General features: G+C 39.8%; 5 protein-coding genes across 5 annotated transcripts; 1 reads left to right on the plus strand and 4 right to left on the minus strand.

The window, feature by feature from the left end:
- Window positions 1-4,322: 4,322 nt before the first annotated feature.
- On the minus strand, window positions 4,323-7,794 carry LOC103705361 (laccase-21-like). Its single transcript, XM_026802549.2, has 6 exons — window positions 7,686-7,794; window positions 6,637-6,784; window positions 6,271-6,515; window positions 5,947-6,075; window positions 4,902-5,864; window positions 4,323-4,639 (listed from the first exon to the last, which is right to left on the minus strand). The coding sequence occupies exons 1-6, from the start codon at window positions 7,792-7,794 to the stop codon at window positions 4,509-4,511; spliced, it is 1,725 nt and encodes a 574-aa protein (XP_026658350.2). The 3' UTR covers window positions 4,323-4,508.
- A 5,655-nt stretch (window positions 7,795-13,449) lies between these two features.
- Window positions 13,450-17,092, minus strand: LOC103703490 (laccase-21-like). The gene is made up of 6 exons (XM_008786359.3): window positions 16,915-17,092; window positions 15,867-16,018; window positions 15,503-15,747; window positions 15,173-15,301; window positions 14,128-15,090; window positions 13,450-13,827 (listed from the first exon to the last, which is right to left on the minus strand). Exons 1-6 carry the CDS (start codon window positions 16,993-16,995, stop codon window positions 13,697-13,699), a joined length of 1,701 nt encoding a protein of 566 aa, XP_008784581.2. The 5' UTR covers window positions 16,996-17,092; the 3' UTR covers window positions 13,450-13,696.
- A 9,162-nt stretch (window positions 17,093-26,254) lies between these two features.
- On the plus strand, window positions 26,255-33,443 carry LOC103705353 (laccase-15-like). Its single transcript, XM_039127780.1, has 6 exons — window positions 26,255-26,429; window positions 26,998-27,149; window positions 29,614-29,855; window positions 30,503-30,628; window positions 32,070-32,993; window positions 33,140-33,443. The coding sequence occupies exons 1-6, from the start codon at window positions 26,319-26,321 to the stop codon at window positions 33,268-33,270; spliced, it is 1,686 nt and encodes a 561-aa protein (XP_038983708.1). The 5' UTR covers window positions 26,255-26,318; the 3' UTR covers window positions 33,271-33,443.
- A 5,155-nt stretch (window positions 33,444-38,598) lies between these two features.
- Window positions 38,599-43,190, minus strand: LOC103703479 (shikimate kinase 3, chloroplastic-like). Its single transcript, XM_008786336.4, has 10 exons — window positions 42,677-43,190; window positions 41,323-41,369; window positions 41,122-41,176; window positions 40,945-41,017; window positions 40,718-40,805; window positions 40,383-40,465; window positions 40,135-40,264; window positions 39,551-39,629; window positions 39,089-39,153; window positions 38,599-38,937 (listed from the first exon to the last, which is right to left on the minus strand). Exons 1-10 carry the CDS (start codon window positions 42,894-42,896, stop codon window positions 38,866-38,868), a joined length of 912 nt encoding a protein of 303 aa, XP_008784558.1. The 5' UTR covers window positions 42,897-43,190; the 3' UTR covers window positions 38,599-38,865.
- A 5,996-nt stretch (window positions 43,191-49,186) lies between these two features.
- LOC103703469 (beta-xylosidase/alpha-L-arabinofuranosidase 2-like) lies at window positions 49,187-56,484 on the minus strand. The gene is given in 8 exon segments (XM_008786326.4): window positions 49,187-49,949; window positions 50,178-50,594; window positions 51,164-51,401; window positions 51,403-51,515; window positions 52,101-52,198; window positions 53,002-53,171; window positions 54,013-54,294; window positions 55,927-56,484. Coding segments are annotated over 8 exon segments (2,322 nt in total). The 5' UTR covers window positions 56,359-56,484; the 3' UTR covers window positions 49,187-49,377.
- Between the last annotated feature and the right edge of the window lie 1,407 nt (window positions 56,485-57,891).

Below are 57,891 nucleotides of genomic sequence, written 5' to 3' on the forward strand. Positions count from 1 at the left end.
TCCAGCTAGCTTTTTTGAGTAAGATCCTTGGTTGTGACTAATAGTATCAAAGTGGATCTAACCCATATCCTATATGGACTACGAGACACTGCCGCACAAATTTATAGAGGCCGACTTCATAAACAGGGGAAGTATTTTTAGTACAATCAAGATCATGTTTTTAGACTGTTAGAAATATTTTGCCTAAAAACTACTCTATCTTTTTTTTATAAAAGTATTGTAAAGAAATAAACTACTAGAATAAAATCAGAGGATTGAAAAGAGATTGCCTGAATCGAGGCGTGTGATATACACTGTCCTAAAAATGTGATTTGCTTCCTACGTGCAGGTCTATGGCGATCTCGGATACCCAGAAAAAGAAAAGAATGGAAAGAAGAAAAATTTAAAGAGCGGAAGAACTATGTCTGAGGAAAAAACTCTCGAGAGGTGATAGAGCGCTAATGAATAAGAAAGAAATCACATTGTTTTTGAATTAATCCCGGAGTAGTCTATTTATAGACTCTATTCGGAATACCGAAGATATGTGATAATTTCGAGGATACGTAATATTTCAAAAATACTATATCTTTTCGAAAACCAACGTACTCTTTCAAAGAGTCACAGCTCTTCTGAAATAGGTGTCTAAAAAAAACAAATATTTAAATAATTTTAAAAAATAAAATTTAGGAGATAAGAAATTTATTTATTTTTTAATTAAAACTCCAACAACCATCACTTAAGCCTTTTTATCGCGTTTGGTAGTATATTACGAAAAATGCTTCGACGTACCTGCCCACTAGACCCACTATGATACCGAACTGGAAATTATGCCATCAACCAAACCTATAAGTGGTACCACTCTCAATATTTATAACAAAATCATTGAGAAGAAATTATTAGTTGGACTAAATCTACCGCTGAGCTGGTGGACCGGTCCACTACAAAGCAACTTGCACAAAGATGGAAAAGAGTGTGCATGATACACATGCATTTGTGCGTGTTACTTCGTAGTTGGACCGGTAGATGGACTTCTCATACGCTTAGCATCACCCATAAACTACATACTCACATGTAATTTAGATTTTATGCGCAACTAAGGCTTAAATGGAACTGTTTCAAGCAAGTTTATTTTTAGTTAACAATTAGTAAACATCCTCATGTATATACATACTAAAAATCCTTTTTCTTTGGTTCCTAGGAAATTATATACCAACCACACTAATATTTGAGGAATGCATGTTGTCAGGTGTGTGGTATCTGCACTGCCACTTAGAGCGCCATCTTACCTGGGGCAAGACTGCTGTGTTTATAGTTAAGGATGGTGCCAGCCCTCCAGCCAAAATGCTGCCCCCACCTCCTTATCTGCCACCATGCTAGAGAAGCTCAAAGTACATCCATCCTTGTAACTTTGGATTTGGAGTTCTAGCAGAAATTGGCTTTTCGAGGGCTCAATGTAATGGTTTTCAGTTTCTAATAGATCAGTCTAGTCTTTGTATTTCTACTAGCTCCTATAATGCAAGCTCATTTGAGCCTTGTACTAACTAAACCTTGCAAAGCCTTCCGAATCTTTAATCTGCAAGCTGAGTGTTATTTGAATAACTACTATAATTACTATGGCCGTGATTATTTAGTTCGTTAAGAGTCCCATGCAAAGTCACTACTTCATGAGTTTTAGTATTACATTGTCAGGTCATTGTTTGTAGAATAATTTTTTAAAAAATAAAAACTAAAGAATCAAGTTTAGGAAAAAATAATACCATATGTGTTTCTTGACCCGCTTCAGAGAAAAATTTGGAATAATGTCATTTTATTCTGATAAAATATTAATGGGTGATATTAAAAAGCTTCCATTGTAAGAGCATGATGGAAAATAGAAATATTTTTAAGGTTGAGTCGAAAATTCGCCAACCTCCTTCAACCTTGAAAAAGTTTCGATTTATTCTACCCTACGTTGTTTACTTGATCCATGCCGATATGCCATGCTCCGAAAGCATTCTGGTGCTAATATCAAACCAAACCTAGGCCATGGAACAAGATATTGGTAACAGGTTGGATCAGAAACGCCAATATCTCTTACGCCAATGATGGAACTCATTGCTTGGAATTTGAAATGTCAATATATAAGTTAGCCCTAGGACTCAAACCACAACAAAGAGACTTCTTGAAGAGAAGGCCGCCAACAGCAGGGTTGAGGGCTATTTGATGCCCCTCATCACTTTGATCTGCTAGTCCTAAGTTGAAACCACATGTTGACGAAAAGAATTTTTCTTCTTTGGTAAATTGTCAGAAATTGGAGCTTCAAAAAATTCATCCCAGGAATAAATTAAAAAATACACCAGTTAATTTCCCACTTTTGGGTCATTATGGCTATTTTTTTTTCTAGGATCTGTGTGTCTTAAGGCATTGTTCTCTATATGATGCAAATGCCAAATATGCTTCTGAAAGAACAGTTGCTGATCTATATGCTAACAGTCAAATCGCAATTGTACACAAATGTGATGAAATAAGTTGAAAGAGAATCCGATTGGTTGTCTTGTCCTTGATAACACAACCATGGGAGTCAAATGTAAGAATACAGTTGTTATCAGAGGCTAACTTATGAACAGAGAGTAGGTTATGAGAGATGTGGGGAGTATGTAGCAATGTGGAAAGATGAAATGTGTGAGAGGGAGAGTGAAGAGTACCAGAACCTGTATGACTGATAGAGGTGGAGGAGCCATCGCCCAGAGTGACAGATTCTGAACCGGAGTATGGAGTCGAGTGATGAACCAGGGAGGAGTCCGGTGTCATATGTATGGAGGCGCCACTGTCCATGATCCATTCACCAGGGGACGATCTGGAGGATGATTGAGCTAAATTGGCCCGAGGACTAGAATTTGGCTGTGGAAGACTCTGATAGCTGGTATCCAATCGAAACCAGCATCGAACTGCAGAATGTCCCCTCTTATGGCAGATCTGACATTCAACAGGAGTTCTGTATTCTTTAGCCTGTCCAGAATTGACCCATCCTCCTTGTCGAGTTCGACCGCATCCCCGATTTGCATAAGAGAATCGTCCACTACCTCGTCCTCTGATAGCCATTAAGGCGAAGGAGGAATCAACTGCAGAGGTTTGTTTCTCCTTTGAGTTAATGATGATTTCTTCACTGCACAGGAGAGCATATAACTCATCCAGTGAAATGGACGAGGACCGGACTCGAATTGCAGTGGCAAACGAGTCGTAAGAGGGAGGTAAACCATTGAGGATGTGAAGAATGATATCTTCTACCTCAGGATTGGAACCAGCCGCTGCCAGTGCATCAACTCTAGAGCGAACTTCATTCAAGAATTGTTGCATTGACAAGTTGTTTTTTCTGATGTTGTGAAGTTCGTTTTTCAATTGAATTATATGAGTTCTGGTAGCTGAATTCAACCTGTTGTCTAGAGTGGACCATATTTGATGACAGTGATCAAGGTTGATCACAAAAGGCAGTAATGGCGAGGAAATGGTAGAATTTATAGTGTTGTAGACAGGAATTGGTCTGTAAACGACCAAACATCATTTTCCGCCGAGTTGGAAGAAGACGGAGTTGATGTTCCAAGCAAAAACCCAAGAAATCCACTTGCCTTGAAGATTCGAATGATCTGGGAACGCCATGTGAGGTAGTTGTCAGCTGCTAGCTGGGTTGGAACCAGTGATTGAATCCTGGTAATGAGAAACTTAAGATTTGGAGAGATGGCTGGGTTGGAAAAGTTTTGGGCTGCTTCGTTGGATCTATTTATGGATCCTGGAGACACCATTTCGTCGTCAAGAAGGGTGGGAAGAACTACTTCAAGCTCAATTGATTCTGAGGTCATGAACTCTCTGCAAGGAAGAAGAGAAGGAACTTGACCGTCACAGGTTCAGGGACCTGCTCTGATACCATGATGAAATAAGGGAACTGAGAAGTTCACAGCTGAAACATTAGTGAACAGTAACTGGCATCGCATGGTGCCAGTTACTGATACTCCTCTGGAATGGTAGCAGAAAGAGAAGAAGAAGAGGAAAAGAATTTCATTTCATTTTCAGTAGTCAATCAGATGGAATACAGGGGAGATGCTTATATAGACTGAAAGATGAATCTTCCGGAAGGAAGATCTGTTATAGTTTGTTAAGGAAAACTGATTCAGTTGTTGAATTCCCATGTGAGGAAGATGCTAGAAGGTGTGATGCTTGCTGTGCAGCAGAGGTTGATTTGGATGAGTGCATCTGTAAGGCTGGTGACAAACCGGAGGGTTGTAACAAAATGTACATGTGATTCATATTTTGATTTAAAATATTAATTTATTGAGATGATCCACAAAGTTACAAGCTTCTTGCAACTGAAATGATGAAAAATAGAATATTACAAGAATGATGAAATAATTCTATCTTCCAGTTCCCCATGTGAAACAGAGTGTCTGTCCCTTTATTTAGTAACTTATATTGATGGGGAAGAATTAATATTACTATGGTTTAATATTTCCAACGCAGAAAGCAACTCATATCTAAAGCTTTCTTGATTGAATCTTCTAACAAGGAGGCATGTTTGAAGGTGGAGGCAGCATTCGAGCTTGTGGGCTCGCACCATTCTTCACTATGAACGCAGTGGCCATTCCCCAGCTGGCATGGCGATCCAAGTGGCAGTGCATGAACCAGACGCCTGAACAAATGTATTCAAAATGAATAAATTAACTTATGCTCGAAGAAAACAGGAAAAAATTATTTTCACATCTCTATCTAGGAAAAATTAAAGAAAAGTTTGGGACAGAAAAAAACCTCCAAGTCAACGTTGGAAGAAAATGTCCATTAAGTATTATAAATCGAGAAAATCTTTTAAATCATATTCCTTTCATAACCCAGGACACTTCCAAAAGCCAAGTCAGCCCAAGACCGAAAACGCGAAGAAACGAAGCCAAGCTCACCTGGGTTTGCAGCCCTGAACCTGATAGCCGCCCACCCATTCCTGGGCACTCCAACCGTGTTCTCTAGTGGTGGGTCCACCAAGTTATAGCTCTCCGGGTCCTTCTCCTTGTCATAGTTTCCGAACCCCCGTCCCACCACGTAGAACCTAAAGCCATGCAAGTGCATGGGATGGTTCTCCCCAGCCAAAAGGTTAGTCCCCTGGAACACTATCTCCACGCTAGTATTGTAATCCAAAACCCTAACCTCCGTCGCGCTCCTCGGAAAAAACAAGCTGAACGGAAAGTTATCTCCGGTGAAGTTGAAGTAGAATGGCGGCTCACTTGGAAACCCCGTCCCGTAGACCCCATCGATGTTCCGGTAGTAGGCGTCGAGGATATCGATGAACGGTAAAATAAAACTTACGTTGTTAAGGCTAGCGGCGAGCCGGTTTCCATTCGGCCCCTCGCACGATCTGTTGGGGCATAACATCACATTGACCGATACCGAGATGATGATCCGTTCATCGATGGTTTGCGGGACGTCGACCGGGTGGTCTTTGCTCGCCAGAGACCGGAGGTTGGCGGTGAAGTTGGTGGCCGAATCGGTGTCGTCGAATGATGGGAGGTAGGGGAGTGGCGGAGAGGTCGATGAAGTACTGGTGCCGTTGATGTACTCCACGATGGCTGTCGTGGTAGTGTCATCGAACGCGACGTTAACCGCGCTCGAGTAGGCCGAAGCTGCCATGTAGTAACGATTGTTGGTAGAGTTAGCGACAGGTTGGTTGGCCTCAAGAAGGAGGTCCATGGTCTGGCCTGGTGTGATCATGATGAAGTCGGTCGTGAAGGGCTTAGTGTAGCTCGCATCGGTGCCGACCACCGTGAGCCGGTGTCCGGCAATGGCGAAGAAGAGCTCGTTGTTGACGGCTGCATTGACCACTCGGAGGAGGTAAGTCTTGCCATGCTCCACTAAAGCCTTGAATGTTCCTATATATATGTACAGTGAGACAAAATGGTAAGAGACTGCAAGCACACTAGTGAACGACATGTAGTTGGATGAGCGAGTTACCTGGTTTGGAGCAGTCGTAGAGGTCGCCGGGTTGGCCGTTGATGGTGTAGGCATCGGATAATTGCGGGTCACCGCCGGTGCGGAGAGCGTCTGCTATGACTTCACTCACGTTGGCGATCCACCATTCTCCTGTTAGTAATTAATACAATGATGAAATGGTCGAGATTTTGTCACCTCCTTTGTGAATCAAATTAAAGAAGCCTGCTTATACCATGCACAGTTTTACGTAGCATTGCTACTTTAGTATCTAGGCTAGGAGTTGGCAAAAAATTGTGCATGGGCATAGCATCACTTGAAGAACTAGAGGAAGAGAAGAGGATGTACCTAGAATGATGGGTATCTCCTTGTAGGGCATGGGGAAGGGGAAGGTGGTTCCGTTCCGAGGGTACACTATAATGGCTCCATGTACGGTCGCCCGATCCCAGTCGCTGTGGGCATGCCACCAGAGGGTGCCTTCCTCTTCCGAGAACAAGATGGTGTACGTGAAGTTGGCTCCAGGTTGGATTGGACACTGTGTGATGTACTCCGGGCCGTCGGACCATGGATTCCTTGGCTGGTCCACCCCATGCCTGAGAATTAATGTAACCAGAATTAATAAATTGTCAATCACAGCGCTCCATATCATAGGCATTCAGTATAGAGTTCGTTTAATAGTTTCGAATGGCAGTGCTCATGGATTTTGATACGTACCAATGGAGCGTGATGTTTTTCCCCGCATGATTGTAAACCCTAACGATAACGGTGTCACCCTTGCGGGCTTCGATGGTTGGCCCTGGGAACTGGCCGTTCACCGTCAGGATTTTCTTGGTGTCACAGAGCCGACTGTAGGGAGTTTCTTCTATCTGCAGCAATTAGGTAATCTTAAAGTATGGGAAAGTGATTCAAACTTATACCCATGATCTAGAAGTTTTTTTTAAAAAAATAAGAAATGATCTAGAGATTCGAAATTGGTCATACTATGAACATGCAACATACGGTTAGGTATTCTTTCTCTATCATGCAGCATAGAACGACTATTCAAAATTGGAGTATAGAAAAGAACTTAGCAGTTAATTAAGTCATGACCATGTAAATTACTATTCACTCATGCCCACGGAGGCCAGCTTGTTTGCAGGCAAATGTGAAATTGAAATTATATATAGGAGAATGGAAGTATGTGCTAACTTAGGCTACTAATTCCATGGGGAAGATTTTTAACTAGACAGAAAAAAATTAATCTTGGGATTGGTCACTTGATAAGGAAGACGGGTCCACGTCCACATAACGTACGTGTAGACCATCTTCCTTGCTAGCACAGCCTTGCATATAGGCATAGCATAACAAGACTATATCTAATTGGACTTAAGGCCTTGGCCCCCCTCGTTAGCTATTTGATCTTGGATCAAACTCATGTGTTAGACCTAGCTAGGCCATTGGCATCCCTTCCAATAACCAGAATCCTCTACGGCCCATGCGCCACAAAGTGTTGTGCATCCTTGGATGGCTATTATTAGATGGACTGCCTTGTTTGCTGGTCGTCCATCTCTTAATGACAGCAGCCATCCACAGCTCCCTTTGCAGTGGTCATAACATAGACATAAGCTCCTAGTAGGAAAAAAAACAAAGGAGAAAGGAGGAGAAAAAAAAAAGGTAGCCATATGAGGCTGCATGGGCTCATAATGCGTTCGCATCATTTCCAAAAGGATATCCTATATAATTAGTATGGAAAACTTCAAATGGTGATACCGGTTGAGTTAAACTTACGACAAAGTCATAGTCTTGAGTGGTAGCCCAAACCGAGCTAGCAAGTAGACTACATAACACCACAAATCCGAACAACTGCATGATGGAAACCTTAAGGATGCCCATAATTTGATAAGACGGAGTAGAGAAGAGAGAAGGGAGAAGAACTTTGCTTTATATGTTGTTTGGCCTTTGAGACATCCCCCATGCTGTATTTATAGAGGCAACCGTTGGCATGGCTCTGGAATAACTTCCAATTGTTTGGTATGAAAGCTTATGAATCCCTTACCATCGCAAAGGCTTTAATGGGTTGGAACTCCACGATAGTTTCGCTGGGTTTTACTAATAACTAATTTTTGGAAAGTCAAAATATTTTGCGGTCAACGGATGGCTCGCACAACGGGAAGCAGCCTTCCGACTTTGGGTCAAGAGACCAACTCAATGATCATACAAGGGTAAGAGAGGGGTATGCAACGGTTCTTGGGATTGGACTTTTGGGACAAAAACTCAATGATTATATCCCTGTGTAAAGAACGAGTTTATTCTCTTCATGGACATAGGCAGGATTTCGCCGAACCACTTAAATCTTGTACTTTCACTCGGCATTATTTGATCTTTGATCATTTTTATTTTCTATTAAATTGGACTAGTGTGTGTGTGTGTGTGTGTATTTTTATATTTGAATTCCGGTGTCAATTTGGTTCTTTGTGGTCCCGTCAACCTCAGTAATCCTAAACTGAGATTATTAATATATATTAAGGGGAAAAAGGACAATCAACATTTTCGCTTGCCTTATTTGACCATCATGGTCTTGTCCTACAAAGCTTGATTGTTCTTGCAAAACTATAAATCTAAATATTTGTTTACAAGAAGTCACAGTTGTTACACATTTCTTCAAGATCAATAAACAATTAAATGAATTGATAGCAAGGCGGCTATGGCTCCAACCTACCACTCACACCAAAAATTAATAGGTCACTACAGGATAATGACATTACCACACTACCGTCAAGACTTCTACTAAGTTAGATTAGATTTATGAAAGCGATAGGTGATAGGCAATTTATATTTAATTATTATAAGAGCCATCATTCCATGAAACCATGATACGCAATCATTCGACGAAACAGTATCACCCTATCTCACCATATCAATACAGAGGTGTGGTCTATATTGTTTCTGTTTTTTTTTGTTCCATAAACAAATTAGCTTTAAATTTTTCTTAATAAATTTTAAATTTTGAATTTTGAATTTTGAAATAGTTAGGCCTTGTGCACTATTTTAATTTGGTTTTTGTTTACTTTATGTAAGGATTTTTTTGAATTAGCATAGACAACTATGCTTAACAATATCTGCATGTTCATATTTATTTGAGCCACTATCTTTCCTTTCTTAATTACCGCTCTTGATCTCTGTATCATGATTAATTAATCATCTTAACGACTCAAGAACCTAATAGTATAGTTGTACCTCTAGGAGAGATGATTTTATTTTCAATCCCATTGACCAATCTTGTAATGTTGTTGTTTTCTTAGACTGTAATTGAGCTCATGTCATCTTTTATCCCCCGAAAACAATAAGAACAGGCAATCCCATCACTTGAAAATAATTTAAAAGATGGAAAAGTAATGCATCATCTATAGTCTAAGAAGGTTTGTAAGAACGGAAGCAACACGAACCAGCATGCGTGCATGGAGCACTGACGTATTGAATAACTGGTATCCTTGGAGAATTGGGGTCAAACTGAGTTAGGTAGCGAAGAGAGCATCGTTTCATACGTTTCCTAATCCAAGCGCATTGGGCGCATGCATGGGGTCATACCTTACGTACGTATAAATATCTTGTCCAGCAACACCAAATTAAGTGGGGCCCTTGTCAATCTCCGAAACCTATACGGCTATGCCCAAGAAAAAGCCCAGGAATCAGATGGACAATGATGTCCAAATGATGGATCACCACAAATGATCATGATCCGGCTAGGAAGTTGACGAGATCGACAGGTCGAAGCCTTGGACCTTGCATGCATGGTTGGCAGATTCAACCAAGCCAAGATAAGTTGGATTTGCGCCTACGTACGTGAAAGCTTCAGCTCCCATTGTGGACAGAACTCCAAATTATTTATCAGCTCTGTGGGCTTCGAGGAACCTCGCCTCCCAATCGACGTCTAGTCTATTCTCTTCGCCGGGTGGTTATCAGTTACATGGAATTGCAATATAATGGTATCCCAAGTTACTGTTAAATAACAGCTTTAAGGACTAAGAGGATGTCTATCATATGTAAGGACAGCTATTGGGCTTTTTAGCAGAAAATAATGGATTGCAAGAAACAAAATCACTATGTATTTGTAATATCTTCTTTTGTTTATGAAAATGTTATCATAAACTAATTCTTCGTCGCAATCAGTGAAGAAAAAGATTAAATAGGCAATAAAATAAGAAGTAAGATCAAGTAGCGGTTGGAATTTTAATTAGTTATAAAATGATGCTTATAGCAAGTATGGTTGAAGTTAAAATTCCGTTGATAGCAAAGTATGGTTGAAGTCCAGTGCATGTTGTATAATTATCAAAATCTATGTGAATATATCTGTCGAACTAATCAGCCGATAAGACACTACTTTAATTTTTGTGTGGAAAAGTGGATAAGTTTCTTCTATCCGTTAGCTAGAGAATTGTGTTAAAGTCTCACGTAAATGCCAAGACTAAAACTAATACATGTCAATTTTTTCAAACCAAGGATGAAAGACTCCTTTCTAGTTCTTTTTCAAAATTTTCTTGGCTGCAGCCTTACATGCAGGTAGAAATCAAGCACATCGAAATAGAACCACTGATTAGCTAAACCAGGTTGGAAACACATCTATTGGACCATCTAGACCTACTATTCCACTAATTCAGGTCTACTGCATGCAAGCCATGAAAAGAAGATATTCAAAGTTTTATTAGGTATGCCTACTTATTAATCACATGTCTCGCATGATGGTTGGTCAAACAACTCGAGCTCATAGCAACTCAAAGTTTGGCTGTGGCCCTAATTGAGTTTATAGTCTCAAGCAATATATATTTCAATTAAGAAGTACGAGACCCATACATAATTTATATAGAACATGATCAAGCTGTGGTCTGCATAGAAATGGCCTTTAGGAAATTAGAGAGCCAAATTAGACCAAATCTTCTGGCAAATAAGTTTGATCATATTTCCTTCCCAACAGAGGTAGAATCACTCGTGTTTGGTCTGCATGTAGATAGTTTATACTTTCTGTACACTTAATAGACCTCTGTAAAAATAAGCGTGGCCATGCAAACTTGTTACAGATGGTCTCATGGGCTGGATTTGGGTTAGGTTTGGATGCTACAGAAGGTCATAATGGGCTGGGCCGGGCTGAGCCAGAGATTAGAAGCACCGTGTCACAGCCCGGAACATGAGCATAATCCTTATTTCCAAAGCTTAAGCCTTAAGCACTACTTGTCCTTGCTGGATGAATTTCTTATGAAAAGAAACAAAAAAGCTTTTTTTTTTCTTTTTTGTAAGAACATGGTTCTTAAGCTCAAATTCACTTAGAAGTTCACCAGTTTCCTGAAAACCAGTGCTCCCTAGTTTCTCCGTGATCGCATGTGATACTTCATGTTCGTCATGCATCATTTAGTCTTCCAGCCATGATTGTTAATCACTTAATTCATTTTGAAATATTTTTTATGTTCTTTTTTTCTGCTTTCAAATTTCAGGTAGCATGATTTGATATGCTTGTGTCATGAAGCTGCTTGTATGGTGATTTCAACAACAACAAAAAAAAATTACTGCAAATTATTTAGCCTTTTGAATATCCTTTTGTCCTAGCCTTAGTGGAAACTTCCAGCAAAATAAAGTTTAATACACATATTTTTTGTTGGCACTAAATGCATATATATATGTTGCCTGGCATGAATGCAAATGCTAAACTCTACTTATAAGTTAGTGGGAAAAAAAAAAGAATCCCATTCCCATAAAACTAAAAAAAAAGTGGATCTTTTCTTCAAAATTTTCTCATGAAAATTGTTTTAATGATTTTCAGAAAAGAGAAGAAGTCAATTTCGATGCTTGGTCAGAAAGTAAAAATTTGAGTCTCTTTCACATAGCTAGGTAGATTGTAAAAATGAGTTGACCAGGTATTTCGAAATTATAAGAAAACTTTAAAGTATAGAAGGATGGAGTCGTATTTTTGGTAGATCCAAACCAACCTGACCTGAGCCGACATGCACATATTGTACATATTATGTATATAAAATAATTTTATATGATACATTTTACATATAAAAAATGTTTTTATACACAGGCTTATGGTTGATCTATCTCCTGCAAATTTTATTTGTTTAAGTTATAACTACATCAGAATCAGCAGTTAATTGCCTGATTTTTAGGGTGCTATTGATTGTTTAAATAATTAAGAGTCTGAGTTAATTCCAAGTCAATCAAATAATCTTTTTGTCTCTATGTATGAAAGCTGTAGGATGGGGCCCAAAAACAGTGGGATAGGGTTTGGCTTGGGTTGATATATTCGTGATTTGGCTGCACCAATGTCTTACGGCAGCACCAATGGCCCCAACGATGCTTTCTGAAGCATCGTTGGGGGGAGGGGGGCAAGGGAATCGGACTATGGGGGAAACCTCCGACGACGTTTTTTAAAGCATCGTAAGAAATGAAGGTGCAATTAGTCTCCAACAACGCTTTCTAAAGCATCGTCTAATTACTTTTCTCTTTCTCTATTTGGCCTCCGACGATGCTAGTAAGCGTCGTTCTTTGCACGACGCTATTTAACGTCGTTGTAATATCATAACTGTCGACGCTATTTAAAAGTGTCGATAAAATTTGGCGCTGGAGCCAAAATTACCGATGCTTCTATCTAACGTTGACATGTAAATGTCGGAATAGCCAACTTTTTCTTAGTGACTGCCAAGTCCCCCTATAAAACGCCAATCCCCCAAGGCGATGGAAACCCTAGCCGCAATCAGAGAGAGAGAAAGAGGAGGAGGAGGAGGGGAGCCGAAGAAAGTGCCACCGATGGAGATCTGGACGCTGATCTGGAAGAGGTCGCCGGCGACATAGATGGGGTACTTGAGGTTGGGGTTGGGCAAGCCAGGGAAGGAGGTGGTGGAGTCGTCGTTAGGGGTGGAGTAGGAAAAGGGGAGCCATTGGTGAGGACAGCGGGTGAGGCGGAGTTGAGGATCTCTTGGTAGCAAAAGTCGATGAAGAGCTCCCAGGCATTGAGATTGGCGGTACCGGGTTAAAAATGGTGGCAGTGACACTGAAGGCCCAGGCTTGCGCGGTGGGATCTTGGACAAAGGGGCAGAGCCGCTGTCCGTGTTGGAAGTCACAAGTCAGGAGGACACTGTTGCAGTTCAAGGCAGAGGGATCAGGTAGAGTCCCCTGCTGTACTGCGATCGACAGAATAGAAGAATAAAAGAAATGAAAACGGGAATGCGATGGAGATGGAAACGGGATTCGAGAGAATCTATTGATCTGTCTCCCTAATTGTAATTTGATTCCCCTCATCACTTTGATCTGCCTAATACTAAGTTGAAACCACACGTTGACAAAAAGATTTTTTCTTCGTTGGTAAATTGTCAGAAATTGGAGCCAATTAATTTCCCACTTATGGGTCATTATGGCTACTTTTTTCAGGGATCTGCGTGTCTTAAGGCATTGTTCTCTATACGATACAAATGCCAAATATGCTCCTGAAGGAATAGTTATTGATCTATATGCTCACAGTCAAATTGCAATTGTACATAAATGTACATGTAATTCATATTTTGATTTAAAATATTAATTTATTGAGATGATCCACAAAGTTACAAGCTACTTACAATTGAAATAATGAAAAAAAAAGAAAATTACAAGAATAATGAAATAAATCTATCTTCCAGTTCCCCATGTGAAACAGAGAGTGTCTGTCCCTTTATTAACTGATATTGATGGGGAAGGATTAATATTACTATGGTTTAATATTTCCAACGCTGCAAGCAACTCATATCTAAAGCTTTCTTGATTGAATCTTCTAACAAGGAGGCATGTTTGAAGGTGGAGGCAGCATTCGAGCTTGCGGGCTCGCACCATTCTTCACTATGAACACAGTGTCCATTCCCCAGCTGGCATGGCGATCCAAGTGGCAGTGCATGAACCAGACGCCTGAACAAATGTATTCCAAATGAATAAATAAATATGCGCGACGAAAACAGGAAAAAAATATTTTCACATCTCTATCTAGGAAAAATTAAAGAAAAAGTTTGGGACAGAAAAAACCACCAAGTCAAAGTTGGAAGAAATTGTCCATTAAGTATTATAAATCGAGAAAATCTTTTAAATCATTTTCTTTTCATAAAGTCAAGATAAAATCGAGAAAAAGGAAGCGCTCGACTTAACCCAGGACACTTCCAAAAGCAAAGTCAGCCCAAGACCGAAAACGTGAAGAAACGAAGCCAAGCTCACCTGGGTTTGCAGCCCTGAACCTGATAGCCGCCCACCCATTCTTGGGCACTCCAACCGTGTTCTCGAATGGTGGGTCCACCAAATTATAGCTATCCGGGTCCTTCTCCTTGTCATAGTTTCCGAACCCCCGTCCCACCACGTAGAAGCTAAAGCCATGCAAGTGCATGGGATGGTTCTCCCCAGCCAAAAGGTTAGTTCCCTGGAACACGACCTCCACGCTAGTATTGTACTCCAAGACCCTAACCTCCGTCGCGCTCCTCGGAAACAACAAGCTGAACGGCAAGTTATCTCCGGTGAAGTTGAAGTAGAATGGCGGCTCGCTTGGAAACCCCGTCCGGTAGACCCCATCGATGTTCCGGTAGTAGGCGTCGAGGATATCGATGAACGGTAAAGTAAAACTTACGTTGTTAAGGCTAGCGGCGAGCCGGTTTCCATTCGGCCCCGCGCACGATCCGTTGGGGCATAAAATCTCATTGACCGATACCGAGATGATGATCCGTTCATCGATGGTTTGCGGGACGTCGACCGGGTGGTCTTTGCTCGCCAGAGACCGGAGGTTGGCGGTGAAGTTGGTGGCCGAATCGGTGTCGTCGAATGATGGGAGGTAGGGGAGTGGCGGAGAGGTCGATGAAGTACTGGTGCCGTTGATGTACTCCACGATGGCTGTCGTGGTAGTGTCATCGAACGCGACGTTAACCGCGCTCGAGTAGGCCGAAGCTGCCATGTAGTAACGATTGTTGGTAGAGTTAGCGACTGGTTGGTTGGCCTCAAGAAGGAGGTCCATGGTCTGGCCTGGTGTGATCATGATGAAGTCGGTCGTGAAGGGCTTAGTGTAGCTCGCATCGGTGCCGACCACCGTGAGCCGGTGTCCGGCAATGGCGAAGAAGAGCTCGTTGTTGACGGCTGCATTGACCACTCGGAGGAGGTAAGTCTTGCCATGCTCCACTAAAGCCTTGAATGTTCCTATATATATGTACAGTGAGACAAAATGGTAAGAGACTGCACGCACACTAGTGAACGACATGTAGTTGGATGAGAGAGTTACCTGGTTTGGAGCAGTCGTAGAGGTCGCCGGGTTGGCCGTTGATGGTGTAGGCATCGGATATTTGCGGGTCACCGCCGGTGCGGAGAGCGTCTTCTATGACTTCACTCACGTTGGCGATCCACCATTCTCCTGTTAGTAATTAATACAATGATGAAATGGTCGAGATTTTGTCACCTCCTTTATGAATCAAATTTAAGAAGCCTGCTTATACTGTATCCATGCACAGTTTTACGTAGCATTGCTACGTTAGTATCTAGGCTAGGAGTCGGCAAAAAATTGTGCATGGGTATAGCATCACTTGAAGAACTAGAGGAAGAGAAGAGGATGTACCTAGAATGATGGGTATCTCCTTGTAGGGCTTGGGGAAGGGGAAGGTGGTTCCGCGCCGAGGGTACACTATAATGGCTCCATGTACCGTCGCCCGATCCCAGTCGCTGTGGGCATGCCACCAGAGGGTGCCTTCCTCTTCAGAGAACAAGATGGTGTACGTGAAGTTGGCTCCAGGCTGGATTGGACACTGCGTGATGTACTCCGGGCCGTCGGACCATGGATTCCTTGGCTGGTCCACCCCATGCCTGAGAATTAATGTAACCAGAATTAATAAACTGTGTCAATCACAGAGCTCCAAATCATAGGCGTTCAGTAGTTCATTTAATAGTTTCGAATGGAAGTGCTCAAGGATTTTGATACGTACCAATGGAGCGTGATGTTTTTCCCCGCATGGTTGTAAACCCTAACGATAACGGTGTCACCCTTGCGAGCTTTGATGGTTGGCCCTGGGAACTGGCCGTTCACCGTCAGGATTTTCTTGGTGTCACAGAGCCGACTGTAGGGAGTTTCTTCTATCTGCAGCAATTAGGTAATCATCATAAGCTATGGGTAAGTGATTCAAACTTATACGCGTGGTCTAGAAGTTTTTTTTTAATAAGAAATGATCTAGAGATTCGAAATTGGTCATAACTATGAACATGCAACGTACGGTTAGGTATTCTTTCTCTATCATGCAGCATAGAACGACTATTCAAAATTGGAGTATGGAAAAGAACTTAGCAGTTAGTTAAGTCATGACCATGTAAATTACTATTCACTCATGCCCACGGAGGCCAGTTTTTTTGCAGGCAAATGTGAAATTGAAATTCTATATAGGAGAATGGAAGTATGTGCTAATTAAGGCTACTAATTCCATGGGGAAGTTTTTTAAAAGACAGAAAAAAATCTTGAGATTGGTCACTTGATAAGGAAGACCAGCCCACGTCCACATAAGGTACATGTAGACCATCTTCCTTGCAAAAAGAGCCTTGCATATCGGCAGAGCATAACAAGACTATATCTAATAGGACTTAAAGGGCTTGGCCCCCTCATTAGCTATTTGATCTTGGACCAAACTCATGTGTTAAACCTAGCCAGGCCATTGGCATCCCTTCTGGCAACCAGAATCCTCTGCGGCTTGTGCGCCACAGAGTGTTGTGCATCCCAGAATGGCCATTATTAGAAGATAGACGGCTATCGAACAACGCACGGACATCATGCGCTCATGATAGCAACCATCCGCAGCTCCCCTTCCAGTGGTCATAATATAGACATAAGCTCCCAGTAGGGGAAAAAAAGGAGAAAGGAGGGGAAAAAAAAGCTAACCATATGAGCGTAGGCTCATAATATGCATGCACATCATTTCCAAAAGGATACCCTATATAATTAGTATGGAAGACTTCAAATGGTGGTACCGATTGAGTTAAACTTACAACAAAGTCATGTTGATGAGTGGTAGCCCAAACCGGGCTAGCAAGTAGACCACATAACACCACAAATCCGAACAAATGCATGATGGAAACCTTAAGGATGCCCACAATTTGATAGGAGGGAGCAGAGAAGAGAGAAGGGAGAAGAACTTTGCTCTATATGTTGTTTGGCCTTTGAGAGATCCCCCATGCGGTATTTATAGAGGCAACAGTTTGCATGGCTATGGAATTTTGGACAAGATGACTAGTTCCAACTTCCAGTTGTTTGGTATGAAAGCTTATGGTGATCCATTCATTCACGTTTCTTCAAACCGCGGTAACCGGGCCCCTAACCATGGCAAAGGCTTTAGCGGGTTGGAACTCTTCGATGGTTTCGCAGGGTTTTACTAATAACTATTTTTTGGAAAGTCAAAATATTTTGCAGTCAACGGATGGCTCGCACAACGGGAACGCGTTTGGATTTGGTTCGGGCTCAGAGCTGGCAAGCCTCTTCTAGTTTCTAGCAGCCTTCCGACTTTGGGTCAAGAGACCAACTCAATGATCATACACCAGTAAGAGAGGGGCATGCAGCGGTTCTTGGGATTGGACTTTTGGGATAAAAACTCGATGATTATATCCTCTATAAAGATCGAGTTTATTCTCTTCATCGACATGGGCAGGATTTTGCCGAACCACTTAGATCTTGTACTTTCACTCGCATTATTTGATCTTTGATCATTTTTATTTTCTATTAAATTGGAGTGTGTGTGTGTGTGTGTTTATATTGGAATTCCGGTGTCAATTTGCTTCTTCGTGGTCCTGTCAACCTCAATAATCCTAAATTGAGATTATTAGTATTAAAGGGGAAAAGGACAATCAACATTTTCTTTTGCCTTAGTTGGCAAAAGTAGAGGCATAATGGTCCTTCAAAGCTTGATTGTTCTTGCAAAACTATATCTCCATACTTTGTTTACAAGAAGTTTATTAGTATTAAAGAGGAAGAGGACAATCAACATTTTCTTTTGCCTTAGTTGGCAAAGTAGAGGCATAATGGTCCTTCAAAGCTTGCTTGTTCTTGCAAAACTATAAGTCTCCATACTTTGTTTACAAGAAGTTACAGTTGTCCCACATTGCTTCAAGATCAATAAACAATTACATGAATTGAGAGCAACGCGGATAAGGCTCCAACCTAGCACTCACACCAAAAATTAATAGGCCATTAGAGGATAATGACATTACCACACTGACGTCAAGACTTCTACTAAGTTAGATTAGATTTATGAAATCGATAAGTGATATGCAATTTATATTTAATTATTATAAGAGTCATCATTCTATGAAACCATGATACGCAATCATTCCACAAGACAATACTGGGATGGTGTGGTCTATACCGCTTCTGTCATTTTTGTTCTATAAACAAATTAGCTCCACCTTTTTAATAAATTTTTAATTTTGAATCCTGAATATTGAAATAGTTAGGCCTTGTACACTATTTTAATTTGGTATGTGTTTACTTTATGTAAGGATTTATTTTGAAGTGGCATACACAATTATGCTAAACAATATTTGCATGTCCATATTTATTTGAGCCACTATCTTTCCTTTCTTAATTACCACTCTTGATCGCTGTATCATTATTAATTAATAGTCTTAACAACTCAAGAACCTAATAGACTGTAATGTCCATCGACCAATCCTGTAATGTTGTTGTTTTCTTAGACTGTAATTGGGCTCATCTCATCCTTTATCCCCCCAAAACAATAAGAAAAGGCAATCCCATCACTTGAAAATCATTTAAAAGAAGGAAAATTAATACGTCAATAGTCTAAGAAGGTTTGTAAGAACCCATTGGAGAATTGGGGTCAAACTGAGTTTGGTAGCGAAGATAACATTGTTTCATACGTTTCCTAACCTAAACCCATTGGGCGCATGCATGGGGTCATGCCTTGCGTCACGTAAATATCTTGTCGAGCAACAGCACATTAAGTGGGGCCCTCGTCAATCTTCGAAATCTGAAGAAAAAGCCCATGAATCAGATGGTCAATGATGGCCAAATGATTGATCCCCTCAAATGATCATGATCCAGCTAGGAAGTTGACGAGATCGACAAGTCGAAGCCTTGGACCTTGCATGGTAGGCAAATTCAACCAAGCCATCCTTCCAGATTCCTATGCCACCTTGCATTTGACTTGGACGACGAGATGGCCAAGATAAGTTGGCTCTGCCTACGTGAAAGCTTCAGCTTCCATTATGGACTGAACTCCAAATTATCAGCTCTTTGGGCTTCGAGGAACCTCGCCTCCCAATCGACGCGTCTAGTCTATTCTCTTCGCTGGGTGGTCATCAGTTACGTGGAATTGCAATATAATGGTATCCCAAGTTACTGTTTAAGAAGTAAGAGGATGGCTATTATATATAAGGAGTTATTGGCGTTTTTAGCAGCAAATAATGGATGGCAAGAAACAAAATCACTCTGTATATGTACTATCTTTGTTTGTTTATGAAAATGTTATCATAAGCTAATTCTTCGTCATAATCAGTGAAGAAAAAGATTAAATAGGTAATTAAATAAGAAGAAGTAATTAAGATCAAGTAGTGGTTGGAATTTTAATTAGTTATAAAATGATGCTTACAGCAAAGTATGGTTGAAGTTAAAATTCTGCTATATCTATATATAACAAACAGAAAGGCCTCCGAATATGATAGCAATCAAAGCTTCATGAATTTTTAGGTCTTACAACCCTTGTAATCCGGATCTGATGATTAAAGTGCAAGTGGGTCTCTCTCCCTTTTTTCCCATATGGATAAAGTTGCCATTATTTAACAAATATTAGACTCATTGAACTCCATGCAATTGGAGTGCTCCAACGGAAGACACTTTCATAGGGTTAAAGAAGGAACAGCGACGAATTAGAGGACAATTCTGAGATGTGGCTTGGGTGTTGCAGGTTAGTGTTTTTGCCGGGGGGGAAAGAAAATGAATTAAGCTTCACTTAAAAGAAAAGATCTCCACTGTTTTCTATGTCCCCATTTGATTTGTCTTTTGTAAACCAAGTCCATGCCATTAAATGAGTAACAATTAACCTTTGTCAACACGTGAACATAAATATCTTTTGGCAGATAGATCATTCCTTCCCTGAATTTTCTCCAAAGAAGGAAGCTACCACCCTTGTAAACCTCCAATTGGCTTGTTCTAAGTCAGCCGAATGAGTTTACTCCAAAAGTCATTACTTGATAATCAAGGAAAGATGACTTATCCCTTATCTAGTGGAGGGAAGAAGCTTCAATCCTTTGTTAACCTCAATTGGAATCTTTTTTTCTAGACCATTGCTTAAAAGTCCAGTACATGTTGTATATATAATTATCAAAATCTATGCGAATATATTTGCCGAACTAATCAGCCGGTAAGACGCCACTTTAATTTTTGTGTGGAAAAGTGGATAAGTTTCTTCTATCCATTGGCTAGAGAATTGTATTAAAGTCTCACGTAAATGAAAAGACTAAAACCCCGTTTGGGGAAGCTGTTGGCAGTAGAGCTTTTGGAAGTAGAGCCGTTAAAAATAAAGCTTTTATAAAAAGCTGTTTGCTGTTTGGTAATTACATTTTTAAAGTGTTGTGGCACTTTAACATATGTTTGATAAAGAAACTAAGAAAGTACTTTTGTATGACAAAATTACCGAAAAAGACATTGCATAGTATTATAAAAGGAGAAAGTATATAATTGTTAGAGCTCCAGCAGATTTTTAGGTTTATAAAGGGAGAAAGTATATAATTGTCATATTTTATTATGAGTATTTTGGTCAAAAAATAGCTTCTCGATAAAGCTCAAAATAGCTTTTTTGGAAAGCTCCAAAATGGAGCTTCTCCCAAAAAGCTGTTTTTAGCTTTTTGAAAAAGATAAAACAGCTTTTCAAATTTTTTACCAAATATCCTTTTTCATTCAAAAGTACTTTTGGAGGGTCAGAAAGTGCTTTTTGGCCCTCCAAAAGCTCCGCCAAATAGAGCCTAAAACAAATTCATGCCAATTTTTTCAAACCAAGGATGAAAGACTCCTTTCTAGTTCTTTTTGAAAAGTTTCTTGGTTGCAGCCTTACATGCAGGTAGAAAGCAAGCACATCGAAATAGAACCGCTGATTAGCTAAACCAGGTTGGAAAGATATCTATTGGACCATCTAGACCTACTATTCCACTAAATCAGGTCTACTGCAGGCCATGGAAAGAAGATATTCAAAGTTGTATTAGGTATGCCTACTTATTAATCACATGTCTCACATGATGGTTGGTCAAACAACTCTGGCTCAGCAACTCTAAGTTTGGCTGTGGCCCTAATTGAGTTTATAGTCTCAAGCAGTATATATTTCAATTAAGAAGTACAAGACCCATGCATAATTTATATATAACATGATCAAGCTGTGGTCTGCATAGAAATGGCCGTGAGGAAATTAGAGAGCCAAATTTGACCAAATCTTCTAGCAAATAAATTTGATCATATTTCCTGCCCGACAGAGGTAGAATCAGTCGTGTTTGGTCTGCATGTAGATAGTTTATGCTTTCTGGAAAATTAATAGACCTTTGTAAAAATAAGCGTGGCCATGCAAACTTGTTACTTAGGATGCTGGTCAGGTAACTATTAGGGCTAGAAATAGAAGGGCGTGGATTTGGGTTAGGTTTGGATGCTACGGAAGGTATCAATGGACATGGGCCAGATTTTAGAAGCACCATGTCACAGCCCAGAACATGAGCATAATCCTTCTTTCCAAAGCTTAAGCCTTAAGTACTACATGTCCTTGCTGGATGAATTTCTTGTGAAAAGAAACAAAAAAAGCTTTTTTTCTTTTTTGTAAGAACATGGTTCTTAAGCATTGGTGTAGCTCAAATTCACTTGGAAGTTCATCAGTTTCCCGAAAACCAGTGCTCCCTAGTTTCTCCGTTATCGCATGCGATACTTCATGTTCTTCATGCATCATTTAGTCTTCCTCACATGATTGTTAATCAATTAATTCACTTTGATATATTTTGTATGCTCTTTTTTTTCTGCTTTCATATTTCAGGCAGCATGATTTGATATGCTTGTTTCATGAAACTGCCAGTATGGGGATTTCAACAAAAAAAAAATATTCTACTGAAAATTATTTAGCCTTTTGAATATCCTTTTGTCGTAGCCTTAATGGATACTTCCAGCAAGATAAAGTTTAATGCTTATATTTTTTTGTTGGAGCTGAATGCATATATATGTTGCCTTCCATGACTGCAAATGCTAAAATCTACTTATAAACCAGCAGCCAAACAAAAAACCATTCCCATAAAACAAAAACAAAAAGTGGACCTTTTCTTCAGAATTTTTTCATGAAAATTGTTTTAATCATCTTTAGAAAAGAAAAGTCAATTTCGATGCTTGGTTAGAAAGTAATAAACTGAGTCTCATACACATAGGTAGGTAGAATGAAAAAATGGGTTGACCTGGTATTTCGAGACTGGTAAGAAAAGTTTGAAGGTATGGAAGGATAGAGACATTTTTTTGGCCGATCAAAAACAATCTGATATGAGCTGACCTACACATGTTGTAAATATTACATATTGTATATATTACATATATAAAATATTTTTATACGATACATTTTATGTATAAAGAACATTTTTATACACATGCTTACTGTTGATCTATCTCCAACAAATTTTATTTGTTTTAGTTATAACCACATCGAAATCAGCAGTTAATAGCAAATTATTTAGCCTTTTGAATATCCTGTTGTCCTAGCCTTAGTGGATACGTCCAGAAAAATAAAGTTTAATGTGCACATTTTTTGTTGGCACTAAATGCATATATATGTTGCCTACCATGAATGCAAATGCTAAAATCTACTTATAAGCCGGTGGCAAAAAAAAAAAAAAAAAATCCCATAAAACAAAAAAAGTGGACTTTTTCTTTAGAATTTTCTCATGAAATTGTTTTAATCATCTTCAGAAAAAAAAAGTCAATTTCGATCAGAAAGTAAAAAACTGAGTCTCATGCACATAGCTAGGTAGATTGTAAAAATGGGGTGACCTGATATTTTGAGACGGTAAGAAAACTTCGAAGGTATAGAAGGATAGAGACATTTTTTCGGATGGTCAAAAACAATCTGACATGAGCTGACCTACACATGTTGTAAATATTACATATTGTATATATTACATATATAAAATAGTTTTATACGATATATTTTATGTATAAAGAACATTTTTATACACATGCTTACTATTGATCTATCTCCTGCAAATTTTATTTGTTTTAGTTATAACTACATCAGAATCAGCGGCTAACAGTAAATTATTTAGCTTTTTGAATACCTTTTGTTTAGCCTTAGTGGATGCGTCCAGAAAAATAAAGTTTATGCACATATTTTTTGTTGGCACTAAATGCATATATATGTTGCCTACCATGAATGCAAATGCTAAAATCTACTTATAGGACCAGCGGCCCAAAAAAAAAAACTATTCCCATAAAACAAAAAAAAAAAGTGGACCTTTCCTTTCAGAATTTTCTCATGAAAATTGTTTTATTGATCTTCAGAGAAGAGAAGAAGTCAATTTCGATGCTTGGTCAAAAAGTAATAATCTGAATCTCCTTCACATTGATAGGTAGATTGTAAAAATGGGTTGATCCGGTATTTCGAGACGGTGAGAAAACCCGGAAGGTATAGAAGGATAGAGTTATATTTATGGCTGGTCAAAAACAATCTGACATGAGTTGACTTGCCCATATTGTAAATATTACATATTGTATATATTATGTATATAAAATATTTTTATACGATACATTTGATGTATAAAGAATTTTTTGTACATAGCTTACGGTTGATCTATCTCCTGCAAATTTTATTTGTTTAGGTTATAACTACATCAGAATCAGGCAAATCAGCACCTAATTGCCTAATTTTTAGGGTACTATTGATTGTTTTATTAAATAATTAAGAGTCTGAGTTAATTCCAAGTCACTTAATCCCAAACGTTAAATGATCTGTTTGTCTTTACGTATAAAAGGCGCAAGATGGGGCCCAAAAAATGGGATAGGATTGGGCTTGGATTGATATATTCGTGCTTTGGCTACACTGATGTCTTACGACAGCAAGTTTAAGTAAGGAAACACGCATGTAAAGTCAGGACAAGAGCAGAAGCGAGAGGGTGTGGATTGTTTCGGGCCGTTATGTTTATTGAAATGCGAATGATGTAGCCGGCTGCGTGGCTTTCTTTATATCTCATCATACTTGAGAGTTTCTTTGGGAGAACAAATTAAGGATTTGTCCCTTCTTTTTTCCGTCAGCTTTTATTTTTTTTAATTTTGTTGGTTGTACTTATGTACATTTTATATGGTGTATTGTTGTACCAAAAAATGAAAAACCAAAAAAAAAAAAAAAACTCATGCCCGATGCAAGATTTATTTGCTCAAGTTGGTCTAATCGTTGCCTGGCCTTGACCCAGCTAGCCCAATATTCTACATAACATAGCTAAGTGACGAAGCATTTAAATTTATGCCAATTCACAGGGCAAAATTATGGTCAGGTTATTGTTTGGGCGTATGTCACACCCCTAGCCAATTGAGCATGTACCCCCTTTTTCCCCTCCTATTTTGAGAGAGAGAGAGAGAGAGACGCATGAGGTAATTAAATCAGCTAGTTTTTTCGTATTAAAAATATTAAAAAATCGCATAGGTCCAACTACTTGGAGAGGGGGGGCTGTAAATCACCCAAGTCCAAGTGTCCAACGTACTGGAGATGCATCACCCCTGTGTGAAGTTAACAATGGTGCAATTAATGAGGTTGGAAGGTTAATTTCATCAAACAGTCAACTTTAATCACCTTGGTCCAACTTGGACTGCCTGCTAAAGCACAAACAAACACAAGCACTAGGTCCAACTTACCTGAAGATGCATCATCCTTGTCTGAAGTTAGTAATGATATGATCAATGTGGGTTGAGAGTTGGTTTCACCAAAGAGTCGACTTTTCTCATCTTTATCCAGTTCCACAAAGTTAATAATGGCGCAATTGATGCAGCTAGAAAGTTAGGTTCATTGAAGAACTAACTTCGTTCCTGCTATGCCCAATGGGGAGAGAGAGAGAGAGGTCATTATAAGCGATGCACCACGTTGTCAAACGTTAAAAATAGTGCGATTAATATGGCTAGAAGGTTAGTTTAACCAAAGAACCAATTTTTTATTGCTTTGTCCAACTTTGCTGCTCTCTCCTTCGACGCCATATGCACGGATGAGGAAGAGAGATAGAGAGGGCTCCATCCACCTTAGTAAATCACCAGTGTCTAGTTATTTGGAGATGCAACACTCTTGTCTAAAGTTAATAATAGTACAATTAATGGGGCTCGAGAATTACCTACACCAAATAGCCAATATCAGTCACGCAAGGGCAATGCAGCACGGGCGCACTTAGATTATCCACAAGCTAATCGTGGTACTTGCGATTGAATTAGAGGTACTTGTAATTGAATTTGAATGAACTTGAACTTTTAGCTTGATGAGGATACCAGGGTCTAAATAAGGGGTGAGCTGTTACAAAAATTATTAGAGTGAAACTGGGCCACGGCCCATTTAAACCAAGGTCACTGCAGCACGGACGCATTTAGATTATCCACAAGCTAATCGCAATACTTGTGATGAAATTGGAGGTAATTGTAATTGAATTTGAATTGACTTAAACTCTTAGCTTTGCGAGGATATTTAGGTCCCACATTGGTTATAGACTAGGTAGATCTTGGGTGCTTATATAGAACCAGAAAATCCAAATGACATCTTTTGACTAACTTTTGAGATGAAATTCTGGATTGCTGCAAATAGAAAGTGCTTCAACCTAAGTAAACTATCTACGTCCAACTATCAGGAGACGCGTGACCTTTATCTATAGTTTAAAATATTGGTGTAATTAATATGGCTAGAGGTTTAATTGCACTGGATAGCCAACTTTAGTCACCTCTGTCCAACTTCGCCACCAACCCGATGCCATACACTCACACCCATAACGGAGAGAGAAAGATCCATCCCAAGTAAATAACCTAGGTCTCACTACTTAGTGATGAACCACCTTTGTCCAATGCTAATAATAGTGCAACTAATAGGTTAGCTTCATCAAAGGGCCAGCTAGTTTTAGTCACCCTTGTCCCTTGTCCAACTTCCCCTTCGTCTTGTGTTTCTAAAGGTCAACCGGCAGTGATAACATAATAACTTTTTCTAGAGAAGAGTAATGGCAGAATAACGTCCCAAGGGAGAACATCATTTTTGAAGATTCCAGTTAATTAGATTACGTTACTCAAACGAAAGGCAACCACGCGTTCAGTTTTAACAATGTCAATGCTTTACAACAGCCCATGAACTTGTTCTCGAGAAAAAGGCACATAGACTAGAAGACCTGAAAAGCTGCACTTCTCCTGGTTAGAGATGGGGATGAGAGGAGGAGAGGGATTAGAATTGGTGTTCTCGAGGCTGGTGTTGCTGCTTGGATTTCTCTTCTGCGCGGCCGGGTGCAACACTCGGCACTATGTGTTCAATGTGAGTACCAGAAGGCTTGCTCCAAATCATATCCCTACACATCAAGGCATTGGGTGCCACAATCTAACTTAAAGATAATTTTTAGTAGTTTAAGTGCCCAACTGTTCCTCTTATCCCACCTACGGAAACAAGAGAAGCATGAGTCAGGCCCACTAGATACTATAGTGACCTTCTCATGGGACTGGGTGTTGAGTGGCCAACTATTCAGATCTAAGCAAGGTATTATAATTACTTAGATCACAATAGTTGGCCACCAAAGACTCATGTCCAGGTTCGCTGCTTGTTTGACAGATCGAGGTGTGACATCCCATATATATTCTCTGCTTGTTCTATTCACTTGAGCAAGAGGCTTCAAATCATGTTATAATTCCTGTCTGCGTAAGGGTATGGATAGGTAGTCTAAGCAGCAAAGACTGATGTAGCTGTGCAAAGGTGGTCCTTTGATGACTGATGTCTAATTAATTTGATATCATTTTTAAGTTGATCCATGACCAAAATAAAGTTTGCATGATATGTTCATTAATGGTTACAAATGCTGCAACTTGATGTTACTTTTGGGGTTTTGTAGGTGGAAGGTGCTCCTTACACTCGATTGTGCAGCACGAAGAACATCTTGACCATTAATGGGCAGTTTCCAGGCCCAACAATACGTGCTTTTAGTGGAGATAGAGTGATAGTCAAGGTCTACAACCATGCGGCTGATAATATTACAATCCATTGGTACGTCTTCACCCCACTCGGTTTTGTAATATTTTGGCTCCTGATAGAGAAATCAGGATGCATATATATATAGACTTTGATGTGCGTGAGATCCTCAGATGAGGTGTGACCCAGGCATGCTTCTCTCTTAAAGTGGGTCAGGCCTTGTGTACATGTTTGAGTAACCAAATAACTCCCAAAACCTAATAGAGAAAGAGTCAGCCTTGATACCTCCTCTCCAATGTGGCCCAGATCATGCACATGAAGGCTAGTTTTGCAGCAAGATGATAACAAAGGCTTGTTGTGACGAGTGGTGTGGAGTTTTCCAAAAGGCTAAGAGTTTGTTGAATGATAGGTGTACATATATGTATATATGTATGTATGTACATATATGTATATGTATGTGTATGTACATATATATGCATATGTATGTGTATGTACATATATATGCGTATGTATGTACGTATGCTGCCTCTCCTATTTGTCTATTGTTTCTAAAATTCATTTAAGCTTGCCAGAAAGGATGACAACTAGGTGCACGTGCATGAATATGGAAAACTAAACTAGAGGTTGGATAAATTAAACAAATAGTTGATATAAAAATTATTTGGACATGTGACCTCCAGTAAATCTAAGTCCTAATACCATGTTGACTGACTAAATAATTCCAAAAGCTTAAACCAATTAGGAAAGAGACAACAACATATATCAATTTTGCACGCATGCGCACACACAATACATACATACATATGTACACACACAAAATATATACATACATAAATACATAAGTATGCACATACCTATAGCAATGCACACCTACTGTTCGACGGGTTTGCCCAAAGAGAGTGCAAAAATTAAAGCAACCGGTTAAATAGAGCACACCACGAAAAAAGGAATTATATCCCATTTTCGAGCAACCCCGGTTCGCCGTAAGAGTCTAGACTCCCGCTTATTTCTAACTTGAGATGCCGACTGGAAACTCCTCTCCTCCTCCTCCCCCTCCCCCTCGCTCCTCTCGGAAAACTTCCATTGCCCGCCGCCGGACATCCGCAAATATACCTTCCCCCGCACGGCCTCCGTCCGATCTCGTCTGCCTCTCTTCCTCAGTTTCAGCTGTGGCATCGCTGACGAGTATGTGCATGTCTGCACCGCTGGCTTTTCCTCCCAAGCTCCTCCCCAGCTGCTACGCAGTCGCTGGCCTCATCCAAGGTTGATGAGTCTTTTGCTTCCTCCATCTGCATCCATGCCATTCTTCCCTCGGCTCCCTCATCATCGGCCACAAGTTCGGCCGCCTCTACGACCTCTGCTTCAGTCCTGACGATAGCTGGATCTTTGTATTCATCAAGCAACCCTTCCCCTCCACACACACATACATACGACTCCGTCTTCCATGACCACTGGTTCCAGAACCCTCCTTCCAGATCTCTCCCTCTCCCATCCTGGTCATCTTCCCTCTCTCTCCCTACTCGGCTGCCTCCATCCTCCGCCACTTTCTCCAGCCACTGGTCCGTCCTCCGCTTCATTAACCCTTTCAACCTTAACCCCCCTCCCTCGTACGCCTCCATCTCACTCGCTTTCGCCCTTCTTCGCTCGATCTCTAAGATCTATCACAATGGAGGTTCACTTCGGGGATGAGAAGCAATGAAAATGCCGTCGTATTCGCAAGCAGCATCTGAAAACAGTTGGAGGAAGCCTGAGATCAGGCCTGAAGCTTAAAACTCGAGTGGTTACCATACTCGGGCTTGAAAGAGGCCCCAATGCCGAGCTGGGTTGGGCCCAAATCTAACTAAATTTACTCATACCGGCCCGATCCTAGCCCAGTCTAGCCATGAACAAGCCTAGGTTGAACAAATTTAGTAATACAAGCTACAACCACATTTGGATCTTATACAAAACATGTGAAGACTGAGGTCCCTAAGTAGTAGTGAATTGAATTTTACTAACCATCTAAGATATTTTCAACATGACTTGATGTACAATGCTTGAACGCTTTATAGCATCCTTCTTAACATGTCCGGTGAGGCTCACTGGTCACACCCTCCTGCCTAGCTATTAGAGATTTTAGTTTTAATTCTTGAATAAATCTAAATAATTATAATGCATGTCGATCTCCTTGTCTTTCTTTTTGCCAAACTTTGTAAGAAGCAAGTGAATGGAAATGAATTGAAGAGACCAAGACATGATGATAACCACTTCTATATCTGCCGACCAGCCCTCATACCTTGATGGCTAGGGGTTCATCCGAGGATTGGCACCGCCATCATCATTTTTTAAAACCACTTTTATTTAATGAATACAACATGTATAAATCGAAGTTACTGAAGACCTAAAATTTTAAATTTTATCATCCATTCAAGACTACTGCTATGTATTGCTTAATATTTGAAGCCTTTTTAATATCCCTATTAATATATCAACAAGCCTTATCTCTTCTTTTTACGCAAAATGCTAGCCGCTTGATTGATTTCTAAAATTTAAAGTGCAGGCATGGAGTTAAACAGCCAAGAAATCCTTGGTCAGATGGTCCGGCATACATCACCCAGTGCCCAATTCAGCCAGGCAAAATGTTCAAGTACACCATCTTGCTGTCAAGCGAGGAAGGGACCGTTTGGTGGCATGCACACGACGATTGGAATCGAGCCACAGTTCATGGAGCCATTGTTATCTATCCCAAACCTCCCAATTGTTACCCGTTCAAGTACCATCAGGAATTCCTCCTCATACTTGGTTTGTACTTGTCCTTAGCCCACACAAACAACTGCACAAGCCATTTCTTTCTTCTTCTTCTTCTTCTTCTTTTTGGAGTTAAACAGACATTAGACTTCTGAAATGGGCCAACTATACTTCCATAAGAATTCGACTTCATAGGAGAAAGAAAATTAGTTCTTGGAATCAAGAAACGACTGTTACAGTCAAAATTCTGAAGCATGCAGTCCAATATCAAGGTTTCTAGATAAACTTTTTGACTTCCACAGAAATTTTTGAGAGAAATATCCTCATATGAACTTTGAGCCACCGAGAAATTATCCATCACTTATTTTGGACTAAAGAACACAATAAATTCTTAGAGTTTTGCTGTACATTTTCGTATCATAGATATATAAACCGCTCAAGTTCAAGAAAATAGATTACTATCAGTTACATACTTAAGGAACTAGCCAGTAGTGCAGGCTTAACTGTAATTCCTGCATGCTAGTCTAAAGATTGGAAAATAAAAATACTAGAATTACTTGTGTAGGTCTCTATTCTACCAAGCTAATCAATAGTCTAAAACTCCTGTTTGTAAGAGAATTGATCCCAAGCATACATTGTATCGTAATTCCATCAAAATTAATTATAATGATCCTAATGAATGATTTTTTTTTCCAATACAGGAGAGTGGTGGAAGAGAGATATGAAGGAGATACTTGAAGAAGCCATTCAAGCACAAAATGACCCAGTTTCAGACGCATTCACAATCAACGGTCAGCCTGGAGACCTGTATCCGTGCTCAAAGTCAGGTGAGGGGTCTATTCTGGGGATGCTCTGGTCTCATGGTTTGCTAACAATTGACTCTCCACTTGGCCTGAAAGTGTTAGTAGAAACATTTAACCATTTCCAGAAAGGTATAGACATAATTAACTCAAATACTTAAACCTTTTTGTCTAGTCTCTCTTCCTTGTGTTGAAACTTTTTAAATTCTAAAAATATTAAGATATCTTCTCTAGAAGCTTATGAGAATAATCTAATTAGGATTGTTTGTGAAAGTGAAAAATTGGAAATTAAGCCACTTTATATAGTTTAACGAGTTCTAAAGATACAGAAATAAGGAATTCTAATACATTGTTTCTTATTCTTGCCTCGTGGTTCAGAAGAGCCACACTTCCCTCTCTTAAAGTTTCTTAAATTCCAGATATACTAAGTTATGCTTTATAAGAGTATAAAAGTGAAACTTAATTACGATATTGTAAAAACATTTTAAGACATTGATGGAGTAACCTAATTTAAGATTGTTTTTGTTTGGAATTCCATATTTTTAATGTTTGAATCCATTCTCAAATCTTCTACTCAAAGGGAATCCACATAAGCCTGGATTTTAGAGCTGAACCTTATTTGACCTGATTACTCTTGTGGATGCAGAGTTTGGGTGACTTGATAAATTCGTTTAACTGATTAACTTAGCTAAAATTTGATTCTTTGTTCTTCCTGAGAGGGAAAATTTAGATCTATTTTTGAGAAGGAAAAATTAGATTCTCTGTAAGTGTTCTGAGAACATTTATCACAGTTTAAGAAGGTGTTTTAAGGCGTGTTTTAAGAACAGAGCCTAAAGCCCACGAGCTTGATAAGAATATACATGCCAACTTCATATATCTACGTTCTCTTGACAAAAAAAAAGACAGAAAAACAAAGAAATTTCTATATTTGTTGTATAACAACTACCATCATTGGATAACAATCAATTTTTAGATGTCCACTGGATATGTAGATAAGTGCATATAACAAAATGGAGAGCCTCATAAATCATTACAGCACGCATTATCAGACCACTATAGATAGAGATTTTAACTTCTTGGCCATCATAAAACAGAGCCATGTACATGAATGAAAGCCCTTGGACTGTAGAGACCCATTGGATCTTGTTCATTTATTTTGTTATATGTTTTTATTATGTATTTATTTGTATTTGGAGTTTTTTTTAGTGGCTGCGGTGAAATTGAAGTCTTTATGATGGATGTCACTCTAGTAAAGAAATGGAGAGGAACCAAGCTTGGGACTAGGTTGTTTATAATTTTCTACAGGGCCAGTCCAACTACCCTGGCTGAACAATAAAATTCATCCCATCTTCCTGCTCATTTGCATCCCAACTCCATGTATAATTACATTAAAAATATAATCTAATAAACTTGCTACTCTAATAATTCTTCTTATTTTGCATAACCAAAAAATGTTGCTCCTCTTTAGGAACCTTCAGAATGGTGGTGGAGCAAGGGAAGAGGTATCTCCTTCGTGTTATCAACGCAGCAATGAGCAACAGTCTCTTCTTCTCCATTTCCAAACATCAGTTGGTGGTCGTTGGCTCTGATGGCAGCTACGTGAAGCCCATAACCACAGATTATATCCTGATAGCCCCTGGGGAAACCATGGACCTACTCCTAGAAGCCAACCAGAAGCCAACCAATCTATACTACATGGCAGCCCGAGCCTTGGTCTATCAGAACATCGCCAACTTCGACATCAACGCCACCACTGCCATCTTAACATACACCAGTAATTGCCATAAGAAACCTCCTTCCTTCCCCTCCCTTCCCTTCTATAATGACACCGCGGCGGCAACCAACTTCACTTCGAAGCTCCGAAGCCTAGCTGATGGACACCACCCTATCAATGTCCCCACTACTGTTAGCCATCGTTTGTTCATTACTGTCTCGTTGAACAGCATGCGCAATGAAACAAAAACAACTTTGTCCGCAAGCCTAAACAATATAAGCTTCGAGATCCCCTCGATCGATATACTCCAAGCTTATTATAAGAGAATTAATGGGGTTTTCGGCAATAAATTCCCTTGCAAGCCACCGTTGTACTTCAATTTCACGGCGGATGACCCGCCAACGAGCTTGTTGGCGCCGAGGAAGGGGACTGAGGTGAAGGTGTTCGAGTATGGCGCTTGTGTGGAGGTTGTGTTCCAGGGCACATCGCTGGTGTTGGCGGAGGACCATCCCATGCACCTGCATGGCTTTAGCTTCTACGTGGTAGGATGGGGCATTGGGAACTTTGATGCGAGGAAGGATCCTTTGACGTATAACTTGGTGGATCCTCCTCTAAAGAACACCATTGATGTTCCAAGGGATGGCTGGGCGGCTATCAGATTCAAGGCCAATAATCCTGGTAAGTTATATCAATTAACTAGCTAGTCTATATTGTAGGATTCTTGCTCATTCTCTTGTCTAGTTACTGAAGCAGGCTTTTTTTTTTTTTTTCTAGTGTTTGGCAATTAACTTGCAGTACTTTATTTGTGTAATGCATGTGGTCAGGCGTATGGTACCTGCATTGCCACTTGGAGCGCCACCTTACTTGGGGCATGACTACTGTGTTCATTGTGAAGGATGGTGCTCATCCACAAGCCAAGATGCTGCCCCCACCTCGTTATATGCCTCCATGCTAGAGAAGCTCAGATGTTCATCCTTCCTTGTAGCTTTTTGATTCGAGATTCTAACAGGAAACTAGCTTTCTGAGGACTCAATGTAATGATGACTTCTTAATTTCTAATTCCATCTGATCTATATGGGTAATGTCTCTAATATTAATTATAATATGAGCTTCTCTCAGTTCCCTTTTTGTGAAGCCCCTGAGACTTTCAGCATCTTTCCCGGTGCCCTCTGAACATCGTATGAGTAAATCCTATCTTCCCACCGGTATTTTATCGCCCGGACTAAGATCACGTTGCAGCATTAACTGCTCTCTTTAGAGATAATGGTCTTATCCGGCTTTTTGGCTGCTCGCTAGGAGGGGAGGAAGGACAAGAAGACAGAAGAAGCTAATCAAAGGAAAAGCTCCTGGCCTTCTTAACCATTTTCTTTTCATTCTCTCTCTTTCCTGTCATCTGCTCTATTATTTTTTTAACTAGCGAAGAGTCTGGGATCCTCTGTTTTGCTTTCTCAGTTACACCCTACGTTACAGCTTCTTGATTGGTCTTTTCACCGGCAACTCACTGCCACGATCAATAGCTTTTCAGCAAGCTATAACAGAGTGGAACAGGAAAGCGTCTCACAATATAATTGGATTTTATGTCTTTAACTATGTTCGTTAATATAGATTGGGATTAAACAAAGGCAGGAAGGATCATATCGATCTATGTTTTGCAAGAGCCCTTACAAAATGAAACTATTATGCTGTACAGATGGGCTTAGCTTAACTTCATGTTATTCAATCTGACAGTAAGTAGTCTTGTATATCCCACGCTGATTCATTCGATAAGCTCTTAAAAACATATCAAGAAGGAGGAGGTGGAGGAACTTGGATTTTCAATTTTCATTGTATGCTAAGGTAAACACTTCAAGCACTTACATTGATTGCTTACGTTTTAGTTTTTCCAACTTTGTTTCAAACATTGCATTATTTCATCTGTTTCATGTCAAACACGGTTGGAATTGTAACTAAGAAAAAAAAAGGAATTTAATTAAACAACAAGCTTTTTCTTTTTAGTTCTACTATTCTAATATTAAAACCAGATGCCCCAGCTCGACTCTATCCATGCATCTTTGCTTCATCGATTTCTATTTCTCTCGAGTCTTGACCTATGGAAAAGAAATAATAGGAGAGCAACCCCCAACATTAGGAGACTTTATTAAACTTTGTATACATTTTTTCATCTGATAGAGATATCGCAGCCATCAATCCTATCTTCGCCCTTCGGTTTAACCAGAAATGGAAGAACAGAGAGAAGGGAGGCTCACCGGCGCGTCGACGGAGGAGAAGGATCTCGGCCGAGGTAGGCTTGGTCCGATGGCCGGCGGCGGCAGCGGCGGCGCTTCCGGCGACAAAATGGATCTTGGAACAGGGGAAAATAGGGGAGAGATATCTTGGGTGGTAGTGCTTGGCCGGGGTGGCACGCCGGCCACCGGAGTAGGAGTAAGAGCGAGGAGATGGAAAAGAGGCTCGGAGGAGGAGGAGGAGGGTTTTTATTGGAAAATTTTGAACGACTCGCCGTCGTTATTCCCGCAGCAGTCGAGCGTAATCGGCGGCCACGGCGCCTCAGCTCCCAACTCGCTCGAGAGATTCAAAATAGAGGATAGCGGTCCTCTGTCGTAGTCTGCCGGCTTCAGCCCATTATTCTCACATCCAGGCCCCACCCCCCCCCACCCAAAAAAAAAAAAAAAAAAGTCTTTTCAAATTTAGATGCTCATCTTATTAAGTAATCTAAATTCAAGATCTTATACTTCTGATCAAAATCAGTGTGGTAGATAAATTTAGATTAATTATAAAAAAATTTATATAAACTAACAAGATTAGATAAGTGACTAACTAAAATCTAAGATTGGAATTATCATTTTGATGCAAATTCACTTCAAATCAGGGATCAATTCACAACAAGATCGATTAAAATTATTTATATTTGGAATAAAATAGATTCAATACAATTATTATGATAGACTACTGATCCACAAAAAATAATGATCAACCTTAATTAGAGTCAAATTATTATATGGCTAGAAGTGTGATTCACAAAATGAACATGCAATGATGATAACAAAAATGATTATTAGGAAAAAGGGCTAGATTTAGTCAGAATGTGGGCTTGCTTAGAGAGATAGATACACGATCTAAGGCTAGTTGAGCTTTCGAGCATGATCCACTTAGTTTCGGACGCAATTCACTTGGTTAGGTCCAATCAAAGGCTTGGCCTATTCAGTCCAGGTTGACCTAGATCAATCAATGTATCTAGTCCACGAGTCAAGTAGAGAAAAAAAAAGTTTGCTTCTCTCTCTTCGTTTTTTTTTTATTTTGGTCCAAAATAAATGAATTGGCCCACAATGGATGACTTGGGCCCATCAGGGGCTACAATGGATGAACAGGGCCTAATAAGGCCCAAAAGGAATACGGCCTACAATGGATGAACAGAGCCCAAATGAATATGGCCCACGATGGATAAATAGAGCCGAATAAAGCCCCAAAAGAATACGACCAACAATGAATGAAAAGGGCCCAAAATAAATATAGCCCACAATAGATGAATAGGGTCCAACAAGGCCCAAAAGGAGTATAGCCCACAATAGATGAATAAGGCCCACCGTGGAGGATGGAACCATGCTTAGGATTAATGGAGAGAGAGGGTAAAGGAGGAGGAGGACAAGACGGACAAGTGGCACCAGATGGAGATGCAGTGGGGAGCTTCATGCGACGCTTCCGGCTACCGGCGAACGCCAACATGGATGACATTAGGTGCTCGCTCCCAAAAAAGAGGTCACCACCGCTCGCAACGTGAGAACCATAGACAGCCTAAGAATAAGTTTGCCTCCTACGTATGTACATATGAAGAAAGTTAGAAAGGAGAAGTTTGTATGGTTTTTGGCTTTGGAGTGCACGTACCTTGAGACAGTATGTTAGGTTTAATAGTCAGCTCTAGTTTCTACTAAGAAAATATTCTAAAAGATCTAGTTAGCTTCTCTTGTGTGCGAGTTCTTTGGTACGTACCGTGTTTCATCTTTGTTGTGATATGTATGTTGTATAAATAATGGAAGGTTTGTAAATGGGGAGAAAAAATTAAGGTGGATTTGTATGGGAAGAGGTTGGCTACGGATGATGTAATTATGAGTAGCTGAAAATTGCATGGATTATTTTTTTTCTCTTTGTTCTTTTTTTAAATTCATCCTCTTGCAAATAACTCCTGCAATGAGCTAGCCTAGAAAGAAAAAATGATTTACAAGAGAACAGTTCACGATATTGCGGATAATCGATGCTGTGGGGTTTGAAAGACAGAGAGAGTGATCTATGGGTATCTAATTGAGAATATTGATGCCATGTGGTACGAGAGAGAGTGAGTTATTGGCATGCATGTTGAAACAATTTAGAACTTTACTTAAAATAGTTAGCCGAAAAGTATTATTTAAATTTAAATCTAATCATAAGCACCATAATCGACTCGTGGTCAGTTCTAATGGATTTATGCTGCAGTATTCCCTAATCCATATAGTTCGCTTTGATATTATTTGTAAGAACTCGGAACCTCACCTAAAATGTCTAGTCGGAAAGTATTATTTGAATTCTTTGATTCTGTATAAATATCTAAAATCTAGCCAGTGAATAACTAATGTGGGACTAATAATATATCTACATAGTCCTCATATATGTAATTGTGAAGAAGAAGGAGAAGAGGAGATCATAGCCATGTTATGGACACCAGTTGTGATTTTTATTGATATTTTTTAGTGATATGTTGGAAAGGGTAAATAGATAAATTTATGAGTAGCTTTATGTATGTACCGGCCGTATTTGATTAATGGGGGGAGGGGCAAGCAGGTCAAGCACATGAGGTTGAATTGCGTGCCAAGCACAACAATTTGAATCAGATCAAAAAAATAAAAAAAAAGGATAATCAAATTGAGGTGTATATTAATTGTATTAATCTATTGAATTTTTAAGTTAAATCAGGTTTACAGTAATTCTAACAAGTTGATTATTTAATTACATCATCAATATAATAAAATAAAATATAGTAGACGTTATCAAAAATAAATTTTATTTGATTGACAACCATATATAGTGATCAGTATTGTCTATATTAACTAATTATATAATAAAAGTTAATTTTTATAAGTATATATCATATTAATTAAAATATATATTATATTAGTTTGAGATTGGTTTGGCTTGGATTGAAAATTTAGTTACCGAAATCCAATCTAGTCCAAAGTAATTTCAATTGGGTTGTACTGAATTAACTTTGGATTAATTTCAGCAAGTCAAATAAATTCTTTTGCAGCCCTAATCAGTGGGAGGGACGGATCAATATTTGCAAGGTCATAGGATTTTGTCAATATTTTTTAGGGAAAAGGGCTTCCTCTTATCTTAATTATGGGGAAATTATACAATTATTTCAGTTTTTTTGCATGTGGAACCAAATTGTACAAATGTCACACACTTTCAGAAATTTTCTGCAAGCAAGATTTTAGAGGATTTACCCTAGGGTTTTCAGCATTGCGACAATAGCTGCTAAAGAATCACATTTTTTGTCCATTTCAAAAAGAAAAAAATGTAGCTCTTTGATAGCCATCGTTTCAATGCCATTCCAGAAACCAGAAATCATCAACGTGGAAGCAACATTCTCGTTCTCCATTTAAGCCATAGTAGACAGAGTGCTTGTTTTTTAAAAATTCTTTAGTGTCGCAGGTGTGAATGTGTGATGCCTGTGGCTAATGAATGGAACAGTGTTTGCAAGTTAGCAAAAAGATTTGGATTGTTAATGACAGAGAAATATTAGTAACACTAGACCTGCGTGTTGGTTGTCGAGGGGGAGTACTGATTTAGGTGGCTGCCACTTTTGACTCAGAAAGATTGGTCAAGATGTTTTGATAAATGTGTTTGATGAAGAGCAACATACCTAAACTCATCTATAACCTACTTCAACGGGGAAAAAAAACTTTTCTTTTTTAAGAGAATAAGAAAGATCTATCTAAAATATAATTATCTGGATTCAAATGCTTGAGAATACACTATTCAAGACTTGAACCTAAAATTATTATTTGCAAAGCTGGCAAGCCCAATTCACGTAAACCTGAACTCATTCATGACTTCAAAGCACAATAAATTTAATTTATCAGAAGCTAAAGAGAAAGATCACATATAGTTCGCGATATACAAAACAAATGGAATTTAAATTACACAAAATACTGTTTCAGAATACAAAATTATATTAACAATTATAAGAAATTGAGTTATACAAAGCCAATATGAGGTCAAGGCAATGGTTATTGCACATCACAAACAAGCCAAATTAAACAGTCAATTAGACTCAGGATTGTTTAATTGATATTCTAGATATAATGCACTACCAAAAATTTATGCAGTTGTTCAGCATTTTTCTGGTTTCTGAGATGAAATGATTTTGGAGATTCTTTCAGATTTCAAGGCCTTTACTATGTCAGTTCATTTACAGAAGCTGGGCTGTGTAGATACTACATTTCAATGAACAAATACTTAAAATCAACAAAAAGTGAAATGGTACAAGATACAGTACAAGAACCACGATCGTCTCTGGCCTTCATCCCTGAAGGTATGAACGATTACTAACAGCCGCATTCTCCGTAAGAAAACACTCAATCTTTATTAATGCCTGCCAAACAGAAAGATAAGTTTACTCAGAAGTTTTCTTTTCCAGCAATCCAATATTGTGAGCTTCCAGCTCCAATACACCAGTTAATGGATGCAGGGGAAAAAAAGGATTTAAGTGAAAAGGTTTAAACATGAGAACCAGGATTAGGTACCTCAATAGCGATAGCAGTAGGCGTGAGTGCAGAAACGTCGTCATGACCCTGTTTATTTGCTATATCTGCACAATTGATAAAGAAAATGTAGTTTGGTAAATTGCATCAAGGAGTTCCTGAAGAAATGAATAAAATAAGCAATCAAGCCAACAGGTATACTTAATGACTAAGAGCACATCCAAATAGCCCCCTAGAATGTAGTATTTCTAGTGTATACGTAAAAACCCAAACCATGAGACGAAATGGAAGTGGAAAATATCAATAAACTTTGATCTGAGAATGCAACATAGATGAATTAAGAAAAACATTTGAAAGTATAATGAAAAGAGAAAGAAATATAAGATGCATATAGAGCACCATAATCAACCTAACTGAAAATGAACTATAGATTTCAATCATGGCCCGAATGGGGAGAAGAAAATAGATGAGAGAAGATGTAACCAACATATTTTTCAAACATACGTTCTAGGCAAACTCTTGCATCAGCATTGGCATAGGCCTTGCCCCTTTTTTCAGAGAGTGTGGTCAGCTTCATAAAAGCCTGCAGCAATGTAACTGTCAAATGATACATCCACCTATTGATTGCACATAATATAAATCATTTTAACACTCCCCAAACTTAGTTCACGGTCCTTTATAGTTGACTGGCAACCATTACGTGATAGCAGGTTGGTTATGTCACAACTCAGAACCTCACCCAAAAAGGCTAGCCAGAAGATGTTATTTTGATTCCTTGGCTCTATATGAGTACCCAAGATCTACCCAGTACCCAGCCGACGTGGGACACGCCGCATGGATCCTCACAGGTTAGTTGACCACAATAAATGTGACTTGGAATTTCAAACACATTCCTTCAATGAGAGAAAGAACTTGCATGTTAAGGGCAAGAATGGAGCCTCTGAAGTGTGAACCAATATAAACATCATATATATCCCTGCCTCGAACTCAATGGTCTCTCCTTGGAACCATGACTGCTACAAATAGGCTATCTATGTGATTGTGCAACAAGTAGTTTTTTCCCTCCCCTCAAATGGCAGGGTGGCTACCTTTGTGTAGGGATCACCAGGTTCTTGATGCAAAAGAGGGCGAGAATCAGTCCCCACAGCAGCAATCCGCCTCGCCAGAGCATCCAAAGGAACGTCTAACCAAACACTTATTCCTTCTTTCATATATCTCCTGGCAATTCAAAGTAGGAACACCCAACTCATATTCTTTCTTTGTTTTCAGAGGAACCCAGTTTAGATAGCTTCAGAGAAGGTAAGACAGATAACATGTTTTCAATCAAGTCTATTACCAGTTAATTGGTCGAATCACAGCACCACCTCCAGTTGCAACAACTAAACGGCGCATTGAAGACAAATCCCGAAGCACTTTACTCTAAGATATGAATACAGAAAGAAAAGGAATAGCTTAGAAAAGTTGTTGTTCCTACTATAGATATAAACAAGCATATTGACAATAAACAATGACCCATTCATTTGCGTCGGCTATTCCATAATGGAGGTAGCAGATTAATCTATCATCTACTAATTACAAAATATCCTGGAAGATTCAAGATGAAAGAACATAGATCAGAATTTATTTTGAACCATGTCCACAGTTTAATCGCCGTAATTTCCAAAATGGTACCTCATTATCTCTGAAGAAAGCCTCACTGTGCTCCTTAAAAATCTGAGCAACAGAAGATATTCCAACAGCCTGCTCAACCAATTTGTCACTGCAACACCAGCAAACATGAAGGATTATTATCTCCTAGGAAAAAAGCCATCATACAACTAAGCTCTACAAGATTCATCTGAGAAGTCCTCCAAAGCAAAACTATTCATTCATGCTACATCATGACTAACAATACTAACCTGTCAAAAAAAGAATAACCTAACACTTCTGATAATATCTTTCCCACTGTGGTCTTCCCGGATCCCATCATTCCTGCATAAAACCAAATACTCAACCATTGCAAAAATGCATACAACAATTGTCGCTGCTACAATATCAACCATTTCTTGCCCAACGGGTGGGAAAAGGAAACTAACCAACTAGATATAGACACCGTCCATTCAAGTAAGGAAGAACATCTTCCGACTTTCTCTGCAATTATGCCAGCACCGAATCAGATGATGCTGTGAAAGAATCAATGCAACAACATAGCTATTCCCCCAGCCACAAAAACTTAACATAGCTATTCCCCCAGCCACAAAAACTTACTGCTATTCATCTTGAGAATGATTTCGTACCTTTAGTATGAGGGCTTCATCAACTGAGTTATGAAAGTTCTCCGACCCTACATGCCATTAAAATGCAATATAAATTAACTTAGCTATGAAAAGGATAATATAGAATATTTATTACCAACAAAACCATAACCATGTACCATGACAGATATCTCAGAAGAAGCTAATTTTCAGTTATTGAAAATCTTAATTCAGCAAAATACATCAATCATAGTAGTGATCTTATGTCATATAAAGTCATTGAGAATAAGAATAGCAATAAGGTCATATCAAGCATTTTTATTGGAGTGGCCTGTTATGTAAGACACAGAGAAGCAGAAAGTTCTATACTCTTGTAGGGAAGCTGGAATAAATCTGATGCGGCTAACAGTTGAAATCAACCATATGCCCCAGTCAGTTCATAAGTAACAAATCACAGGGTAATAGTTCCAAATAGGATAACCAGATGGTAGAAATATGTGGGTCGATATGTTGAAAAGAATTAGCTTTCTTCGAAATAATTTAACAAAAAAATATGAAGGGTCAGAGCAGTCTCGTTTCTGCACATAAGCTTAATAATGAAGAGACCGATCACAATAATCTGATTTTTTTGAACAAACACGGATGATAAATAGATCAATGGGAAATCACGTTTTCATTTTTGTGGCACAGCTCAAGCAAACATCGGCAAGTTCGAACTTGCAAATGAACCAACCAATAAGTGATATGACAGAGAGATTTCAATGCATGATTGCACTATGATCCAAATGTACCCATCAGGAGTTCGAAATAACCATCACAACAGTTCACTGTCCCCATGGTCACAGACACCAAAAGCATGATAAAAATCTAACTCAACTGCCCAAGAGAATATAACAGGACTATTTGCAAACAGCTAACCTATGTGAGGTTATGATGTTTTTCCCAGGAGAATCTCGCGGAACTATTTACAGAACCTCTCTCTTACAATAAGCGAGACATAAATCCACCCACCGGGTTGAAGGTTTCTTCGACATCCTTCGCATCTGCTTCTAGAAAAACTTAGAAGTTTAGATCTGTTTAATTACTACATAAGAAATAGTAATGCTACGTATAACGTTCCAATCTTCACAGTAGTTACCCCTAATTAAAAAACATCCAGCTTATATATAACAGAAAGAAACATTCGAATCTAGGAGTTTAGACGAAGTCAGAGCATAGCTTAATCCAAATAAGACAGACTAAGCATTAAAAAAAAAGCTACATTTATTTTATTCACATTCACCAAAGCTCATGAAAACATGGAAATTTCCCGTGACAATCAAAAAAACAATCCTATTTCAATGCATATAATTCAAAATAATAGTTAAAAAAGGAAGCAACTTTCTCGAGAAATTACCTCCGGATTTCTTATAACAACATGAAATCTTCAACTCCTGGTGCCTGGATCGAACTGCAGATTGGCACCTCCGGGAATCCCCCAATCTAAGCGTCTGGACCCTCCTCTCTTCCGAGAATCCACTCGGAAACCTCAAGAAACCGCCGGTTTTCCCCCCAGTCCTCTCGAAAGCGATCCAAGGACAGGACTGGAAGCTGAGAGCCGCACTCGCCTCCATCATTCAACCAATTCAAAAGATACCGAAGCCAAACAGAAAGATCTCCCTTGTCTCTAGAAATCACCACGAAAGGCTCCGCCGCCGATCGGAGAACCGGAAATCCGTCATTGTTTCGCGATCGAAGGAGACCGGAGGGTTGGAACCGGCGGGTGATTGGAAGGATCGAGGCGAGGCCCTTATGGCGAATCTCGGAACCCACGGGTTTGGGGAGGCCGCCGGCGGGGGCGGCGCACGATAAGCGGCGGAGGTGGCGCAGGGTAGCGGGGGAGGGAGGCCGGGCCGGGGGCGGTGGAGAGTCGGTAAATATTTATAGTCGGCTTGCCGGGATCCTGACGCGTTCGAGCAGTTGCATTTCTTTAAAAAAATATATATTTCAAAGTACCAAATTAACCCTCCTTCCTACAGTGCTAGTTTTGACCTCTTAATGCTGGGATTTTTTAAATATGCACACAATTTTTGAGATAATTATGTATGGACACAGGACACAGGAAGCCTAGGATTATTAGAGTTGTTCATAAATCCATCTCTGGCATCAAAAGATATCCATAAAAAAAGAGACATATTTTCTCTTAAAAAAAAGGTTATGTGATGAATATTATGTTACATATAATATATATTATAATATGTTATACAGTTTTTTTTACTAAAATGGCCATTTATATATTACGAGTACGAATGCATCCAATAAAATTAAAAAACAATATGTTTAGATTATAACATATTGTATTTTGCTAGCATGCACTTGTGAATGTTTCATTATATATATATATGTCATATAAAATATAAAAAATATTTTATTTATCAAAATATAATTTTAAATATTATATAGTATCAGGTACATGTTAATAAGATAATAGGTTTTTCAAAAAGTTCTTTTATAATTCTAATATATGGAAAAGAAAGAAAGTATTTAGATATTTGCTTAAATATAAAAGCAAATATTGTCCTGGAAGATGAAGAAATTTTTAAAATGCTATAACCTTTTCCTGACATTTAGAGAGTAAACCCAGTACAAGCAGAAAAAAAATATTATAAACTATCCAAAATATATAAAAATCTTATCAATTTATGAAGCTCAAGGCAACATCTAGAGCAAAAGAAAAAGCCTAAAATAATAGGAGAGTATTGCATAATTATCGCAACCTAATTAGAAAGGAATAATCGTACATTAAAGGTAATGTCTTTCACCAAATAATATGAATAAAGTGTTTTCAATATTTTGATTAGAGATTTATTTGTTAATTAGATAGATATTAAGGGTGAATGTGCGAAAATTTTTTGATCCGCAGGCAGATTTAACGATTAGATTTTTTTCAGAAAAAGAATGAGGGCAATGTAGTCACAGCAAATCTAGGGGTTTGGTGGACTCGAGAAAGAAAGGAGCACCAGACACGAGGATCCAACAACCATGCCTCGTCGGACAAGGAGTTTGGTGGGAGATTTGACCGTGCTGAAATAAGAGCTCTACTAATCTGCAATTAATTTAAAACACCCAAAAGGGCACCCTCTCGCTGGGACGTGGGAATCAGGGAGTGGGCCCTATGTTCGAGCGTGTGCGTTTCCGCGAATTCTCAGAAAGTAAATGCTTTGGAGAAAAAGAAAATGATGGATGAACTCGTCAAACCTTACATTTATCTATACGAATTCCTAGTCTTCGGACCAAGTGTCACGCGCCTGGTTGGGACTAAGTGGACTTGGTGGCACGTGAGTTAGCATACGTGGCAAATACGTGTATTTGTAGAGAAAATGGTGAAGCCGGAGGTTGCAGTATGGTGTACATAGTTGACCTAGTCATCGGCCGTTGGAGCAATAAAAGATTGGCCGAGATGGACTCGTCAACGCGACAATGTGATCAGTTTGGATTCATGTGAGAACCGTATCGCAGTCATTCGTCTATTGTGCAATCAGCCATGATAAGATAGTGCTTGTGCCTTCACAGGGTATGCTGTCTATTGTCAGACCTTCATGGATGGTGGATGATGTGGAAGCTCACTTCTTACATTACTAATGGAGGTCTGATTTTTTCCTATTATAAATCTATTTGGAAGGCCGCTGCACTAGAAAAAATATTTTTTTTTCCTTTTTTTTATGGTCAGCCTTGAAGAACAAATTGCATGCAGGATCAATGCCTGCTAAAAGAGATGGCAAGTGAGCTCCTTGTATGGAATCAGATTGGAGTCTATAAATCACCTCTGTTTTAGATGCCTGTTTACTGAAAGTCTTTTAGAGGACCTTCAGAATTCAGCTCAATTTGAAAGGTTAGCCGTCAGAGTATGCATGCTCTTTCGATGGATTAAAGACGACAGAATTCCAAGAAGTTAAAAGAGTGAGGAATCAATTGATCGCAACCCTATGTTAGAAATTTGGAAGGAAAGGAATGCAAGGACTTTTCTGAAGAGGAAGAGCTCTATTTATACCGTCTTACAGAAGACTCTTCATGCTTTCTTGAGTTGGAAGCACTTATGACCCAGGAAGATGGACATCATGCGTCAAAACCTGTGGATGGCTTCAGCATCCCTTCTGGCCATCAGGGTGCCTTGAGATCTCAGCATTGTATTGATGTTTGCTGCATTCATTTTGCGTTCTTTTTAATTTTGCGATCTTGTTCATAGTCCCCTTTTTTGAATAAAATTGGGGGAAGCATCTTAGTTCCTTCATTTTACATCAAAAACAAAAAAAAAGATAGTGCTTGTGGCATGCATGAGATGGAGCATGGACCATCTGTGGTGCGTGCGCAACAACATAGATGATATGCAGCCATGGATGGCCGCTATCAGAAGATGGATACCCATCAAACAAGACACTCCACAAGTATGTGCCGTGCTATGCACAGCATGTGTTGTTTGATAACAGTTTATCTCCTCATAGGCAGCTGTCTAGGGATGCATAGTACTATGCAGTGCGCAGGCCGCACCTAGTTGTGTGAAATGGCATTGCATGCGTTACACTAATGATATCCGGTCATAAATCCATGTGAGATAGATGAATCGATGTGATTGGATACCTAGATCTCTCCAATTCAATAGTACAGAGGATCAAAATATTTCCAAACGCTAGCCACTTTCACTATTTAGATATGAGTCCAATGTCTTAGTTAGGGAACGTTTGAATCCATAAAACAGCAGAGCGATGGAGCGCAACCTTCGCACACCATGTATTAGAAGAAAGGAAAGGAGCAGCCATCTAATTATCTAAAGCATTTTATATAAGAATCTAATTATTTCTCTATTTAAAGTCAGGAAAAAAGTAAATTATTTTTCTATTCAAAAAATAAAAAATATTAAACTATCTTTCTTAGTTGAATTGCAACTAATTTTTTAATTATAAATAAATTCTTCGGAATCAAAGTGCGAAGTAACTATATTTTCTACCTGCAACTTATTCAATACAAACCCCACTAGCTAATGTCTAACCCAATCACTAAGGTCTATCCAAGGGAGTGGAAAACATGCAGGATGACAACCTTACAAATATTAGTTTTTGCAACCATGAGAACACGGGGCAAGCTTATTTTGAAGCTTATTTTGACCAGGGTAGGTACACCAATATTCAAATTGAGAAGTTGGTATGCAACTGTATATGTAATATAATAACTTACATGTGCACACAACCTTTTTTTTTTTTTTTTTTTGGTACAAGAAGGCGCAAAACTAAAAGAGACAAAAGAGTTACAGCCTATCTAACAAGGCCTAATATACACAGCTCCACAAGGATTAAGGATTTGAGCAAAAACAGGATGAAGTCGATTATGATCCATAAGTGTATAGTTGCCTTCCAATGCTCGGCTAGCCAGAAAATCAGCAGCCTAATTGGCCTCTCCCCGATTTTAGGTCACTTGCGCACTTTGTATCCTATATGGCATACTTTTATATAATGCAATAGGTTTCACCCAACTCTTTTCTCGAAAATTAGAGAGAGGAGATAACTGTGTGAAACTATCATGCTCATGGTCTGCATTATGTATATAGGTTAGGTTGGATTAGTTAGGCCGAGAGAATTAAAGGTCACAAAACCTAATATATATGATAAATATTTAATTTTGATAACAAATAAAAATCTAGGTACTAAAACAAGAAGCCAGTTCCAAACTCAATGTCAATCTAATTCGATCAATTAATCTTGCAAGGTTCGATATATGACATATGAGCTGAGATCAAATAATAAAATGCTTAAAACAAGTTTACAAAGTATATGGGCAATATGGCCGTTAGAACTGTCGTCTGCATTAGGTGTGGCCACGTTGGCGCACTAAATCTAAATATAGTGCTTATCTTCAGCTTGTGGTCCGCTGCTCCGCGGAGGTCATCAACGCCGCCATCGGCTCACAGCTGTGTCGAAGTGTGGTTTCGTTGGGTCGAGGTATAAAGTGGCACCAAATTTCTGTACGTTGACAGCTAGTGGAGAGACTATATCCCACATATGTAACCTCATGGCAGTCCAAAATCTAATTTCTTCACCAATCATCGATTTAGGTGGCCCCTCAATTTTTGTAGACTACTTTAATTCTCTTCTATAAGTTTGTTGCTGAAACTTATCCAATAGAATCAGGCTACAACAAAACCAGCGGCAACAATAAAAAGCCCCACATGATTTGGTAGGTGGGTTGCATAAGAAGTTGGGAAGTTGGCCAATTCAAGGCAATTGGTGGACCAAGTATCACAAGCAGTGATGGGGGCCGAAATAGATCGTCCAGCCCACAACAGACACCAACGCCGACCGGACGTGTCATCGGTCCGGCCTACAATCAGCCCGACCTCGAACTCCACCGAAAGCTCCTCCGACCTCGGATATCCGCCGACGCGCCTCGGCCAAGCTCGGAGCACCTTCCTTATTCGCCGACGCGCCCCGGGCCAAGCTCGGGGCGCCCTCCTTATTTGCTGACGCATGTCCTCTCCAATTATACGCCCCGACCCCTGAGCTCGGGGCGCTTCGCCAAGCACACCCGGCATCCATCAAGCTGACCTCGCCAAAAACTTGATGCGATCTCTCAACGAGTTTAAACTTACCGACGGTCACACCCATATGCGTGCCCACGCCCTTTTACATGGTCGTATATTGCGACGCCACCATGACGTACTACTCTAGCAATACCCTGCCAACATCTTCCCGTTCCCAAGAACGGACTCCACCGCACGCCGTGATCAAACTCTGCGCGCCACTTCCACTCATGATGAGGACAGGCCATATCCTGCCACGGCTATCAACGCCTTACAAGAACGAACTCAACCGCGCACCACTCCTGCTCATGATAGGAATGAGCCATACCTCCGCCACCTAAGCACCCTTACCGGGACAATAAATAAAACCAACAGGTAACACCTAAGGGGACTCTAGGGCAAGATCTACAAAACTCCATACTAACTTGATCATTGGAGGGCCCTCACCGAAAACACCGGTGAGGCTTTGTGCATGTACACTGTCGGTCAAAGGAGGTAGCTCTCCTCATCTTCCTCCGCGCTCCGGCAGCTCCCTGACTCATCCGACGTGGTCACTCTCGGGCCAGATTTGAACCACAACAAGCAAGATGCCACTGCCTAATGGGAATGGAGGGTGAGAGATTAGGAGGTTGATGTTACCATCTGTATGGAAGTCAGAAGAAACCAAAGCAGTATTTTTTCAGCAAAATCAAAGCAACAAGAATTTTTGGTACATGTAATAAGTTAAATGCAAGCAAGAAGGGAAAGATCAAAGATGTTGAAGTTAGACTTGTATATCAAAGTTTGCGTGAAAGCCTGAGTTACGATGTGCGAAAGCTAGAAACGGGAGTCCTTTGCTATTAAAAAAAAACGAATATTTTCTTCTTTAAAAAAAGGAAAAATTATAAGGACTTGTGACATTAAATGAGACTAAAATGCTACTATTGAAGTGCAACTCCGCCAGAAGCTAAAAAAATCCACAAGCATATACTTTTATAATTAAAATAATAGATATGTAAAAAGGAGATCAGCACTAGTTCTCCAAATTTGAAATGAGCACACTTTGTTATAAATTTAAAAAAAAAAAATCAAAAGGAGTATATCGTAGTAGCATGGTGTTGTGAACTTATTCTCGCGAAAATTGCACTCCACCATTTTGTGAATTTGGGCAGCAGCTCTAGCTTTAGAAATTTCCAGAGTAGGGGCCATCTACATAGACATTTACTCATGATATTCTCTTCGTTTTAACTTTTGACACCTAATTTCTTCCCGCGATGGCCAGGACCACGCCTGACCAATAAGCGTCCTCCATGTGGCTGGCTGGTGGTGAACATTCTCAATGATTAAGATAGCAAAATATAGCGAGTACACAATAGATATTAGAAGAGAAAGGCAATTTTAATTTTCAATTTAATCCTAGAAAATGGACTCAACTTACAATCCCTTGAAGAAATTGAAATGGCTGCAATTATCCCAAACCAGCTTCCATGGAACCCAATTTTCCCTTTGGAAGCACTTATTGGACCTCCTGCCACTAAAAAGGACCTTTTGTTGAAGCCCATTGGGTCCTAAACCCTCACTCTAAGCGAATGCTTCAAACTCCCCACATGAAGGACATGAGACCCCAAGGCCACCATTCTGTTCCCAAGCTCATCCACGAGGCTCAAATCCTTGCAAACATCAACGTTGAACACAACATAGCCCACCCCTTTGGGGCCCAAGTAGATCTTCTCAAATCCAAGCAAGTGCTTCTGGGGAGAATTGTGCACTGAAGGTGGAGTTGAGAAAAGGAAGACAGTGTGGCTCCCGGCCATGCGACCGGGGTTCTGAACTCTCAGATGGATGTCGAAGGCTGCATTCTGGCATCGACTTCCGACGAGATCGACCGACTTGCACCTCTTGGAGTAGCATGAGTGCCCCTCTTCAAGGGGGATCGATACTAGCTTTGGCGCTTGAACTAGGTGGTGGGTGAAGTCATTGTAGCTCAAACCGTCGCCGAAAGAGTATATCACATCGCCTGTATAGAACCGGTAAGTCCGTCCAGGGTAGCCGGTCGATGGGTCAGGCCTCATGCGCATGTCGGTCATCGGGACCTTGTCTGCAAATGACTGAGGATACCATGTCACAGGCAACCTCCCACCTACAAAAATTGATACAATTTGATCATGATTTAGTCCCGCAATGACAATAAACAATTAAAACGGTGTGCAAGTAAATTATGTGCAACCAAGGTAGCAGCATGATACTGGTGCCGTGCATGCGCTTATAATAGCATAAATGCAAGTGTTGTGCATCCAATTTAGGCTATAACACCAATATTGTTGTTACCATGATGATACTAATAAAGCAGATGTTATATCAAACTTACATGGATTGTAATAGCCAAAGATGATGTCGGCTAGGGCAGCACCGCCAGCTTCGCCAGGGTATCCGACCCAGAGGATGCTCGAAATTCGATCATCAGATTTCGCGAACGATATGTCGAAGGGACCACCAGACATGATCACGAGGATCACCTTGCCCTTCGCTGCCTTTGCTATCTCTGTTACAAGGGTTGTCTGCTGCCCGGGGAGGAGCAGGCTCACCCGATCGAAGCCCTCCCTCTCGATCGATTGATCGGCACCTACAACCAAGACGGTGACATCAGCTTTCGCCGCCGCCGCCTTGGCTGCATCCAATTGGAGGCTGTTGCCAGCGCACCCCACATTGGTGCATCCTGGCTGGTACACCGTGGAAACAACAGCTTTTAGCCCCTGGAGAGGCGTTGTATACTTGCATGGGGTACCTGTGCAAGATTGATTACTGCGTGATCAGTATTACTAAGGAAGAGACAGAGAAGGCCCAAAATTTAGAGCGAGAAAAAAAGAAAAGCCTATTGTTGTGGACTGGCCCATGAACTATCGCAGGCGACCCAGCCCACACTACGTACAGGTGGGCCATGGTATCATCCGATTGGAGTCTTTGGACACAAATATGGTCCAAATGTAGCATAGCAAATGCAGCATACATGCTAACTTATTGGAGTCCATCATCCATGTACATGTAACAAAATAATTTTGGTTCCTTTAAGCAAAACTTTTTCAAAAAGAGAAATCGTTTTGGCAGCCAAAAAGTTCATGCTCTTAAATGAAGAACCAAAACCAAACTACTTCACTATATTATGGTGCAATAATTTACTCCAATTCATCACCCATGAGATAATGTTGCCTACTTCTCAGAATACTTATCTTACCCTTGGGATATAGTGGCTTGCAGTAAGATACTTGAAGGTTTATTTAGAGTAGTGTAAGTGGGCTAAACATGGGCTTGGATCAAGGAAAACGGAAAAGATACATAATATGCGTTTAAACGTACCTTCGTAGTTGCCGATCATGGTCTTGGTGACGTTGGCGTTGGGGCCGATCACAGCCATGAAAGCGACGGATTTGGGGTCGAGGGGCAGGGCGTCGTCGTCGTTCTTGAGAAGCACGATACCTTGTCTCGCGGCCTCGCGGGCCAGCTCCTGGTGCTCCGCGGTACACACGTCCTTAGGGCCCAGCTTCCCGAATTCCAGCTTCCGTGGATCACCATCGAAGAAGCCTAGACGCATCAGGAACCACGAAATTGCTGGTGATGGCCTTGTCCACGTCGCTCTCCTTGAGCTTCCCGGCCTTCACTGCGGCCTGCGTGTGCTGCCCCAAAAACGACCCGCAATTGAGATCCAGACCTGCCAAGATTATTTTACTCTTTTTAATGCTTGTTAGGCCCGATAACTAAGTAGTTTTTAGGGGGAAAAAAATCAGTTAAAACTTTTTTTATTCTCGGCAGTGGAAAAAAAAGTTATGTTTATTTTTTTAAAAAAAAAGTATTAGTGGGGTCCAAGGCAGAGAAAGTCAATTAGTGGGGTTATAAAAGTAAAAAAAAGTATTAGTTTAAAGGCAGAGAAAGTCGATTAAAGCTGTCCTGGCCGACCCAACTGCTTGCTGTCCCTGTGCCGTATCCGTGAGATATCATTAGTGACGTTAGGTGCCCATATCTTTACCCTAGTTAATACCCCGAGCTACCAAAGTTCCTCGAGTTGTCCACATAAATTTGGGCTAAGTTTCTACAAGACCAGTGAGCTTATATACACACAAGTGTTACTTGTGTGAGAATACGTATGGATATGTGTTTAATTCCACATCGGTTATTCGCTGAGGAGATGTTGAGTATTTATACAGGAGGATCAAGAAATCCAAATAATACCTTTTAACTAGCCATTTTAGGTGAGATCCTGAGTTGTTACATTATGAGTCCGATTTAGAGCACAAACCTGCCAAGATAGTTACAGCTGCAGCATCCTCGGGAGTTTTGGTGTAGTGCTGCTGGTTGTAGAGCACATCGACCGAGTCGCAATCAGAGACAATATAGCTGCGGGCATGAACAAAATTTAGATTAGAATAACGAATACAACCCAGACGGCTCAATTTGAGAACATAAAACCTTTCATGGCTAAAGATGCATGCAGTCTTGTTCTGGTGGGTGCATGACCTAATGTCCAGCCCAGTCTGGAGAAGTAATGGAGACATTGAATCCCTTTGGCATGTGTAGCGACCAGAATTGGTAGGTAATGGCATCATTGTGTCCGGATCTAAGAGTCCAGCTCATGTCTATCAAGTTCGCCATCAATTACAATATATGTTCATCTTATAACCAATTAGAATGATTTTACCATACCTTTTTTTTTATGTGGTAGGGTGTTGAAGGGGTTAAGGGTTCGAAATCATAGTTTGCACTAAGTTCATGTTTGGACCACATGTTCATCTCCCACATGGATGGAAGTTGCTGAGAAGATAAAGCGATAGAAAAGTGCGAGGATGGGGGCCTTTTGCTCCCAATTCCAAATCATCAAAATGCTGAGATTGATGTAGAAAAAGTGATGCACAAGATCTCAAAAATCTAGCAACTGCAATTATTAGAAGTCCACTCATTTGCTTAGATACCTTGGCCACTTGCATGAGAGATACCAAATGGATTAGAACATTCAAATAGACACTAAAGTATGATATCTAGAACAGTAACCCTAATAGTGTGATGAACAAGGTGTATGAAGTATAAAAGTCAAGGATGATGAGGAGCTTGTCGCATTCCCATTAACAAAAAATAAACAGATATGCTTCATTTTTTAAAAAAAAGGAAAAGGAAAAGGATAAAGTATAAGAAGAGAAGGAGACCCATTAAGTTTCCAGTCTCCTCTGATGGTTCCAGCCAGGAGATCTGGGTCTGCACATGTGGGGACACCATTGACTTGGTTGTATGAGCACATGACACTGGCCACATTCCCCTCAGTCACACAGCTCTTGAATGGAGGCTGAAAGGTATCATCCAAGTCTTGCTTTGTGACCTAACACCACAACCATTAAAAACACATATTGAAGGAGGATACAAGTTAGGACACCACAATATCAGAAAAAAAAAAATGTTGCCCGGCAGCAAAGGACTCCTAATTAAGAGAAACCATTGTTTATATGCATATAATCTATAACTTAATCACTTACGCATCGGTTCTTGCACAAATTTTTAGAGTATATTATACTTATGCAAATATAAAATGCTATGGGACCACAATACGAGCCGATGCTGCCGTTAGGGCAGAAAAATGCCTCCCTATTACATTTGTGAGAATCGTATAGCCCAAGATGTTAACGTTGGACACGACATTCAAGGAATGTCGAGCATTTAGTAAATTATTACAGGATCTTACCTTGATAGATTATCCTTATTACACCAAAATAACATGGCTGAGATTCAACAATAAGATAGATGCAGCCAATATATATAGATTTTATAAGAAAACATCAGTAAGCCGGCAAAGCTTCATAAGCTTTCATCCAATAAAAGCAACTTAATATGAATTTACAGCCATTATACATTGTACATTCAACAGTGTAAAATTTGTGCAAGCATTCTAAGTTTTATAGGTTATCGAAAACTTATGTTGTGCATTATAATATGTTCTGAAGTTCTAAGAAGAAATAACCTATATTTTTAACCTCATTGAACTAGGATTTTGTGTCCAGCATGGATTTTATCTAGAAAAGAAACATCATTTTCCATTTTACAGAGGATCAAAGTAATTAGAATGCCTTTTACATGCAATTTTCTTCTCAAATATATGTTTTCCTAGCATATTTACAAAACCATAAAACCTCGAAAGAATCAAATTTATTAGTCATGTAAATTACCACAGCATTGAAGGTGTAGCGCTGGATTCCTTTCCAGTTATCGAGGTCATAGGCAGTGTAATGCTTGCAGCAAGCAGCGACTTTAAGCCGGTCTGGATCTTTGGCCTGCTGCAAGCCCTTCACATAACCAGCAGCATACTTGCTTGCAAGCACAGGATCTTCTCCGGGCGTCTCCTGTCCTCTTCCCCATCGAGGATCTCGAAATATATTGACATTTGGACTCCAAAATGTTAGTCCTGCTAGACCCACATTGTGCATTGCCCTGGCTTCTGTTGATACCACCTACAAGCAACCAGATATACAAACATTACAGACCAGCCTGTTTTCCAACCATTGCTTCGAAACTTGGAAGCTGTTCTTTGCCATTGGATAAAAAAGCAGTGCAGAGTTCACACTGTACCATGAACATAGAACATCTCGAGCATATTATTATTAGTTTATCATGCCAGTTTGGTCTGTTTTTTTCTGAAGTGGTAAGGACTATGATATTGATATACGGCTTATTAATTTGTCAAAAACTTGCAAGACCAGTTTAAAATTTTTTAACACCTACGGACTCGTAAATCCAAAACATCTTGTTTAGTCGAAGACAAAAGATGTGTATCTTTCAATAGAATCGTGGAGGGTCATATATACAGACACAGACATGAAGATAGAGGCACACTTTTCTTACAGTAAAGACAGTTCATCTTTTCCCTACATGAAACTGCCCTAAGAGAACGTTTCCGAGATTTGAGAACATCTGTAAAGCACTCAATTTATTTACTTTCATGAGACAGTGACACCTCAACTGATAGAGATGTGGGCACAAAGAAGATGGCCGACCATTTATGAGGAAATTTCCAATGCATATAATGCAGAATCATTGAAAAAATTGGAACACATTGCTAAATAATATCATATTAATTTCAAATGGTGAACCCATGAACTACATTATTAACTGTAGATTTCTCTAACAATGGTCATATTCATCATCTGTTCCGAAAAATTAATACACAATCATGGAGAGGAAATCACTGCCTTTTCTTTGCTGGATTCAAAAAAATGAATGTAGACATAAATTATCGGTTTAGTGCTGAAATTGAAGTAAAATTGGTAAGAAATGTCAAGAAAATGATGAAGAAAGGAACATTCCATCTATCGAAAAGTACAAATGGCATACAAAATCTCATAGTATTACACTGACACATGCACATACACACATGGGTTCGGGTTGTATCTTTTTCTTTCGTGATGTCAACCGTTGGATGGCACCTTGCACAGATCTTAAGTGCGCCAAACTCATTCATTCATCCATCTGCACATATCTCGAAATAGCTATTGCGTGATCCTGTGGTGGATCCGCATGAAGGAAGGTGAATCCTTCTTGGCACCAAAGATCCGAACCAAACAAGTTAAATAATGTCCCAAGGAAAGCAACAAGACCGTTTCCCTAATGTGGAAAGAGCAGCTGAATTTGGTAATTCAAGAATAAAATAGGTCTTCTTTAATCTTAAATAAAAAATTTTAATCCTATATCTATGAGAAGCAATTCAAAAATCATATCACAGATTAAACCAGATACAAGGAAAAAAAAAGAACTGACAATAAAAAAGGAAATCTTTAAGGTTGATGTATAAAGTTCCAGTCATATAATATGTACCACAACCCTGAATGAGGTTTTAAGCAAACTTTCATATCACCAATCCAGAACCCACTCCCACAATCCAATACCCAGAACCCACCGATTTGAGCATAAGCATCGCAATGTAGCCTAAAAAACAAGGCTTGGAAACTGGAATGCCATCACTTCCTCATCAAACAAAATCAACACAACAATGTCAATCCGCTACACATTAAAAAAAAAAAGAAAAAAAAACTCATCTCCAACCTATAAACGAATCAAAAGAACAGAACGTTGAATAAAAACCTCACCTTTCCAATGGTTTCAAACAAGGTAGTATTGAACGAAGCCGCGGTGAGAATAACCTGGGGGAAGCTGGTTGCCCCTGGAACCAGGCTGGAGAAATGTGTGCCGGGCCCGACGTAGGAGACCCCGTGCAACGCCTCTGACCACCACTCGTAGCTCGGGATCCCAAGTCTACTCACCGCCGCCGCCTTGTTGACCAAAAATCCCACCTTTTCCTCCAATGTGAGCCTCTTCACCAAGTCCCCCACCCTCGCCTCTATCCCCCACGACGTGTTGCAGAACCCGAAGCTCGCCAGGCTCGCATTCGACGCAGTGTCGCAAGCGAAGATGGGCGTCTGGGCCAAAACCCCGGTAAAACCCAGAAAACAGAGGAGGAGGGAGAGCCAGAACAGGGGAGCCCCAAGGTGGGATTTTGATGGCCTTGCCGTCGAAACCATGGCTCCTCCAATGGCCTCCGGGGCTCTCCTCCTCAGTGTCTCTTGCTTCCTTTCTTGGAGGTTATATAATGGATTCCAGCAGGGGAGGCATTGGCGTTGTCTTGTTGTGGCCCGTGACGGGTGGAGAGGCCTCAGACGGAGGGGGGAATGGGAGGGGCTTTGAGAGTCCGTGAGGATTTGGACCGCTTTTTTATTGGTTTTATCTTTGATGGGGCGCCAGAAAGGACTAAGGGGTCGTTTGACGAAGTGGCAGAAGGTAGGGGGCGTCGTTGGACGGTCTTGAGAGTGGAAACCGATTCGTGATGCTCGTTGGAGTTTAATGCACAGAGAGAGAGAGAGAGAGAGAGGCCTTGGTACGACTCTCCTCTTCGAAAGTTACTGCTGGAGCTCACGTGAAGGTAATTCCCGACAGCTAATTCTAGGAACATGCATCGCAAGTAGCTATATGGTAGAATGTTTTTTTTTTTTACTTAATGTATTCTTTCCTAAGGTTTTTTCCTTCATGATTGATTGGTTTTCATTGATTATTATATTTTGGTATTGGATTTGATCTTTTCCTTTGTTTGATGATTTTGTTAAAGAAATATGGGTGGAGCTATCGCTTCTCTTTACTCAGAAAAAAAAAAATGTTGAACACATAATGTTTGGTTTGCTTCATATGCGAAGATACAAAAAGTTAGAACTCTTAGGTGGCTTTTGAGGAGTGATGTTGAAAGTGATGCTATTTGTTTCTTTGTGTCTGTGATGTATGGCCACGTCTCTTAAAATTCTTTCATGGAATCTTCCCTTCTGGGTTCTGGGATTTTGAATTTGTGATGTGATTTAGCTCTGCTGGATAGCAAAAAATGCTGTCTAGGTTAGCACTTAGACGAGTAATGGAAGCTTTTAATGCACTGGTGGACAAAACTCTGCCCTGTCCGCAGGAAACAGCTTCTGCTAATATAGACACTTAGACAGCATTACAAGATTTAGACTTTATTATCATCATGAAAGATTTACCTAGATGCATAGAAGGTAAGATTCAGACAGCATTAAAAGATTTAGACAGATAATCTGTCTACGCTCTTCCAATACCTAGATGCGAAGAAGGTAATAACTTAGAATTAAAACCGTAGACGCCTTTGAAGTGCATTAAGAAAATGCATGATATTTGATTCAACTAAGAAGTTGCAGCACACATTATCTTCATTAATTTTGATTTTGTAAGTGTGCATGTGAAGAAGGCCTTGACATTATACCACACACATTTTGTTGTTAGGTACCATGTCAACACTACACCGCCTCAACACAAAATTCCAAACATTGCTCCTAATTTTAGGATGCAATTTATGTAGTTGATGCCATTTAGTAAGAAATCACCTGTGCATGATGATGCAAATTAAGGCTCTTGCATTAATGATGAAGTAAATTAATCAAAAGCAAGGAAAGCCTACAAAGTAGGACTAGATTGGCATATGATTATGTCTTGTTTCTAAATTTCACCTTCTAGCCTTATTTCCTTCAGTTCCCCAGCATTCAAAGTAGAGAGTTACA

Source organism: Phoenix dactylifera, chromosome 6 (genome assembly GCF_009389715.1).
Source record: "Phoenix dactylifera cultivar Barhee BC4 chromosome 6, palm_55x_up_171113_PBpolish2nd_filt_p, whole genome shotgun sequence".
Taxonomy (NCBI): domain Eukaryota; kingdom Viridiplantae; phylum Streptophyta; class Magnoliopsida; order Arecales; family Arecaceae; genus Phoenix; species Phoenix dactylifera.

Coding starts and splice junctions, on each gene's coding strand:
- LOC103705361 (XM_026802549.2), bottom strand. CDS start 7,794: ATGGGCATCCTTAAGGTTTCCATCATGCAGTTGTTCGGATTTGTGGTG. Junction 6,076..6,270: donor GGAGATACCCATCATTCTAG/GTACATCCTCTT, acceptor AATTACTAACAG/GAGAATGGTGGATCGCCAAC. Junction 4,640..4,901: donor GTTCAGGGCTGCAAACCCAG/GTGAGCTTGGCT, acceptor ACATTTGTTCAG/GCGTCTGGTTCATGCACTGC.
- LOC103703490 (XM_008786359.3), bottom strand. CDS start 16,995: ATGCATTTGTTCGGATTTGTGGTGTTATGTGGTCTACTTGCTAGCCCG. Junction 16,019..16,914: donor CTCATCAACATGACTTTGTT/GTAAGTTTAACT, acceptor TAATTGCTGCAG/ATAGAAGAAACTCCCTACAG. Junction 15,091..15,172: donor CTACGACTGCTCCAAACCAG/GTAACTCTCTCA, acceptor ACATATATATAG/GAACATTCAAGGCTTTAGTG.
- LOC103705353 (XM_039127780.1), top strand. CDS start 26,319: ATGGGGATGAGAGGAGGAGAGGGATTAGAATTGGTGTTCTCGAGGCTG. Junction 26,430..26,997: donor CTCGGCACTATGTGTTCAAT/GTGAGTACCAGA, acceptor GGGGTTTTGTAG/GTGGAAGGTGCTCCTTACAC. Junction 32,994..33,139: donor ATTCAAGGCCAATAATCCTG/GTAAGTTATATC, acceptor GCATGTGGTCAG/GCGTATGGTACCTGCATTGC.
- LOC103703479 (XM_008786336.4), bottom strand. CDS start 42,896: ATGATGGAGGCGAGTGCGGCTCTCAGCTTCCAGTCCTGTCCTTGGATC. Junction 41,177..41,322: donor ATGAAGCCCTCATACTAAAG/GTACGAAATCAT, acceptor GCATAATTGCAG/AGAAAGTCGGAAGATGTTCT. Junction 39,154..39,550: donor TGCAAGAGTTTGCCTAGAAC/GTATGTTTGAAA, acceptor TCAATTGTGCAG/ATATAGCAAATAAACAGGGT.